Source organism: Martes martes (assembly GCF_963455335.1).
Source record: "Martes martes genome assembly, chromosome: 7".
NCBI classification, from domain to species: domain Eukaryota; kingdom Metazoa; phylum Chordata; class Mammalia; order Carnivora; family Mustelidae; genus Martes; species Martes martes.
In genome coordinates, this window is record NC_137894.1 from 109,332,225 (window position 1) to 109,388,329 (window position 56,105).

The 56,105-nt window shown below is 42.5% G+C and overlaps 2 protein-coding genes across 2 annotated transcripts; both read left to right on the forward strand.

The window, feature by feature from the left end:
- The first annotated feature begins 860 nt into the window (after positions 1-860).
- On the forward strand, positions 861-5,761 carry HSPA2 (heat shock protein family A (Hsp70) member 2). The gene has a single exon (XM_080809111.1). The coding sequence runs from the start codon at positions 973-975 to the stop codon at positions 2,878-2,880; it is 1,908 nt and encodes a 635-aa protein (XP_080665237.1). The 5' UTR covers positions 861-972; the 3' UTR covers positions 2,881-5,761.
- Positions 5,762-9,029: 3,268 nt separating this feature from the next.
- Positions 9,030-38,023, forward strand: PPP1R36 (protein phosphatase 1 regulatory subunit 36; the record flags this gene model as incomplete). The annotated part of the gene is made up of 11 exons (XM_080809748.1): positions 9,030-9,116; positions 9,578-9,642; positions 20,920-21,006; positions 21,564-21,661; positions 21,761-21,827; positions 24,014-24,112; positions 28,570-28,704; positions 36,095-36,137; positions 36,443-36,621; positions 36,713-36,904; positions 37,450-38,023. 11 exons carry the CDS (start codon positions 9,030-9,032, stop codon positions 37,634-37,636), a joined length of 1,239 nt encoding a protein of 412 aa, XP_080665874.1. The 3' UTR covers positions 37,637-38,023.
- Positions 38,024-56,105: the final 18,082 nt, after the last annotated feature.

The following is a 56,105-nucleotide window of genomic DNA, read 5'->3' on the forward strand; positions in this document are numbered from 1 at the left end:
GCGCGGCGCGGAAAAACCTCCCGCCTCTCTGGGCGCTCCCCCGGGCTCCTGTGGTCCCCGCCCGCCACGCAGTTTTTATCAGGCGCTCACACCCACAGAGACGCAGCAAAGCACGCTAAGTAAAATTCCAGGAGGCCGACCAGGAACTTCAAAGTCGTTTCTTTTTGTCCCTGCCTGAGGGGGAGCCGCCCTCACGCCCAGGCCAAGCCAACTCCATCCAGCTCCTTCCATTGGCAGGGTGCGGGCGGAGGGAAAAAAGCTGGCTCCGGCCGTATTTCCTCGGAGCAGCCAACTCTAAAGGAGCTGCCCCGCCCCCGCGTGCCAGGTTAGTTGGGACACTCGGCTTTGAACTGCACTTAAGGCCTTAGGAACTGAGCGAACCGCTCAGGTGATTCCCCTCTGAGCTCCTGTTCCGCGTCTCCTCCCTGTACCACGCCCCAGCCTTTCCTTCCCCACCCACTTGGGAGTCCGCACTGCTCATTGGTTGCCTGCTCTGCCAATCCAGCGGACAATGACGAATCCCGCCTTAGGAAAGGCAAAGCTCGAGCTAAAGCGCTTACACCTGGCGGAGGGGCGCGAGCCTAACGCCCTTTAGCTGCCGGCGGAGCGTGAGGCTGGGTGGGCGCAGGCTGCCGGGGAGACTTGAGGGGACCCTCATTTGCATAACGGCCGCCCTTCGCCTCTGAGCACGGGCCGGGGTCCCGCCCCTCACCCAACTAGAAATCTGTTGGGCTACGGGCGGGTCACTCCGACCCAGGCAAGCCTGTGGAGGGCTGTCCTGGGAGCGGATTGGCTCCGGGAGTTTCCAGAAGGCGGCAGGGAGGCGGCTATAAGAGCGGGGAGCCAAACGAGGGGAGCGGGAGATAGTGTTTGCGCTCGCGGTGTGTGGTGCCGGGCGACCGTTAGTTGACGCCGCAGATTTTTCGGTCCTAGGTGCTGTCGCCTAACGTCGCCTGCCTATCTTTAGTCAGGATGTCTGCCCGCGGCCCGGCTATCGGCATCGACCTTGGCACCACCTACTCGTGCGTGGGGGTCTTCCAACATGGCAAGGTGGAGATCATCGCCAACGACCAGGGCAACCGCACCACCCCCAGCTACGTGGCCTTCACCGACACCGAACGCCTCATCGGCGACGCCGCCAAGAACCAGGTGGCCATGAACCCTACCAACACCATCTTCGACGCCAAGAGGCTGATCGGACGGAAGTTCGAGGACGCCACGGTGCAGTCGGACATGAAACACTGGCCGTTCCGGGTGGTGAGCGAGGGAGGGAAGCCCAAGGTGCAGGTGGAATACAAGGGAGAGATCAAGACCTTCTTCCCAGAGGAGATCTCCTCCATGGTCCTCACTAAGATGAAGGAGATCGCCGAAGCCTACCTGGGGGGCAAGGTGCAGAGCGCGGTCATCACGGTCCCGGCCTATTTCAATGACTCGCAGCGCCAGGCCACCAAGGACGCGGGCACCATCACGGGCCTCAACGTGCTGCGCATCATCAACGAGCCCACCGCGGCGGCCATTGCCTACGGCCTGGACAAGAAGGGCTGCGCCGGCGGCGAGAAGAACGTGCTCATCTTTGACCTGGGCGGCGGCACCTTCGACGTGTCCATCCTGACCATCGAGGACGGCATCTTCGAGGTGAAATCCACGGCCGGCGACACCCACCTGGGCGGCGAGGATTTCGACAACCGCATGGTGAGCCACCTGGCAGAGGAGTTCAAGCGCAAGCACAAGAAGGACATTGGGCCCAACAAGCGCGCTGTGCGCCGACTGCGCACCGCCTGCGAGCGAGCCAAGCGCACCCTGAGCTCGTCTACGCAGGCGAGCATCGAGATCGACTCGCTATACGAGGGCGTGGACTTCTACACGTCCATCACCCGCGCCCGCTTCGAGGAGCTGAACGCAGACCTGTTCCGCGGAACCCTGGAGCCGGTGGAGAAGGCGCTGCGTGACGCCAAGCTGGACAAGGGCCAGATCCAGGAGATCGTGCTGGTGGGCGGCTCCACCCGAATCCCCAAGATCCAGAAGCTGTTGCAGGATTTCTTCAACGGCAAGGAGCTGAACAAGAGCATCAACCCCGACGAGGCTGTGGCCTACGGAGCTGCGGTGCAGGCGGCCATCCTCATCGGAGACAAGTCAGAGAACGTGCAGGACCTGCTGCTGCTCGACGTGACCCCGTTGTCGCTGGGCATTGAGACGGCTGGCGGCGTCATGACCCCACTCATCAAGAGGAACACCACGATCCCTACCAAGCAGACGCAGACCTTCACCACCTACTCGGACAACCAGAGCAGCGTGCTGGTGCAGGTGTATGAGGGCGAACGGGCCATGACCAAGGACAATAACCTGCTGGGCAAGTTCGACCTGACCGGGATTCCCCCGGCGCCCCGCGGGGTCCCCCAGATCGAGGTCACCTTCGACATCGACGCCAATGGCATCCTTAACGTCACCGCCGCCGACAAGAGCACCGGTAAAGAAAACAAAATCACCATTACCAACGACAAGGGTCGTCTGAGCAAGGACGACATTGACCGGATGGTCCAGGAGGCAGAGCGGTACAAGTCGGAAGATGAGGCCAATCGCGACCGGGTCGCTGCCAAAAACGCGGTGGAGTCCTATACCTACAACATCAAGCAGACGGTGGAAGACGAGAAACTGAGGGGCAAGATTAGCGAGCAGGACAAAAACAAGATCCTCGACAAGTGTCAGGAGGTGATCAACTGGCTCGACCGAAACCAGATGGCAGAGAAAGATGAGTATGAACACAAGCAGAAAGAGCTCGAAAGAGTGTGCAACCCCATCATCAGCAAACTTTACCAAGGTGGCCCTGGCGGCGGCGGTTCTGGAGCCTCCGGGGGACCGACCATCGAGGAAGTGGACTAAGCTTGCACTCGAGTCAGCGTAAACCTCTTTTCCTTTCTCTCTTTCTCTTTTGTTTGTGTTTCTTTGAAATGCCTTTGTGCCAAGTATGAGATCTGTTGGAAGTCTTTCGCTCCGTGTATGCATGGGAAAGGAAGGATGCAACAACTTAGTTTAATTATAAAAGGTTAGTTCTAAAGTTTGATTTTAAAAACCATTATTTGAGGTTTCTCTTTAATGCGTTTTGGGTGTTTGCTGACTTGAGCATTTTTGAGTAGCTTAGTTTGTGCATGGAGATTTGTTTGAGATGGGAAACCTGAAGTTTGCACATAAATTCTGTGGAAGCTTGGTAACAATAAAATATATAGAAGCTTGAATTGTTTATTTTTATGTACTACTTTAAGACTAAAATGAACATTGCAGTTATGTTAAGGACAGGCATTTTTTTTGCAAACAAATGCATAAATACAGAGGCAAAGTAAAGCTGAAATTGATCTCAAAATCAGTCTTGGAGTTTTCAATTTTCCCTTTTCACAGTTTTACCCATGTTATTAGTATGAGGCGGAATGTATCTAACTCAGTCTTGTCTAATTCTCAGATGAGATTTCCTGCTTTGAATTGCCAACAGCTTTTAAAAGGAGAAGACCTGGGTAAACTTTCCTCCTCCTCTTAATAAAGAAACCAGACAGGTCTGCCAGTGTACCCAAACTCCTAAGCCTTGGTTTAAGTGTTCCAAGTGAAAATCCACCTGAATATTCCAGCAAAATACAAGCCATATTCCGGGGTTAAGTATGAAATGATTCTTTTTCTAAACTAACAAAGGCTGGGGTGGGAGTTGTCCTCTGATAATAAATAGCCTGACTCAGTATGAAACAAATTGCTTTTTGTGGCATGCCAGTGCTTGCAACAAGAGCCAGCAGGGCAAACTTTAAAGTCACTTTATATTAAGAGTCCAATTTAGTCAAACTTGTTTTAACTTTAATTCTCTAGTGAGACAGCTTAACTTCTGAGCTTATCCAAATTCCATAAGGATAGGTTTTCAACAGTTACAATTACTTGGGGATAAAGGGAGATAATGATTTTTTTTTTTTTTTCTGATTTGAGAATCACAATGCTTTTGCAATACTGGCCTTAAATCACTAGAATAGATTTTCTTTTTTTTTTTCTTTTTCTTTTTTAAATATTTGCTTTAAAGAGACATTTATTTGGGGGGAGGAGGGGCAAATGGGAAGGGCGAAACAAATCCAAGAAGTCTGTGCTGAGCACAGAGCCCTGTTGTGGGGTGTGGGATGTGGGATTCAGTCTCATCACTCTGAGACCAAACATGAGCTGAAACCGGGAGTCAGCCACTTAACCAACTGTGCCATCCAGGTGCCCCAGATTTTCTTTTCTAAAAGACAAAACTGCAAGATAGTCCAATATTTTATAATGTACAACTTGTCCATTTTCCTGTGTATCTGATTTGAAATTGTTACAGATAAGAATACTGGCAACTTTTGGGTTGACCCTCCTGGGCTTATGCTTTAAAATGCACATCCTTAGGAGAAGGGGATTCCTATTTGTATTTTTTAGTGGAATGACATTTCTACTTTGGTCTGATTTATTCTCTTTAAGGGGAACTTGGGAGAAATTCAGTAAAGCTGATTGGAAAATGCATAGTTAGCCTAATGTTTTCACCACATATGGACATTTTGATACTTCTATTCAGTGTAGATGTGCTTCATGTTGTTTATAAGATAACAGTGCATTGTAGGTGCTATGTTTTTAGTAGTGGACCTTTCTGTATCATGCAAATTAATTTTTGAAATGATATAAAAACTAGAGAACAAGTTAGCCTAAAAATACTGAGCTTTATAATGACCCTCTAACACACGAGCTGACTCTTACATACATAAGTATTTTATTTTTTAAGCAGAGTCATTTGGGTGGGTGGGAGTGAGATAAAAAGGCAATTTTGAATCGTTCCAAAACTTAAAATTTTAAGGTAATTGCTCTTTACACTCTGAAAAGCTAATGGTAACTCCGTTTTTTTGGTGCTAGTGCCACTTTGGTAGAAAGTTTCCAGCAAGGAATCATTAAGGTTGTTTAATTAATATAAATTAATGTCACATAAATACTTGACAAACTACCTTAGTATTAACAAAATCTAGTGAATACTAGCTTTAGAGTGATGTTTAACATGAATTTTTACCAAGACAATGCTCATTCTAGTAACCTTTTATTAGTCCTTTATTTGTTGAACGTGTTTATTTCTTGCTCTAACTTCAAAATGTAATGGAATCTTTCTGCAAGTGCAATTTGGTTATTGGTATGATTCATTTTAGACCTTTGTCCAGAAGAGATTAGTTTCTAAACTCAGAAAAATGACCACTGGTAGTCTCTTTGACTATCCTATGGCCTGGCCTCTGGTAACTTGCTATAACAGGAATATCAGTTTGTGTAGATACTTCCTTTTCTGTTATTCTGAAAACTAATTTGTAAAACTCCTAGCCTTCTTGAGTGTTTTTAATTTAATTTTGTCTTCTCAAATTTATCTAGATCTGAATATTGTGAAGATAAAGCCACCAAAGTAGCCATTCAGTGTTTCCAGGGGTCAGTTGGAACTGGTAATCCGATAACTCCTGGGAACTCTTTAGCAGATGTTAGATCAGACGTAGTCAAATGACAATGGAAAAAGTACTTGATACTAGGATGAGGCTAAATTACAGTTTAAGGAATAATTAGCATCACTTGAAAGTAATGTTACACTAGGGCCTAGTGGTCTGGACTAAAGCTAATCCAATACATACAGAATGCTAAGGGATTAGAAAAGAACATTTTTCAGAATGGGCACTTAAATTTTACCTAAATGTCTAATGTAGTTGTCTCTGTTTTAAGGCAATAAATCTAAACACCTGCCAAAATAAGACCCAACAGGTTGTTCATAGTATTTGAGATGCATGAAATTTCAAAACAAGCTTACTCTAAATTTTTTATGGTATTAGTTTGACGTATACAGTGGTAAGATATTTGTCCATGAGGAGATATTAATGCTGTTCACATCTTTAAATTTAGCATGAATAATTGGGTACTTAATGTATCACCTGCACAACATGTCAAGGAGACTTAATGAGAATTTCTTTACCTATGAATTGAATTGTAGTTTATAAAAGTTGTGCTGTGAGGCATGTTCCCTTTGCTTTTGAACACTGGAATTGAAGTTTTAAAGAATTGCAAATCCATATATCACAAGACAATTGCTAAGGCAGTATATATGTTTCGGTTAAGGAACAACAGGCATATTCAATTGCTTCTGTATAATGTCTAAATAGGAATGAGTTTTGAAGGATTATCCTTAAGCACTGCAATTAGATACAGAAAAATTATACATTCCTTAAAAATTATGGATCTTTAGAGATAGCCCTTGGAATACTTTAGGGTATATGCAGTGCTGAAATTTAATAGGGTGATAGTGTTGAAATGTCCTTCTTTTAGAACAAACAAATCAGGGGTGCCTGGGTGGCTCAGTGGGTTAATAAAGCCTCTGCCTTCAGCTCAGGTCATGATCCCAGGGTCCTGGGATCGAGCCCCACATTGGCCTCTCTGCTCAGCAGGGAGCCTGCTTCCTCCTCTCTCTGCCTGCCTCTCTGCCTACTTGTGATCTTAAAAAAAAAAAAAAAAAAAAAAAAAAAAGAACAAACCAAGAATCCCTGGGCTTTCCTCTTTCAGTATAGATTAGGTGGAGGTTAGATAAATGGAGTTGATAATTCAAATACTGACATTGCCATTTTCTTAATATGTTCTTTTTTAAAGGTAGAATTATAATACTTTGAAAATCTGTTTTCATAGTATAAACATACATTATATTCAGTTAATGTCTTGGGCTTAAATCTGAGACCAGCAACTTAGTTTTATGTTATATGCTCTTAGTTATATGACCTTGAGAAGTTTCTCTTAGGCAAAAAAAAAAAATCTTACAGGACACTTGAAATTAAATATTTACACAGTACCTTTAAAAAACTTTTTTTTTAAGATTTTATTTATTTATTTGACAGAGATCACAAGTAGGCAGAGAGGCAGGCAGAGAGAGAGGAAGGGAAGCAGGCTCCCGGCTGAGCAGAGCGCCCCATGCGGGGCTTGATCCCAGGATACTGGGATCGTAACCGGAGCCGAAGACAGAGAGGCTTTAACCCACTGAGCCACCCAGGCACCCCAATAGGTCACCTTTAAGGTAAATAATGACTTAGAGCCATAAAAACAATCTTTTTTATTCCCTTTTTTTTTGTTAGGGTCTGGTAATAATAGAAGTTCAAGATGGCCCCTTCAGAGCTACCGAAATTTTCCTATAAATATTATGTCCCTCTAGCACAGGTGAAATAACTTGTCCTGTAACTTTTATGTAGATCATTGTTTTCGGTTCTCATCTCTATCTTAGTTTTGTACATTAGACAACAATGGTGAAGTAAGTATAAAAGATCTTTGGTTTTCTATTAGCATTTCTTCACTCACTGGGATAAACTGAAGAAGTTGACTGAAGTGTGGTTTTCCGGACATTGGTGGTGAGGTAAATGGATTCGTTCTGAAGTCCTTGGTGTTTCTCAGGTCTTTATGGAGCATTAGCTCAGAATTTCCCCTGTCCTCCTCACCCCAGGTTACATACATTGTATGTATGTATGTATGTGACTGAAATATTCTTAACTCCTATTTCGAGTGAGTCATCCCATGTAGTAAGTCAGTCCTGAGGCCACAGCCTCAAAGCCCCACTGCCAGTGTATAGGTGGGCTTCCATACATCTGAACAGCAGTCGGCTGAGTGGAACATGAATCCAGCGGATGTTTTATACTACTGTAACCAGTGATTGTTACGAGGTAGTGGAGGGGGATTGCTGAAAGGGGAAGCAGCCAGATGGCTATTGCCATCTTTTTAAAATTGATGGGAATATAGTTAATATTTACTGAGCATCTCTTAACCTAACTAAGCTGTGGGAATAACAAAGGCAAAATATATCAGGCATTCTCAATCATGCAGTGTTATCTAGCATTGCTGACATCAGTGTTGGAAAAAGACAAGGAAAGTCAGTTGCAAGAAAGTCAAAGGACTTGAAAAGTGAAAAGCATAAATGTAAAAATATAATGGAATACTTATTGACACAAAGCAAGTTTCTTTGCTTTAAGCAACACTAATTTTGAGTACTTTAGGGTGGTGCTTTACACACATTTCTGTAACCTTCGCTTTGTATCAGTCTCGCTCCTTTAATCACGGACCCATTATTCGGGCATAACAATTAGTCCTCAAAAAACCTCGTAACCCCTGATTTCGGTATCTTCATGAGATCAAAGTAGTCTAGCCCTGGGTAACACATCTAAGTTAGGCAGCAGAACCAAGGTACGAAAACTTTTTTTTTTCCCACGCATCCTCCCCTAAACCTCCACCGACCCGCCCCCCCCACCCCGACCTAATCCCAACCAGGATTTGAAATTAATTTAGCGCTATTATATTTTGGGACAAAGGGATCTTCCCTATGGAACTGAAACTTGTTATTACAATTTAGAACAAAAACCAATTAAGTGGTTTACTTCACGGTGGGAAGGCCATGAAAAATCGACTTCTACAGAAATAACCCCCGGGCAGCTTCACTCTTCAGACGCCTACAGTCCCCCCGAGGTAGTCCAGGGGGACGGAACCCCGAGGGCCTGGAAGCGGGGGGGAGCCGTCTGCCGCCGCGGGGTGCGCAGCCCCGCCGTTCGCCAGCGCGCCCACCCGCCAGCCTGCGCTGTCGGCGCCGCCCGCGACGGAAGCAGGGTCCCCGCCCCCCGTGGCTGCCCTGGGGCCGCGGTTGCTGGCGCTGGCCGGTTCCCTGGGAGACCATGTTTGCGGGGCTGGGAGTGGACAGGCATCCGGTGCCGGAGTTTTACTCCCGGAGAAGGCGGTGGGACCGGCCGACCGCTTCCCTGCCGGAGGTGAGTACGGCCTCGGTCGCTCCCACCCCCGAGGCCGGGGCACGCTTGCCCCGCCGTCCGGTCCCCAGCCCTTGGCTCCCGCGGCGGCTCCCACTGCCGCCGCCCTTCCCTCAGCCCCCGAGGCGAGCGGCACTCCGATGGACGTGGCCTTATTTGCCTACAAAACCGAGATGTAGAGAGGTGTAGTCAGCCAAAGGTCAGAACTGAGTTCTGGCTCCCTACCGAGGTATTTGGATGTTTATGAAAGTTCCGCCTCAGCACCTCGAATTGGTTGGCTGTAAAGTCAATAGCCCTCCCGCGCGGAAAGCCGGCCCGCCCCGGGTGCGATCCCCGGCCTGCAAAGGCTGGCGGCTTGGTAGCTCCCACTGCTGAAAGGGTAAGCTTGTCCTTTGCCTACCTCCCCTGAAGGGCGGGGTTGGTGTTAGAGCGCGCTCAGCTGTTGTCGAGTCTTATCTCCTCTTCCCCGCGGAGGCTCCCTGGGTGTCGGTTTATTGCGGTCTGAGACCCAGTTCATCAGAAAATCTCTCTGATGAGCCTTGGGCTACTAGTGCGGCCTAATAGAAATGTCCTTACTTCTCTTCCATTTTTCTACTGAAACTACACCTGAACACAAAAAAGGATAAAATCCTGGCTTCAGTTAAACAACCCCCCCCCCCGCCCCGCAACACACTCTACATCCTTACTGAATAAAGTGCAACAAGTGGGATTTGTTAAACGTTCATTGTGACGTGTATGTACTGTAAACTGAATTTTTAATATTGCTGCAACATTTCATTTTATAGCAGTTGGGATTGCAACTGGGGATGTGGTACTGGAAAGATGAAACCAGAACTCTTGAATTCAGAAGGTAAATTTTATTAAAACTTTATTATAGCTTTTATAAAAATTACATGTGCTTGGGGTAAAAAAGAACATCAACCAATACACAGGAGTATAATGAGCAAAATAAAAATCTGCTGAAATCCCACCATCTAGTGAAAACCATTTTGGGGAGCAGCCTTCCAGGTACCACTTTCTGATAACATTTATCAATGTTATCATTATGCTTCCTATGTACCCACACTGTGCTAATCAGTTTGCCTACCCTTTGAAAAAGCTGTGTGTTCATCCACTTTTACAGATGAAGAAACTGAACTCAAAGGGTTAAACAATTTAAAGAAAGCTAAGTGACTTGGCCAAATCACACAGCTCACAGGTGACGAAGATGTTTAAAATCTAGGTCTGTTTAACTCAGAGTCCATATATATATGTGTGTGTGTATATATGTATCTATATATATTTATTTTTAAAGGCTTTATATATTTGAGAGAGAGCACGAGCAGTGGGGAGGGGCAGAGGGAGAGAGAGAAGCAGACTCTGTGCAGAGCAGGGAGCCCAGTGGGCTCCATCCCAGTACCCTGGGATTACGACCATAGCTGAAGGCAAATGCTTAATGGGCTGAGCCACCCAGGTGTCCCAAGAGCCCACATTCTTAATTACTTTATAAAATTGCCTCTTGGAGTTACAGAAATACAGTTTTACATTAATGAGGCTGTATTATACTTGCTGTGCAATAGACAGTCAATTCTCCAAGGGAAAATTATTAAATTAGAAAAAACGGATTTTAATCTCCATTGAGAAAATACTGACTCTATGAAAAAGTGCGTAACTTGGGATGTGTGGGTGGCTTAGTCAGTTGAGAGTCTGCCTTCAGCTCAGGTTATGATCCCAGGGTCCTGGGATGGAGTCCCATATCAAGCCCCTGCATTGCGCCCTGCATCGGGCCCCCTGCTTGTCAGAGAGCCTGTTTCTCCCTCTCTTCCCGGCTTCTTCCTGTTGCTATCTCTGTCTCTCTCTCTCAAATAAATAAAATCTTTAAAAAATAAAAAGTACATAACTAAACAATACTAGCCACTGTCTGCTGTGTACCTAGCATGTGCCAGACATTTGCGTGTTTTGTGATTCTTAAATAGCTGTGGAAAGTGAGAGTTAATACCTCCATTTTATAGATGAAGAAACAAGGCTCAGGGAAATTAAGTGATCAACCCACAGTCAGCCAGTAAGTACCCAAACTGACATTTTGAACCAGGTTTGTCTGATGCCAAAGCCCTTCCCACCATAAATACACTGTCTTCCTCCTATAGACCATAAGCCCTTCAGTGGCAGGAACTGTCTTACTCATCTTTGTGTCACCAGGAGCTGTCTACAAAACAAAACCTCACAGAGTACACCCTCACTAGATGTTTACTGAATATGTCAATAAACCAGCTAGATTCAAGTAGAGGAAGGCCAGAGGCAGGGGTCCAGTTGAAAAGCTAGTTATGGGAGGATTACAGATAGCTATACAGGTACAAAACCATGAGTCGAAATGAAGTCTTGTATTTGGAGGAACACAGAGAAGGGTGCAGGACTAAGAAATACGTCAGAGGTGGAACTGACATGATTTTGGATAGAATTGATAAGATGTGAAGGGAGAGGGAGAAGAGAGGTGCTCATGCTGATTCCCAGTGTCTGGCTTGGGTGATTGGATGGCTGGGGTTGCCCTTCACTAGTATACAGAATAACAGAACTGGTGATGTGTTTGAGGTTAACTGTGACGTGTTCCCAAATGGTCTCTTAGGCTGTTGGATAAATGGGGCTGGAGATCAGGAGAGGCTAAGCAGATGTACTTTGTAGTTATATTATAAATGTAATAATATTAATTGTCAAACAGTTTAAAGGCTAAGCATTATGTTAGGGTCAAAATTAAAAGTTTATATTTCATAGAATATTTGTTTCAGTATTTCTGAGTAGTTTGTCATTTCCAAAGTGGTGATTGATTTCAGTTTTTTGTTTGCAGATGTGTCACAGAAAATTCTGTTGTATAGCTCCTGAAAGGTCACATTCAGTGAGTGTGGAGATCAACAGTGAGAAAGACAGGAAGAGCTTTGGGATTAGACAGCCAAGATAATCACAGGAATCAAAGTATAAGTTAAATATATGTTAAAATACCAGAAAATATGGATATAAATTATAAGTGCCAACATTTTCATTTCTCAATCTTCATGTATATTTAAAGACTATCTCAATCCTCTCTCTCTCTTTCTCTCTCTTTTTTTGCTTTTGTTTTTGGGAGAGAGAGAGAGAGAGAGAAAGCAGACATGTGTTGGGAGGGGGAGAGGGAGAGGGAGAATCTCAAGCAGGCTCCATGTCCAGCACAGCCCATGCAGGGCTCAGTCTCACAACCCTGAGATCATGACCTGAGCCGAAATGAAGAGTCGAATGCTTAATCAACTGAGCTACCCAGGTGCCCCTCAATTCTCTCTTCTAATGGTGAAAGTTGGACCATACTTTTTACTTACTGACCCTTGTAAATGAAATTAATTTGCAGTATTTTTCAAACTAATTTTCAGTGCTAATTTAATGATAACCCACCCCAAGTGTCACTGTTTCCTGTACAACCCTACCAATAAATTTACAGATTTTCAATTTCATACTGACTTTCTTACTCATAAAATACTCATTAGTTTCTTTTGGTTTATTACCAAATTATTCTTTAAAAATGGCTTGATTGATTTCCACTAATTTTGGAGAATATATGTGTGATGGTAGGGTTTAAAAGGTAGATTATATGACATGGTGTTGAAAGGCCAGACACAAAAATGTAAATCTGTAATTCCATTTATATAAAAGTTTAAAATAACAGGCAGAAAAGAACTATGATGATAGAGGTCAGAATAGTGGTTACCTTTGGGACATTATCAACTGGCAGGGGGTGGGGGAGGGTTTAGTGCTGGAAATGGACTATATTATTGATCTCGGTGGTGGTTACACAGGTATGTACATAGTAAAAAAATCATCAAATTGACCACTTAAGATTCATGTACTTTACTACATGTTAAATTATAGCACAATTTTAAAAAGCAAAAAACCAAACCAAACCAAATAACACGCGAACTCCAGACTGTGGAGTACACAAAATGGGAGCCGTTAGGAAAGAGGGAAAAGAGTGCCGTGAAGAGTAGATGGGTGGCAGCCCGTGTGTGGTGGAGCTGCTCTGTGTTTAAGCAGCTCAGCGTAGCAAATCTCAGAGTGTCAGAATTCCCTTGGGAGTCCTGCTGCTAAGGACAGCCCTAAGGAAGAGGAAAGCAGACCTTTGTATCTCTTAGGGCAGAATTAGTGTTTGGATTTCATGGAAATGCAGGTACTGATTCCCTTTTGGAGTCTAAGCATATTCCATCGCAAATTAAAATGTGAGAGGACTCATGAGCAGAACATGCTCTTTTTTTTTTTCTCCATAAACTGTGTTTCAGAGACTTATGCCACCCCAGTTGCGGGTGATGGTACAGGGCAAAGGCAGGGGAGGTTGAGAGGAGATGGTGGTAGAGGCGGGAGCAGTGGAGGCACAGAGGGAAGGCTGGTTCAGTCACTGCACTCATACCTGGTTCTGTTCGCTCCAGGAACCTTGACTGAACATACAGGATGGGATTGCATCTGTGCTCTAGAAAGCCCCTCCCACAGTAGCCCAGGAGGGGCAAGATGGGAACCAGGGGGACAGGGGCGCCTGGGTGGCTGTCGGTTAAGCGGCTGTCTTTGGCTCAGGTCATGATCTCAGGGTCCTGGGGGGATCAGGCTCCCTGCTTTGCAGGGAGTCAGCTTCTCCTTTTTCCTCTCCCTCTGTGTGTGTGCTCTCTCTCTCTCTCTCAAATAAATTAAAAGAAAATCTAAAAAAAAAAAACCAACCCCAAAACTAGAGAGATAGACAGTTAGGCATCAATCCAAGGGGGATGGGACTAGGGCCCTGATGAAGACTGGCAAGAGAACAGGGTCTTTGACTCTACTGTTGTAGAGGTACTGAGAGGTAAATCTGGCCTTGCTGAAGGAGGGAGTAGTTGGTGAGACTGGCTGTGAGAGGAGGGGACGAGGAAGCACAGATGTCGCAGTCACTGGATGATGATATTGCCCCTTGAGATAAGGACAGCGGGGGAGTCAGTAAGTTTGTGGAAGGGGTGAAAGGTAACAAGTTGACTTTTGTAGATGTGCAGAATTTGAAGTGCCTGCCCATAGGACTCCCAGGTCAGTAGGCAGGAGTTTGGCCCTCATGAGAGAGGCCTGAGCAGAATTAGAGTGTGGTATGAAATGACAAAGGCCAGAACCCTAGGAAATATGTACTTCTAAAAACTTTGAAAAAACATTTAAAAGTCATATTACTTTTATCAGAAAATACCACTAAGCAAAAAAAAAAACAAAAACAAAAAACAAAACTTTCCACCCCCAAAGTAACTGTTAACATATTAATATTTTATTCTGTAGCCTTCTAAATCTTCTATATATGTGTACACAAACACACACATGCTTTTAACTTACTGCATTCTGCATTTCCGTATCTTTTTTCTTATTGCAAAGTTGTACATATGTATTGAAAATAAATACATAAATGTACAAAGTTGAAAGTGATTCCACCATTGTTCTATCCCCAAAAGCACCTGTGCACCAGTGTTAAGGGTTACCACCTTATTTTTATTTGTCTTCAACATACTGGTCACATTTATTTTATATCCTGTGACTGATAATTCCAATATCTAAAATCCTTGCAGGTCTGGGTTTTTGCTAGTTTTTTTCTTAACAGCATTATTAAAGTTTTTAAAATAATTGTAAACATTTAAAACTTTTTATACTGGAAGATTTCAAGCATACACAAAAGTAGGAGAATGATACAATGAATTCCAGCATTCTCTTGACATAGCATCAACAGTCACCAAATTAAGGTCAACTTCATCCACACCCCATCTGCTCTACCCCTTGATTATTTTTAAGCAAATCCCAGACATCATATCATTTCATTATACATATCTCAATATGTATCTAAAAAAAATACGTGCTCTTTTAAAAAAACTTACTATTTATGTACTTATAAATATAAACGGTAATTTCTTTATAGCATCATATATTCAATTTGTACTCAGGTATCTGCTGTTGTCCAGTGTTTTATAAGTTTCTTCCAATCAGGATCCAGATAATTTCCATACATTGTAATTGGTTTGAAATGTCTCTTAATCAAGTGTACAGGTCTTAAAAGTTTTCATGGGTATTTTCACGTGGCTCCCAGGAATAGCGGACAGGCAAAGGAAAAGGAGCTAGCAAAGAGGAAGAATAATTAGGAGAGTCAGAGAAAAAACCCTGAGACACATAGGCCTTTGAAAATAAGAGGATGGAATGGGGAGTATCAGCAGTGTCACATGCTAAAGAGAGTTGAAGGTGAGGCAAATAGTAAAAACAGTGCTTTGGATTTAACAAGTTAGGATTGCTGGAGGGGATCTGGGTGAGAAGCAGTTGCAGGAAGCCAGTAAGGTAGGAATCAGGTAACAGTAGTTTGAAGAGAACATCTGAGATAAATTCAAGAACCTAGCAAAAATAGAGTACTCTTACCAGTGATGAGAGTGGAGAGAGTATCTGTAAAGAAGGAAAAAAAGAGATAATAGCCTTTTGGGGATCCAGTCCTAAGGGAAGGGGATTTTTGTTGGTTTTGTTTTCAAGATTGAAAAATCTCAAGTTTGTTTTGGGGAAAAGAAGAGATGGAACAGAAGAGGAGGAGTGGGGAGTGGGGTCAAGAGCACTGAAAAGATAGAAGCACCTTGCCCCCCTGAGTGTGGTGGGAAGGAGGTGAAACAGACAGAAGGACTGGGGTGGTTGGAAGGGGTTGGGGGGGGCTGGGTATCTGTGCTGCCCTTCTTACTGAGAATAAACCAGACCCTTCCAGGCTCCTGTTGGAAAGAGTTTGTTGGTAGCAGTGCTACGACCCTAACTCTTTCCCCTGAGATCGCTGCTCTCTCCAAGCCCCATTCATTAGTTACTATCAACTACTGCTACCACTGGGCTAGGGCCAAGGACTGCATTCAGCCAAGTACCTAGACCCAGTCCCCAGATGGAGCTATCTTCTGAAACCCAGGAGAGGGGGGTACGGGGAGGGCTTCCCAGGGGAGGTGATATCCAAGCCCAGACTTGAAGGCAAAGAGAGATTTGGTTGGGGAGGAGGAGAGTGGATTCTAGGCAGAAGGCCTAATACGGGTAAAGTCGCAGTCCTCAGAGGGCCTAGGGCATATTTGAAACTGCAGGTAGTTCAGGAGGCTGGATACAGGGTTCCAGGCAGGCGTAAGTAGAAGATTTAAACCAGGGTAAGATCATGAAAGGTCTTCCATGCCATGCTGAGGAATCTGATCTTCATTCAGAAGGCACAGGGGAACCACTTGAAGTTGTTTTTTTTTTTTTTTTTTAAATTTAAAAACATTAAAAAAAATTTTTTTTTAAGATTTACTTTAGAGAGAGAGTGTGTGTGTGGGAGGGGCAGAAGGAGAGGGAGAGAGAATCTTAAGAAACTCCCCACTGAGGGGTGCCTGGGTGGCTAAGTGGGTTGGGCCTCTGCCTTTGGCTCAGGTCATGATGTCAGGGTTCTGGGATCAAGTCCTGCATCAGGCTCTGTGCTCAGCAGGGAGCCTGGTACCCCCCCCCATCTGCCTGCTGCTCTGCCTACTTGTGATCTCTCTTTCTGTCAAATAAATAAATAAATAAAATCTTAAAAAAAAAAAATAAAAAGAAACTTCCCACTGAGTATGGAGCCTGACATGGGGCTCGATCCCAGGACCCTGAGATCATGACCTGGGCCCAGTCAAGAGTCAGATGCTTAACTGACTGAGCCACCCAGGTGCCCCACCACTGAAAGGTTTTAAACAGAGAACTAAACTGGGTTTGGAACTGCGTCTTAGAAAAAAAGACTGGCTGCAGGGTGGAAGGTAGTTTGGAGGGAAACAAGGCCAGAGGCAGGAAATCAGGTAAGAAGCAGTTGCACATATTGTGTTGACAGGTGATGGTAGATAAAATCGAGAAGGTGGCAATGGAAAGAGAAGGAAGTAGACAAACCCGAGATGTATTTAAGGATTAAGTGTCAGTGGCCTGCAAGGGCCTCAGGTGATAGAGAAATCAGGGATGACACCATTTTGCAGCTTGGCCACTGGTGGGTGGCGGTGCCCATTTGCTGAGAGGGAGGAGTAGTAGGGAGTATAGGTTAAAGCGGAATGAATTCAGTGTTGGATATACTGAGTTTGAGGTGTCTGTAGGATGGCCAAGGGAAGGTGTCCAGTAGGCAGATGTATCATTTTATAAGTCTGCAGAAAGAATTGAACCTTCACTATAAAGTTGTCAGTTACCGATGTTAGTGGAGTAGATGAAATCACTCAGAGAAAGTGAGAAGAGGAACCAGATGGAACCCTGAGAAAGGCTCTCATTTAGGGAACATGTCCAGGAAAAGGAGCTTTAGAAGGAGACTAAAGAAAGAACAGTCAGCAGTGGGGAAGAAAATTTGAAGTGTTATGAATCCAAATAATTTGCTTTCACAAAGTCAAAGCTTGATCTCAAGGGCATTCGGTTTTTAACCTGTCAGTTTCCGACCCTGGGAAACCTGTCTGGGATTTTAGTCTTTTTCACACGGGGTAGGCCGTCATTTACACCCACTAGCAAATGGGAGTTTGCAGTCTTATAGGTGTTCTCGAGTTCAGAGAAGATGATCCCTTTCCTCTTCCTAACCTTGCAGGTCTTGGCATCTTTCCTTGGAACTCCTACCCTTGGAACTCCTCCTACCCTTCACAGAGGACCTAGCTCCCTGTGTCCCAGGCAGATCTTGCCTTACATTTGCAGATTATAGCCTGAGAGGGATAACTGTATCAGAATACAAGATACCCATAACCTCCACACAGGAATGAACACACAATAATGGGTGGGAAAGGATCGTCATTATTTCTTAATAGGCAATTAAGGAAGAGACTTTGAAGGGTAGTTTGAAGGAAGACCTGGGTTCAAATCCCAGGTCTCTCACTGACTAGGTTGTCAAGTTGCTTAGCCTTGCTGATGATCAGTTTTCTTATCCATGAAATGGAATAATAATGCTTTGTGAGGAGTAAATGAGGGTGTTGGATAATCCATCAGCACACATGACCATTTCTTATTTGTTAAAGCGGGAATATCTTTCTTCAAAGGCCACCTCTGGGTTGGTTCATGAGGCAGTCTTCCCCCTGACACAGTATCAGCTTTCTTACCCTTTCTTGTTTTAAGAAAAGCCCCTCCTCACAGCTGGGAGAGACCCAGCAGCCCGCTTGAGTCTTTGCCAAGGTCGTTGACTCCCCTGAGGACATAGAGTTTAGGAAACTACCACCAGAAGTCCCGAACTCCTCTTGTCTTTCCTCATGGTCTGAGAGAAGACTTTGATAACCATTGAGGAGCTCTAACTTGTGTGGAAGCCAAGAGTGGTCCAGCCTTCTGCATTTTAGTGATGGGTTCTAGGGGAAAATATGATTCTTTTTCCTCGTTTATTTCAGGGCAAAGGGAAACGACATGATTGTGTTGTAATACTGGGAATGTAACAAAATGTGGTCTGAGAAAGGCCCAGATTCTAAATGGGTTGCCAGATGGAGGGAGAGACTGCAGAGACCCCATGAGGGCACGGAACTAGCTCAGACTACAGTTTGGGAGCCAACCAGAGGTATGATTTTAAGGACAGCTTTCAGTTATTACTAGTGACACTTTCTAGTGATTTCAGATGCACTGCGAGGGGAGTCTGCCTGTAGAGCTACAGTGGAGCACTCACAGGGAGAAATCCTCACCAGGCGAGCTAGAGACTCAAGGCGAACTTGACACCAGGCGAACTTGACTCAAGGGAAGAGCCACTCAAACAAGTGTGAAGTGGAGAAGTCATGTCCGAAGTTCAGAGAATAAGGACTAGAAGCTTAGCAGTAAATGTCAGGCTACTGGCGAAGGACAGGCACTTAGTGTCTTATTTTAAGGCTCTCTCATCTCAGATCATCTCAGGCAAATAGGGCAAGACACTTTGAAATATAGGGATAGGACTGAGAAAAAGGTAGGAGACAGCAATTTCAGTTGACAGTCACTGAGATTGGGTGTATCTATCTTGTCTTCTAGAGAAGAGAAATCCTGGGAGAGCTGGTGTCCTGTGACTTCCTTAGCCTGGGGTAGGAAAGTTAATAGCCAATGGCTTATAAGTGGCCAAAAGGGTTTGATGATCCAAGGAGAAATGTGAAAACAACTTTGTGTTCTTATTTAGGATGGCTATGTAAAGGAATCTTCAGAGAGCCATTAGAAAATGTCTGGGGGGCATATGGGTGGCTCAGTCATTTAAGCATATGACTCTTGATCTCAGCTCCGGTCTTGGTCTCAGGTTGTGAGTTTGAGCCCTGCATTGGAGCCTACTTAAAAAAAAAAAGTCTAGATGTTTGGGAGATTATTTTGTTAAAGGCTATCCAAATGGTCTGTCAATATAACATATCAGCCATATAATGCTTTCTGTGTGTCTCTGTCAATTCTGTCAACTTTTTCATAGCGATGCAGGAAAGAAATCCATATATTCTTGTTATTAATAGAAACTCAAATAAAATGAAAATATACAGTTTGGAAGATAGACCTCTTCATCACCATTTCACCTCTCTGCCCCATCTAACCCCCAGTCTTTCTTTGGTGGTAGCCTCCACCAACATTTGGTATTTATCCGTTTCTTTTTTTTCCCCACCCACCCCCTCAATATTTCGGCATACCCTCCCCCACTAAATACCCAGTCCTTGGGCACCAGCGATAAGGGGAGCATCAGAATGAAAAGCTTAGAAATCATCCACTGATCAACGTGGTGCCAATGATCTTTAAAAAAAAAGGGGGAGAAAAATGCAAAAGGTCATTCCCTTGTGGTGACACGATGTACATGCTTTTGGGAGCTAAGCTATTCTGCAATCTGAATACTGCTAGGAGGTTGGCAAAAACTCCTGGGGGAAGAAAGAGGCAAACTGATTAGCTTTATTATGCCCACAGGAAAGTATTTCTCTAAAATGATTACTTTGTGGATAACATCAATCCCAGAAAATTTTCAAAGAAAGTTGTTTCAAAACTGTTGTGTCAAAAAAAACCCCAAAACAACCAACTGTTAAAATACACAAAACTGTTGTGTTGACAAGGAGAAGAGAGTAGACATGATTCATATCCATCTTTAGAGAATGAGTAAAGTCTGGGGGAATGTACTTCTGTTACTACACTTGCACTTAAGCTTAGCTGAGAGTCATGAAACTGTGGGCAGATTAAACTTCTGGGTCGTGTTATCATTCTGGCATTGTTTCAGACAGAAACATGAAAATCATAATCCACAGTGGGCTTCCAAACTAATGTATTTGGTAGACACGCCAATTCTCCCAGAAAATGTACTCTCTATAAAGGCAGGAACCACATTTTGCTGGTCTTCAAAACGGTTTTCTTGGTTTTTCTATTAAGCATTTGCTGATATTCCCAAGAGGCTGTGTGTGGACTTGAACAGACGCCATCTTCTTTTCCTGTCAGAGCAAAGTGTAACAGAGTATGGCCTCAGTATCTGTGTGTTTGTTGCTCAGTCATGGTCCCTTCTTAGCCCTTTTACTGCTTAGTAAATGTTTGTGTGACCTTAGAGTTTAAGAATGGAGTTGTTTATTTGACTGAGTGAAATAAAGGGTCCTGAAACCTTCGGTGAGATAGTCAAAGAGTCCAGAGCAGTGACAACTGAGATGGCAGCTCAGGAGGCAGGACTGCCTGGTGGGTACATGTGTGGCTCTGCGGTGAGAGATCCCAGACCCGGATCCTGGTTCCGACACGACCTCAGTGATCTTCGTCACATTACTTATCTCTTCCTAAGATTCAGTTTCTTCATGTGTAGAAGTGGCCACACTAGTAGTATTTTCCTCACAGAGTCGCTGTGATTGAGTAAGATTGTGCCTAAAAGCACTTGGTGTGTAACAAGTGTTCAATAAATAAAACAAATAAAACTATCTCTCCAGATTTCTCATGAGCTTTCTGTTTTCTTGTGAAGCTACTACAACATTTTCGGATGGAAATGTTTTGTGTATGGTAGTGTTCTGGAGGCTGCTTTTATGTAGAGGCCGAACATAAAGCCTAAAATGTTCATTTTTTTCTAGATGGTTGTTCCACATGTAAATATGTGAATCGAATATCTACAGTGGCTCAGATTCTCTTCAGGCGCTACTCATAACATCTGCGAGTCCTGAGACTCCATGAGCTACTATCCTGCTAGGATCAGTCTTCCTCCTGGGGAAAGGTTACATTCCTAATTTTCTCCCTTCTATTACAGTTTTACACCTGCAGTGGAACTCAAGGAGAAAGGAAAGAAAGGCAAAGCAATACACTTTGCTGAAACTGACGGTCCCACTTCAGACAGGTATAACTGTCTTCCCAACTGTCACAAGCGCTGCTCATAGCTCCTCTCAGCAGAATGGCTCAAGGTGTCACAAATTCTAAGAAAACATCATTTCCATTATCAGCGGTTGGTGTGTAGATACCCATTAAGGAAAGAACATGCACTGTTTCTCCATTATGGGAGATGTTACAGTAGTCCCTGCAGATATATCCCTGTGATAATTTGGCTCATAGCAAATTTTCAACATTTTTACTTTTTTAAAAAAATCTGAAAATGGTAGCTACACCATAAATAGATTGTCTAAACAGATGAGTAATAGGTGATTTAAATGATCTGTTTTGGATGGAATTGGTATTTACATTTTATATCAGGTGCATTTCTCCTACCTCTTACCTGGTAAATATAATGTTTAATAAAATACATTCCAGAATTCTCCTTCATTAAACAAAACCCATTTTGGGGTTTTGACACTCAGGCTCTCCTTCCTTTATAGTAAAAGCCTCGTGTACCTCAAGATCACTTAAATACAACTTGAGACCTTTCAGACCACCATTAGAGACTGTTTTCTTCCAAAACAGGTTGACAGATAAAAAGTTTGTTTCAAGAGAGGATAAGTCACCTAAAGCCTTAGAGAAACGAGGTCAGCAGGGCAACGTGACACTACATGATGCTAAATGTGAGTGACTGTCTCCGCATCTTCACTTGTCCTGTCTGGAGTGAACCTCTGCGACAGCCCTTTGTCCCTCTCTTCATTGTTCATCTTCTCTCCTTTCAGTTGTTGCTTTGTTTTTGCTGCAAGATACTGAGATGCAGCGGATCTGTTCTTTTACAACATTTATGAGGTATGTAATGCTTGTGAGACATTTTAGACCTTTTATCTTTAATCTGGAGCAATTCCAACTGGTTAATGATGACAAATACGATTCTGGAGAAAGGACATTGGACTGGCTTTATGCAGCCAGGCCTTCAGGAGTCAGTCTCCAAGATGAGACCAAAGACAGAAAGCCAGATGTCACAGCAGCCCAAAAGAAAGCCCCAGGGCGAGTACGGAGAGCATGTTGTCGAAGTCCAATAAAGACTGCATTATATTTCTGTAATGGTTAGGGGGTATACTCACTCACCGAAGTGAACTCACTCACATGTTTGGAGCCCGAGCAGGTACTAGGTGCGTGATTCTGGGTGAGCTTCTTGACCTTTCTAAGCCTGTTTCCTCAGATATAAAATCGGAAGTAATTATGTCTTGGTCTGGCTGTGGGTGGAAAGTGCTTCTCATGGCGCCACACTTGTCAGTGCTCAATGAAAACTGGGTACCCAAAGATTGGCAGCCCTCCCACATTCCCTTAGCATTCAGCAAAGGCTGCTTGTGGGGCCTGAAGCTTTCTTTATTCTGCAGCAGGAGCACACTCAGCCTGACTACAGGGCAAGCTGGGAGCACTGGCGAGTCATTGTCCCAGAAGCAGTCTTCAGTCAGAGTTGTGCTAGATGGAGAGTTGGTACCAAAATATCCCAGCTTCCTTCTGTCAGGATAACTCTGAGAAATTTTCTGCACTGTCTCCCAGAGCCCCCCACAGGACTGAACTGCATCTGTCTACTGGGATAATGAACTTGTTAACACTGCTTGCTCTGTGGGCTTCCTTCCCTTTCTTGTCTGGCTTCCCCACCCCGATACTGATGTTTCCTGTGGGCACTTCCTAAGTAAACTACTTAACTCTCGCATCTTTGTCTCAGAGTCTGTTTCTGGGAGAACCCAACCCAGGACAGGTAGTTACTAATGTTGTGGAAAAAAAATCTGCAGTGTTCATCTTCGTCCAGTTGTCAAGGTATAGTTGAAGAAAGAGTGCCAGTAAGAATTTGCATTTGCTAGAAAGGAAGCAGCAAAAATCTTGTTATGTTTAGAAAGAAGACAAAGGCTTCTAGGTTTTTATTTTATTTTATTTTATTTATTCGACAGAGAGAGATCACAAGTAGGAAGAGCAGCAGGCGGAGAGAAAAGGGGAGGCAGGCTCCCTGCTGAGCAGAGATTCCAGGGGCTCGATTCCAGGACCCTGAGATCATGACCTGAGCCGAAGGCAGAGGCTTAACCCACTGAGCCACTCAGGTGCCCCAAAAGGCTTCTAGGTTTAAAACAGATGAGATGGGATCATGAATCAGTGTAACCTTTTCCTAGAGCAAAACTGAAACTTTAATATGCTATATACCATGCCCTAGCAATTTCACTCCTAGGAAGTTACTCAGAGATGTGGCCATAAGGATAATTATTGCAGCAATGTCAGTAATATTTTTAAAAGACCTACATATCCATCATATTGAGGACTAGTTAAATAAATTATGAGATTTAGAACACTTTATCCAGCTTTTAAAAGAATGAGGAAAATTGAGACATGGTATCATGGAAGGAGGTCCATGCTAAGCAGTTAAGTGACAAGAGCAAGTTGTAAAGACTTGTGTATATATAGCATTATCTTCTTTGTTACCAAAGAAAATTTTAAGGCATATATTCATGCATATGTATGTATGTTGGTGGGGGAGGGCCTTATCTGTAATGGTCTGTGCTTTGAAAAGTTCAGGAAGGATTCATTCCACTCTTAGCAGTGGCTGTAACTTGGAAGTAGGATGGGAGTGGTAGCAAAGGAGTGAGAGGACTTTTTACTTCACACATGTGTACATTTTTTTAAACAATGGAAAATATTATTAATGAAAACTTCTTAAAAATGAAAACTAATTGATAAGTAAAATTGTAATTTAGTGTGTGACCCCCCTAAAAAGTTTGGTCATAAAAATCAGATTTCTTACATCTTCAGTAGTATAGAGGGTAGAATTTTAAATGGTGAATTAGTTGTGTGATAGGCGTGATAATGTGTATTTCTGCATATTCTTCTGTCGTGTGCCCATGCGTTCTTAGGATAAGTTTTATGTTTGAAATATGTTTATACTACATGTTAACTAACTAGAATTTAAATAAAAATTTGAAGAAAAAATAAATATGTTAGCATTCATTTCTTTCCTTCTTTTTTTACTCTCTCCATAGGAATAAAAATCTTGACAATTTCCTCATGGCATTGTTGTACTATTTATCTCATTACTTGGAAAAAATCTCCCTGGAAAAGAAACCCAAAAGCTATATGGTGTAAGTAGGATTTTGTAGTGCACTTTAAAGTTGTTTTATTGCCAGTGTTAAAACCAAGGTAAAGAAATGATGGAAATATTTAAAGTTTTGGGGTATACAAAAACATCTTATATGGGAGGAGGTCATCTGTTCTTAAAGCTAACTGAATAATTCTAGTGTTGTTCTAGCAACAGAATATTCCAGATAATATAGACCAGCACTGCTCAGTAGAAGTATAATGAGAGCCATGTATGTAACTTAAAATTTTTCAGTAGCTATATTTTAAAAAGTGTAAGGGATAAAGGTAAATGTATTTTATTTTTAATAAAATACATTTTATTTAATTTTAATAATGTATTTTATTTAATGTAGTGACTCAAAAATGTCATTATAACATGTAGTCAGTTAGAAAGTTACTGATGACATACTTTACCTTTTTTTTTGTAGTATGTCTTTGAAATCTGGTATCTGTATTACACTTACAATATACCTCAGTTCAGACTAACCACAGTTAGTGCACAATAGCCGCATGTGGCTCATGGCTGTCATATTGGACCCTGCAGATATAGATATTGGCTCTCTGGTTTTTATGCGTATGAGATTCTTGCTAGGCCTTAGTAAGCATCTAGTGAAAAAAACTAGAAATTAAAAAAATTAATAGATACGACCAAAATGATATTCCATATCACAGAAGCAAACAAGATTTCTTAGGCTACATAGGAAGAATTTAACTGCTTTAGGCAGAGGTGGCTCAGAGCTGTACAGGGCAAGAATCTGGAAACTCAGAGTCCAGAGCAGAACAATGCCTCTCAGGCTTGGTGACCTTTTGTAAGCCATGGAACTTTCCAAGTGCCCAGGCTGCCCTCCCCAGTACATGTGGAACCAACCCAATGATTTAGCTGTTAGAAATGCTGTCAGAGTCATCAGTTTCTTGCTGTGGAATGTTTTTAAAATGCAAAATCCGTGTGTACAACCAAGCAGTTTGAAAAACATTTTATGGATAGATAAATGTATCTGGACAGCAGTTTCGTAAAGAACCAGATAAATAATTCAGACACTGCTGCTGCAGTGAAGCCATCATAATATACCACAGCCGCATTATTTCAGGGCTGCCTTCACAGCAGGGCAGCCAGAGATCATGAGGAGGTTTTTTGGTTTGTTTGTTTGTTTAATTTTATTTATTTATTTGGCAGAGGCACAGCGAGAAACGGAACACAAGCAGGGGGAGTGGGTGAGGGAGAAGCAGGCTTCCAGCTGAGTAGGAAGCTGGATGCAGGGCTTGATCCCGGGGCTCGATCCCAGGACCCTGGAATCATGACCTGTGCCAAAGGCAGATGCTTAACGAGCCACACAGGAGCCCCTCATGAACTGTTTCAATGGTGGCAAGCAAAAGGGTTTAGCCAGCTGGAGGCTCAGAAGGTTTGAGGAGTCCTACCATCCCTGAAAAAGACCTGATGAGACTTTGACAGCTCATGAGCTTATATTTTATGTGGTGTTTTCTGAGGGTTACTGCTAATCTAGCAGAGACCTTTGTTTCATTTCTATATTTATAGGAACAGACAACAGAGAAAAAGGTTTCTTAGTTGTTTTTGAAATACACCAAAACTATTAGAGCACAGTGGTGTAAGGTAGACTTTCTTAGAAGGAATCAGTTACAGAATGACAGAAAAATCCAAGCCTTAAAATGATTGGCTCTATGGTGGGATTCTAAAATAATTAGACTAACGTTTCACTTTCAGGCTTCCAGTAGTCAGTCAGTTTACTTATAAAGTAAATATAATAAAATAAATAAATATAAATAAAATAAATATAGACTGTATTGAGATACCTGGACTTAAATAACTTTAAGTAAAAAATTGATTTCAGTCAAACTAGTGAGGTAGAACAGGGATAATGGTAGTATCTACTTTACGGAGTTATCATCCAGATTAGATGAGATAATTCATATTGTTTTGGCTCAGAGGTTGCTACTTGGGAGGAAAGCCTACAACCTGTGAGAGGAGAGTTGGAAGGTGTACCGAGGTATACGTTGGTGGTTTTAGATGATTCAAAGCCCCAATTCCAGAAGAAGGAGACTTATCCCCATTTTACAGATGAAGAAGCTAAGGCTCAGAGAGGATAAGGAGCTGGCTGGAGAAGACTTGCCTAGTTAGTGATGGAGCTGAGATGGGAGCCCAGCTCTACCTAACTCCCCAGCCTCTCAGCCTCTCTGCAGTGCATCCACCACCCCGTCCTAGTCAGCTGAGCTCTCTTATACAGAGTTTATCCACTTGTAATTATGATTTATAGCTTCTGTACAAAGGCAAAATTCTGCAATTTTTAAAACATTGGTATATTTCAAGTTATTACATCTTCATAATTATAATTTTTTAATGGTGGCATAACTTCCCATCAAGCTAATGTTTGTTATTGACTGACTGACTTACCTGTTAAGAGGCAGTATAGTACGTATAGTGGTTAAGGGTGCGGACTTTGGTGCTGGAATAAATCCTAGAGGGACTCATATGTTAAGTTAATAAATGTCAAGTCCTTGAACAGTATTTGGCTGTATTACTACAGCCTACATTACTACTCCTTTTTCCCCTCCATTTTATATATTTCTAGGAGTTGCCAGTTTTCAGACAAACAGGTAATAATTGAATATTATTGAATATCTTCATGCATTAGATAGCCCCCTTAATTTTGGTTAATTTTTTTAAGAAGGAAAAATTTCCGGGAGAGATTATTGGACCCAAGTTTATGGTCAGTTGTATGGCACTTGAAATTATCATCACGTTTTTCCCAAAGGATTATACTTGTTTTAAGTGCCAGGCTCTACGCAGACCTACTGAGTCAAGATCTTGGAGAGAGGGTAGCATTAGGAATCTACACTTTTAGTGAGTATCCAGGTGATTCTTACATATATTTAATCTTGGGGACCAGGGACCTAAAAGTGTCAAGGCATTTTGTTGTTGTTGTTTTGTTTTCTACAGCAAGGGGGCTGTATTTGCTGCTGGCAGTTCTGGCACCGTAGGGTTGAGAAATAAGAGGGTGGGGGCTGCTGAAGGAAACAGGGAGGAGGTAGGCATAATGATGGGCATTGGGGTGCACTTGTTTGGGTTATGTGAAATTTGGGTATTTTAAAGTCAGAACTCACTTTATCTATTCCAGAAACTCAATTTATTCCAGTGACTCACAGGCCTTCTCATTGCATGTGATAACATTGTGTGCTTTGAAATATCTCTATTACCTTAAACCCCTTCCTCCACAGCATATCCTCATGTCGTCAGTCTAGTGGTTAATATCAGAGGGGGCAGTGTGTTGTCCCTGTTGTTTAAAGTGCATTTCATGGGGTTTAAGTCTTTCTGAAAATTAAAAGGCAGATAAAAAGCCAACGACACTTCACTTTTCTTTTTTTTTTTTAATATTTTATTTATTTATATGACAGAGATCACAAGTAGGTGGAGAGGCAAGGAGAGGCAGGCAGAGAGAGAGGAGGAAGCAGGCTCCCTACTGAGCAGAGAGCCTGATGCAGGGCTCGATCCCAGGACTCTGAGATCATGACCTGAGCCGAAGGCAGAGGCTTAACCCACTGAGCCACCCAGGTGCCCCGACACTTCACTTTTCAATAGCCATCATTGGAGTGTATTGTTAGAAATACAGTTTCCGGGGTTCAGTGGGTTAAAGCCTCTGCCTTCGGCTCAGGTCATGATCCCGGGGTCCTGGGATCGAGCCCCGCATCGGGTTCTCTGCTCAGCGGGGAGCCTGCTTCCCCCTCTCTCTCTGCCTGCCTCTCTGCCTACTTGTGATCTCTGTCTCTGTCAAATAAATAAATAAAATCTTAAAAAAAAAAAAAAAGAAATACAATTTCCTACCATATTGTACTGCAAAAACTCTAATTAGGCTCCAGACATGCTGTAACCTAAAAACACGTTGTCTTTTGGAAATTTTCATTTGCAATTCAGTTGGAACTGGGGAAGTGTTTTCACAGGGAAGCAAGGTTATTATAATTGATGCCAAAGTTCCCAGAGGAGTGGTCCTCACATGCTTCCTCAGCAAACACGGAACTGGGAGAAGGGAAGCGTTGAGAAGTTCAAACATTGAGCCTTCAAACTTAGTAGCAACATCAGGAACCCAGGGGATGCTGGAGGGAGAGAACCTCCATCGCTCTTTTAACAAAACAGCAGGGAAATGGGCTGCTCGCTGCCTCAGAAACCAATGTAGGTAATTTGTTAGTTGAGCTATTCTGTATAAATTAGGTTGGCCTATATGTAAGATTAAGGATACATACTATAAAGAATCTATAAAAGAGTGAAAATTCACCATAAACTCGAGATACTGATTATAATGATAAATGTCAAAGGGCTTGGAGACCCTCCCTTAGCTCAAATCGAGTAAATGAAAGGGGAGGTGAGATGCATTGACTCCCTTGTGTATTTCTTTCTAAATAATTTACACTTCTGGCCCAAATGAACCCACATGATCATTTTCTTTTTCAGGGGCCTTGTGGAGAAAAAAGAGATGGAACTGGTTATAAGTAAGTTAGAGGCCGCGCAGAAGTACTTGGCCCAGAAGTACTGCATGCTCGTGCTGGGCTTGGCCATGCCTGATAAGCATCACATGTGCTGCGGAAAGTAAGTGCACACTTAAGAGTTCTGTGAGATCCTTCCTTGCTTGTGTAGTCCTCTCCGGAAGACCCTTTACTTTGACTTTCAGTGCCCTTGGAAAGTTTCCTTTTTGATTGTACAAAATAACTGGGTTCGGGTGACACTAAGCCCCAAACACAGGTGCCGTCTTGTTTGGGAAAGCCGAGTTTGGGAAGAGTCCCAGAATCTACACTGTATGCTTGCTCAGTGGCATCTTGCTCTCAACCTGGAAGACTTCCTGTTGCCGACCAGGGCCCCATGGCTGCCAGGGGCAGGAGGCCTGGTGTGGGCCAGTGTTAGAAGGGGGCACTGGGTGTGTCTCCTGCCCTCCCGCTGCTCATATTGCAGCAACGATAGGTAGCCATGGGTACAAGCTAGGAAGGTGGTGATTAGAGAAGATGACCTTGTTTGTGGGGAGATGATTTTTTCCTTAGACTGACAGTTTATGTATTACTGTAATTAAAATTTAAGTGTCTCGTGGGGCACCGGGCTGGCTCAGTCAGTACCGCATGCACCTCTTGATCTTGGAGTTGTGAGTTCAAGCCCCACATTGGGTGTAGAGATTACTTAAAAATAAAATCTTAAAAAAAAAAAAAAAAGAGCCACACCATGGTCATGGCTAGAACTCTTACTTTTAACTTTATAGGAAAGAACAGAATTCATGGTTTCTCTCCGCATTCCCCACATTTTCAAAATACAGATTATGTTCTACATTTTCTGTGTACCTCATTCTGTTACTCTGCTTACAGAACTTCACCTACAACTTTGAATAGCAACTATAGGTGTTCTGCTGTGTGACATACCAGTTTGCCTCACCATTCCTTGTGTGCAGACTTAACGTGATTTCAGTTTTTCTGCTTTAGGGTGTTTCTGCGTCGGATATCTTCATATAAATTACTTTGTCTATTTGCGCTCTTTACTTATGGCTTATAACCCAGAATGTATTTACCTAGAAGGCATCAGTAGTTTTCTAACTCTTGTTGCATACTGCCAGATTGTTCTCCAAAGAGTCTAGAACATTTTGTACCACCATCAGCAATAAGTATACCTAGCTCTATTAGTTTAATATTTTTGATAGCTTAAAGTTGTAAAAAAAAAAAAAAAGCTTAAAGATATTTTATTTGACTTTGAATATCTTTCATGACTGTGGGGTCTGTGTTGTTTTTCTGTATAAAATAATTATTGCCTGTTTATTATATTACTATTATTATTAATTATTAAAATTAATTACTGCCTCATCTAGTTTTAACTATCTATCAACTGGAAAGTGGGTATTTGTGTAATTTATGTGTCCTATAACAAAGCTTGGCCATTTGTTTTTCTAGTTTGTTGCTTGCCTTTGATGTTTGTTTTTACACTTTATGAAAATGTTAAAAATCTTTGTTTATTTGACTATTTCTACCTTGTTTCTGATACTGTTCAATAATCATGCAAGTTCATCATTAGCTTCACAGTTTCCTATTCAATCACTTTAAAATTACATTTCCTCAGGGGTGCCTAGGTGACTTGGTCAGTTAAGTGCCCTAACCTTAATTTTGGCTCAGGTCATGATCTCAGGGTTGTGAGATCGAGCCCCAGGTTGGGGTCCATGCTGGGTATGGAGTCTGCTTGGAATTCTCTCTCTCCCTCTGCCCTTGCCCTTCCCCTCCTTAAAAATTTTTTTCTCAACATTACTCTAATTTCTTCTGTCTTCTAAGTATCACTTCAGATTGAAAAAACTAGAATTTGAGGTTTGAATTAGTCAGCTTGGGCTGCTGTAACAAATTACCACAGACTGAATGGCTTGAACGGCTTAAACAGCAGAATTTTATTTTCTCATAGTTTTGAAGCCCAGAAGTCTGAGATCAGGAGGCCAGCATTGTTCCATTTCTGGTGAAAGCCCTCTTCCGGGCTTGTAGACAGCTGCCTTCTCACTGAGTCTCTCCATGAATGAAAGAGAAAATCCCAATCTCTTTTTCTGTTCTTAAAAGGACACTACTCCCATCACAGGGCTCCACCTTCATGACTTCATCTGAACCTAATTGCCCCCCCCAAGGCCTCACCTCCAAATGTTACCATGATAGTGGGTTTTTTTTTTTTTTTTTTTTTTTTTTATGATAGTGGTTTTTAACATATGAACTTGGGGTGGGGCTAGGGAGACACAAACATTCAGTCCACAGCAAGGTTAAAAAAAACACACTGTAGGGGTCCTGGGTGGCCCAGTTGGTTAAGCAGCTGCCTTCAGCTCAGATCATGATCCCAGAGTCCTGGGACTGAGTCTGCTGTTGAGCAGGGGGGGAGGGGTGGAGGGAAAGGGAGAAGCAGGCTCCCTGAGCCCAACACCGGAAGAAGCGGAGAAGCCTGCTTCTCCCTTTCCCTCCACCTCTCCCCCCTGCTCGTGTTCTCTTGCTCTCTTACACTCTCTCTCAAATAAATAAGTAAAACCTTTATTTAAAAATGAAAAAAACCTACTCTAAAAAAACACAAAACAGAAAAAGACCTACTCTAAAAAAATAATTGTATTGGCAATATTTAATGTTTAATTTTTAAAGTTTTTTATTTTTAAGTAATCTTTACACCCAGTGTGGGGCTCAAACTCACAACCCTGAGACCAGGAGTTGTGTGCTCTACCGACTGAGCCAGCCAGGTGCCCCTTAATGTTTAATCTTTAAACACATGTGTGCAGGGACACCTGGGTGGCTCTGCTGGTCAAGTGTCGTCGGACTCTTGATTTTGGCTCAGGTCACGATCTAGGGTCTGTGGGATTTAGTGCCTTGGGCTCAGCGGGGAGTCTGCTTAAAATTCTCCCTCCTCCCTCTGTGCCCTCCTCCCACTCATGTGTGCACACTCTTTCTTTCAAATAAATAAATAAATCTTTAAAAACATTAAAAATAAAAGCACATGTGCAGCACAGACTAATTTTGAGACTAAAAAACCCAAAGTGAATAATTATATCATAATTAGAGATTTTATTGTATCTTTTAGTTCTCTGGATATAGAGCCTACACTTAAAGTATTATACTTTTAACAGTACATTTTATTACAATGTAATTTTTATACAGACTTTTAAAGAACTCATTATGCTTGAAAGATATGAATTGCCTGGGTTTAGTACTGGCTCCTCTCCAGGAGGTACTGGTCTTTTTTGTGGTTGTGTGCTACATCACCTGCTTTTCTCCTGCCTATTGGATTGCAGTTTGGAAAAGCATCAGTTTAGAGTTTAGAGTTCACCACCCATTACTCACAGAACAAATTCCATACAGGTCATTGAGCCCAACAAAGGATATCAAGGAAAACAGATTACAGCATGTTTTTTGCCAATAAAAGTTGTTAATTGGCCATGGGCCTTGATTATGTCCTAGAATGGAGTTTATATTGTTCTTTTGGCTATTTTTATCTCAAAGGTGAGGACAGTTTATTTTGCTAGTTAGGAGTGATTACCTGATTTTAATACATCATTCTTTCACATCCAGTGTGAATAAGCTAATATTTCCATGAGAACATTCTCGTGTTTTCTGACTTTTTAATATATACATACTTAATATTGGACAAGGATATCTTACGCTATTTGTCTCTGGAGTTAAATTAGAGATTTCAGAAGAACCAGCAATTTGGGGGCTGTTAATTTAGTGCTTTCATGTTTCTCGAAAAGTAGGAGGACATGCTTTTCTATTCTAAATACATCTGTAAAATCCCGATAATGCAAAAGCTTTGGCACGATTTTGATGAATGTGTTCAGTAAAAGATCTCTGTGTTTGCCAGGATAGATTAGAAAACCTCTTCATGGCATACGCTATAGAATTAGATCTATTCTTTGGTTATGGCCAATTCAGGCTCCAACCCCACCTCTGTCTTAGGATTTCTACCCTCCTCCTTTGCTCTCAATGCAAGCTGTCGACTGGTGGATGACCAGAGAGTTTGGCATAGGGATGAGCAGACTTTGAAGCTCAGGTTTATAAATCGTCCTTAAACCCCACTCCCCACCCCACCCTCCTAGTCACTGTTCAGTAAGGCCTCTTTCCCCTCCCCCAAACAAATTCCTTTGATATTCTGTTCCTTTGTGCGGAGTAGGCCTTGACCTTCATTTAAACTGGATTTCCACCCAAAGCAGCAGGGGGTAAGTGGGAACAAACTTTTTTTCTTTAGGGCCTCGAGATGCCATTGGCCTAGCTTCCCCCGTCCCAACCCAGGAATGACTAAAAATATGTTACTTTTCTCATTGTAGTTTAAAGCTGAGAGTCTAAGGTAGCAAGAAGGAATAAGAAAGCATCATAACAGGCAACTGAAAACCTCTGGGTTTCCCCCCAGGCTGGCTTTCTCCCCTTTTCTTCAGAGTTTGTCCTCACAGGTAAAATGGACAGCATTTTTGCTGACTAGCATTAGCATGGTAGCCACTTGCCACACGTGTCTGTTGAGCACTTGGAATGTAGCTGGTCCATATTTAAATGTGCTATAAATGTAAAATATACACTTTACAAACAAGTTACAATTGAACAAAGTATCTCATTGATCATTCTAAAATGTTGATTATGTATTAATAGTTCTTGCATACAATAAGTATATTATTAAAATTAATTTCACCTGTTCTTTTTACTGTGGCCACCAGAAATTTTAAAATTACATTTGTGGCTTGCATTATATCTCTTTTTTAAAAAAAATACTTATTTATTTATTTGACAGAGACACAGCGAGAGAGGGAACACAAGCAGGGGGAGTGGGAGAGGGAGAAGCAGGCTTCCTGCTAAGCAGGGATCCCCAATGTGGGCCTTTATCCCAGGACCCTGGGATCATGACCTGAGCCAAAAGCAGATGCTTAACAACTGAGCCACCCAGGTGCCCCTGCTTGCATTATATTTCTATTGGATTTTGCTATTGTATAAAGTCTCATTCAATTTGCGGAAGATTTTAAGTGTTTAAATTTGTTGTTTTGCTCAGTAAATTTTTAAATTTATAGTCAGTTTATAATTATTAGGTACTTAATATAAAAATTATAAAGTAAAGTTAAAAAGAAGAAAAATTGACCCAAAAGTCACCCACAGATGAATTTGCTGATTTAAGCTAGGATGTTCCCAAATGTGCTCTTTCTCTGCCTCCATTTCTTGGGCTCATTTCAGGTTTATATGTGGAGCTAAATCAGAATGGTAAGAAGAAACCTGTCTTCTGTACTTGATTTCTGTCGGTAGGCTCCATCAGTTTGCTTTGGGCTTTAAGGGAGAAAGAAGTCCCAGTTTTATGGCAACTTGAGGGGAAGGGGAAGAGGTTCATAGTACCTTCTCTTCTAACGTTTAAAAAGAGGAGAGGCGGGGCGCCTGGGTGGCTCAATGGGTTAAAGCCTCTGCCTTCGGCTCAGGTCATGATCCCAGAGTTCTGGGATCGAGCCCCGCATCAGGCTCCCTGCTCAGCGGGAAACCTGCTTTCCCCTCTCTCTCTCTGCCTGCCTCTCTGCCTACTTGTGATCTCTGTCTGTCAAATAAATAAATAAATAAATCTTTAAAAAAAAAAAAAAAAGGAGAGGCGCCTGGCTGGCTCAGTTGAAAGAGCGTGTGACTCTTGATCTCGGGGTCATGAGTTGAAGCCCTACGTTAGGTGTAGAGATTCCTCAAATAAAACTTAAAAAAAAAAAAAAAAAAGAGGGGGGTGCCTCTGTGGCTCAGTCAATTTAGTATCAGACTCTTGATTTCGGCTCAGGTCATGATCCCAGGATCCTGGAATCCAGCCCCATATGAGGCTCCCTGCTCTGCGGAGATCCTGCTTCTCCCTCTCCCTCTATCCCTCCCCACCACTCATTCTCTCTCTCTCTCAAATAAATAAATAAAATCTTAAAAAAAAAAAAAAAAAGAAAGAAAGAAAAAGAGGAGAAAGTGCGTGTTTCCTGCGCCCTCTGTCATTTCAAAACCTCCCTGACATGGCGCTGGTTTGAGTTGCACAACCGAATTTGGTTGGTTTTTGCTTCAGCTTGGCAGGTCTGCATGGTGTCCGGTGTCCACTGGCAGAGGCCGTGGAAGGGTGGAAAGGGCACACAAGCACTCCTATCGGGTGGAGGCTGCAGGTGGCGCAGAAGGACAGAAGGACGCAGAGGCCTGTCCTGAAAGCTTCTGCTTGCTCCGTAGTTGAATGTGTTCAATCCACAGACTCATATAGAGGAAAAGCTTGTTTCCCTAGAGTTCTGGTTTACAGTGACAGATGTGGAGAGCTGACAGACCCAGGTTTGGGTACAGACTTCGTCCCTAATTACACATGTCTTTGGGCTTCGGTCTCCTCAGCTGTAAAGTGGGAATGATAATGCTGACTATGTCATAGAGATCTTAGGAGGACTAAATATGATCATGTAAAGGGCTTAGCACAGTACTGGCACATGGTCCGTACTTAGTAAATGCGCACTGTACCGATGGCCTTACTTCCTGGTTGAAGACTTGCACACAAGGAAACCGGTGTAGGAATGAAGAGGCTGCAGGAGGAGAGGGATCCATCCCAGTAAAAACTGAACCAGTGCTTCCGTGTGTCCCCCGAACGGAGGGCTAATGTGGGCCCACACAGATCATGAAGTCCCTGAGGGTTTGGGTCATCTTCCCCAGACCGCTGGAGTTCAGGAGGTTCTTGAAAGCCTGATAGCAAGGGCCAGTCCTGGGAGTCGTCCCAAGCAAAACCAGAAGCAAGTCCAGGATCAGCCTGGGAGTGCCTGGGTCTAGCCTTGGCCCGCTTGAGTGATCAAGTGATTGCAGGTGCACAGCCTTCTCCACCAGTTCTCAGGTCCTCTGCAGGCCATGCCTGCTCTCCTCAGGCCGGGATCAGAACTAGAATGGCCTCTGTTGGGGAGGGGAGGCCAAGTTCAGTAAGTGTGCCTGTGCCGGTCTAGTGTCTTTAACATTGAATTTGTGTTGCAAGGATTCCTGAGCAGATGCCTGCCTTTAAGAGCCGTGGCTCAGTGTATATACTGCATCTAGTCAACTGCAGATTTTAAGATATTTTAAATCTTTTTAAGATTAAGATGTTTAATCTTTGTCTTTTTCTCTGCTTTAGACTTCCCCTTAGTTCTCTGTTTCCCTACCAATTAACACCCCATGTTACCTCTTTACCACCTTCCTACTCTCCTTCCTCCCCAGCCCTCACATCACCAAAAACATACATAAGAAGACATTTCCTGCTGGCTTGTGTATCCTGAATTTATATTGATTAACTTTTGACCAAACACTGTAAGGGTTTTGATCTGGATAACCTAAGAAATTGAAGAAAAAGATGTTGGGACTCACAATGCCTTTGGACAGCATTTATGCAGCTAAATAGCCTTGGGGCCACAGTAATGGTCTTGCCAAGAGGCCTTTGAAGATAGGGGCTTACCTAGATCATTGAAAGATTGAGCTTCCTTCTCAACCTATAGTTGTGATTTGTTGTATTGCAGGGAGAAAATATCAGATACACAAAAAGACTGGAAATTCTTTGAGGTGAGTCACTTGTGTTTTTGGGACTTTTCTCTTTCTATGAAACATGAATAACCAATAGCCATTTGTCAGGCACTTATTTTTAGTGAATATCTTTTCTTAAAAGGATGCTAACAAGCTGTATCTTAAATTTTTGGTCTTGTTTTCCTCCTGCAAAGGTGAGTACCTGTGTAATTTTCCACAGCTTTTCAGGAATGCGGAGAAATGGGGTCATCTGGGTTTGCGTCTGCTTAGCAGTGTTACATAGACAGGTGGGAGTTTTACTGTCATCGCCATGGGTTGTGATTCTTGTCTGTTTTCTGTCGTAGTCCTTTTATACTTTTTGTACATACGTAGCTTGGATTGTCTTCCGACGTCAACACTTTACAGAGATTGAGGAAGAAATAGGGAGGCTCTTTCGTACCAATATGTTCAACATTCCTCGGAGGAAGCGCGAGGATGAAGAATCAGGAGGGGAAAAGAAACGCATGACTTTTGTACAATTCAGGTACAACCTTGTGACTTCCCAAAGCTCAGGGACATTTCTAGAAACAGGATGATATAACCTAAATGTCTCCTCTCCCACCTGCTCCCCGCAGAAGAATGATGGCAAAACGCCCAGCAATTAAAAAAGCCATTAACATGCGCTCTCCAGTCCTGTCCACTCTGCTGCCATCTCTCAGAGAAAAAGCTCAGAATGTCTTTGAGAAAAAGAATCATCAAGGAGGCATCAAACTCCCAGCCCAGATGCAAGAGCACATGGAAAATCTGGACTCTGTGCCCATGCCAACGTAAGTGGCTCAAGGACAGGAAAAGGAGTGCCTGAGCATGTCCTAGGTTGGGCCAGGAGGCAGACACCACCACGCCTTGTCCAGAAAGTTGAACAAAAATGAAAGCCGGCTTCTTACCCACCTCTCCACCTGTTTCCTTTCTCAAGCAGCTCTTGGTACAGCCAGCTAGACTAGAAAACGTTGCTAGAAAGTTATGCTAGACTTCAGATAGCTCTAATTTGGAGGAGGGGGTAGCCGACTTTACAAGACTGAGGTTTCTTCATTAGAAGAACCATCTCTGGGAAATGTGGGAAGGCCAGTTACAATATCTTACTGTGGGCTGAAATTTTGGACTCATACTTAAGACCACAATGGGGGTTCATGGAAATAGGGAAAACTTTAAAAAAGTATATATGTGTATATGTATATGTATATATATGTGTGTGTGTGTGTGAGTGTGTGTAGCTTTGGTGTATACACACAAACACACACGCAGGCACAACCATAACCATACACCTTATTCATTTGCCTCACCGCTTCAGTTATACGAATAATTCTTTTCACAGAGTTGGCATCTTGGGGGAGCCTCGATGTCTGTTCAACCCCCATACTCTTCTCCCCCTTGAACCAGAAGAAAACATGAAAGTGGATGGGAAACATTCTTCCCTGATAGAAAGAAATAACATGAAGATCCAGGATACACTGAACATAGCTCTGAGAACACTGTCGTCTCAAACAGCATTCCCTAAATGATCGGGTACCTTCCATTTCTGTACTTCAGTCCCCGTGTTTGAAGTAAACTACTTTGACTTAATCACTTTATATAGGACTAATATTTATTGTTATTAAACTATTTTAATTGTTCAACTTATTTTGTTAAAAGTTCAGTAGTAGACAATCTCAGAAACCTCTTGAAAAGCTCATTTTCCTGTATTTACTAGTTCGCTGTGTTATTTATTTACTTTCTTGGCTTCTGTGTGACTGTTTAGAGTAACATATTAGGACATTTAGCCAATATTCTAGTGGACTAGTAAAGAAACATTCTGTTTATTTGTTCCTACGTTCATTTTTACTATATGAAAGAAGATGTTTGGGACATTCGAAACTAAATTTTATAAAAAAGGAAATTAAAATATTTTTAAAATGAAATCTTTTTCTGTGGCTTTATTATTATTGACATTGAGATATAAAGTATATCTGATTCATTTAAAGATTTTTTTAAAAATTTATTTGACAGAGAGAGATGCAGTGAGAGAGGGAGCACAAGCAGGGGGAGTGGGAGAGGGAGAAGCAGGCTTCCTGCTGAGCAGAGAACCTGATGCGGGGCTCAATCCCAGGACCCTGGGATCATGACCTGAGCCGAAGGCAGATGCTTAACGACTGAGCCACCCAGGCGCCCCTATCTGATTCATTTAAAAGGCTTTTAGCATATATGTTTTTTTTTTAAAGATTTTATTTATTTATTTGACAGACAGAGATGACAAGCAGGCAGAGAGTCAGGCAGAGAGAGAGTGGGGAAGCAGGCTCCCTGCTGAGCAGCGAGCCTGATACGGGGCTCTCCAAATGTCCAACAGTTGATGAATGGATAAACAAAATGTGGTATAGCCATACAATGGAATATTATCCAGCCATAAAAAAAGAATGAAGTACTAATTCATGCTACAATGTGAAAAAAGCTCAAAAACATTATGCTAAATGAAAGAAGCCAGGCACAAAAGGCCACATACTCTGTGATTTCAATTGTATGAGATGGCCAATTAGGGAAATCCATAAAGACAAGGTAGATTAATGGCTGCCAGAGGCTGAGAGGAAGAAGGAATGGGGTGTGAGTGCTAACAGGTATAGAATTTGCTTTTGGAGGGTGATAAAATGTGCATTAGATAGTGCTAATGGTTACACATTGTGACTATCAATGAATTGTACACTTCAAAAGAATAAGTTTTATAATTAAAAAAAAAAAAAGGAAATTCTGAGAAACTGCCACATGACCACTAAATGTAATATAGTATCCTAGAAAGGATACTGAAATAGAAAAAGACATTAGGAAGAAATTAGGGAAATCTTAATAAGGTGTGGATTGTGGTTAATAGTAATATATTAATATTGACTCATTAATTGTAGCAAATGTACCATTCTAATGTAAGATGTTGATATATAGGGGAAATTAGGTGTAAGGTATACAGGAATTCTCTATATTATCTTTGCAACTTTTTTTTACATTTAAAATTGTCTTAAAATAAAAAGTTGATTAAAAAATGTTCAGCAGAGGGACGCCTGGGTGGCTCAGTTGGTTAAGCGGCTGCCTTCGGCTCAGGTCATGATCCCAGCGTCCTGGGATCGAGTCCCACATCGGGCTCCTTGCTCCGCAGGGAGCCTGCTTCTCCCTCTGCCACTCTGTCTGCCTGTGCTCACTCTCTCTCTCTCTCTGACAAATAAATAAATAAAATCTTAAAAAAAAAAAAAATTAAAAAAAAATGTTCAGCAGATACTTATGTAATAATCTGGTATGTGGACAACATGCAGTCTTTATGCAGGTTGCTCTCTGGGCATAAGGGAAGGATAAGACAAAGACAGGTTTTAAAAGGACACTAGATGTCAGAAATCAAGAAAAACAATGCAGGGACACCTGGGTGGCTCAGTTGTTTAAGCGTCCTCGGCTCAGGTCATGATCCCAGGGTCCTGGGATCAAGCCCTGCCTCGAGCTCCCTGTTCAATAGGGAGTCTGAGTCTCCCTCTGCCCATCCCCCTGCTTGTGTGCTCTCTCTCTCTGGCCCCCCCCCTCAAATAAATAAATAACCTTTAAAGGGGGGGGGCAAACAATGCAATGGGGCTAAAGGGAGGGAGCCTGTCAGGTCGAGGGAGTGAGAGGTGGGCATGGAGATGGTTCTTGAAGATGGAAGGGGTCTGGGTAGGCTGAGATGGGATGGAACAAACCAGGGAATTGTGTCTAGAGATTTTCACAGGGTTCACATCTGGAAATCGGGGGCCCTCATGCAGTTGAGCTAAACCATGGGGCTGGTTCGGCAATAGTGAGGACTTCTCCAGGAAACAAGGGGTCTTACTGCTTAACCTTAACCTTCTGCTGGTGACTACAGAACTCTTTTCTCTTTGTTCTTTGTTTAAGGCTCCCTGCTCTAGGGTCCTAGAGCATCACTGTTGAAGGATTCGGCCTGCCCAACCCCGTCGTCCTATTTCAGACTTGACGTATGGCAATCTGATCCCGCAGCTAATTTTCATACCAAGAAAGAAAATAAACTTGACTCCTCCAGGCCCATTTCCATGCACGCCTCCTGCCTATGAATCAGCTTCAGGTTGCGGGAAGCAAGCGGTTTCAGGGAACTGAGCGGACAGTTGAACGGCCTCTGGAGTCTTTGCAGATGGTCCCCAGAGCAGTCTGTGTCTGGCAGCAGGCTCCTACAGTTGTTCTCTGTCCCCGAGTTTGGGCATATGCTGGTGGCTCTCTCTCTGGGGGCAATGCCTGAGGCAGTCTAAGGGAGCCATGTCAAGGGACTTGGTGTCCTAGATCACTTCCTTTGCACCTTGGCCTCTGTCCTCCTCCTTGTACCCAATAATTTGTTCTCATCTCCTTTACTTCTCCGGCCTCTAACTCAGCTGTCCCAGCAGAGCCAAAGGAGAATGCCCTGGGGCCAAGGGCCTCAGCCCCCACCCTACAAAGTCAGGCCACACGGAAACCTGACACAGCGTGGCCACCTAAGCCTAGGACCTTGGCAGGGGTCTCCTCTCCTGCCTTTGGTGGCCAGTGTCAGAACATCAGAACTATTTAGAATCAAAGTTTTAAGTCTATTTGTGGATGCCCCATGTCAACCCATACTTCTTAGAAATACTTTTTAAAAAAAAATTTAGATTCAATTAGCCAACATATAGTACATCGTTAGTTTCAGATGTAGAGGTCAGTAATTCATCAGTTGCATATAACAGCCAGTGCTCATCACATCACGTGCCCTCCCCAATGTCCATCACCCAGTTACCCCATCCTCTCACCCATCTCCCCCCCCCAGCAACCCTTAGTTTGTTTCCTATAGTTGAATCTTTCATGGTTTTTCTCCCTCTCTGATTCCTTCCATTCTGTTTTCCCTCCCTTCCCCTGTGATCCTCTGCACTGTTTCTTATATTCCACATATGAGTGAAACCATATGATTATTGCCTTTCTCTGATTGACTTATTTCGCTTAGCACAATACCCTCCAGTTCCAACCACATTGGTGTAAATGTTAAGTATTCATCCTTTCTGATGCTGAGTAATATCCCATTGTGTGTGTCTTTATCACATATTTTATATATAGAGAGAGATGGATAGAGAAGGTGATATATAGAGAGAAGATATATAGAGAGAAGGTGATAGAGAAGGTGTCATATATGTGACACCTTCTCTGTCCATTCATCTGTGAGTGGATACCTTAGCTCTTTCCATAGTTTGGCTATTGTGGACATTGCTACTATAAGCACTGGGGTGCAGATGCCCCTTTGGATCATTACATTTGTATCTTTGGGGTAAATACCTAGTAGTGCAATTGCTGGGTCATAGGGTAGCTCTGTTTTTAACTTCTTGAGGAACCTCCATACCACTCTTCCAGAGTGGCTGTACCAGTTTGCATTCCTACAAACAGTGTAAGAGGCTTCCCTTCTCTGCATCCTCACCAACATTTGTTATTTCCTGACTTGTTAATTTTAGCCATTCTGACCTGTGTGAGATGGTATCTCATTGTGGTTTTGAATTGTATTTCCCTGATGTCAAGTGATGTTGAGCATTTTTTCGGGTGTCTGTTGGCCATTTGTATGTCTTCTTTGGAAAAATGTCTGTTTATGCCTTCTACCCATTTATTGACTGGAGTATTTGTTTTCTGGGGTGTCGAGCTTGATAAGTTCTTTACAGATAGTGGATACTAGCCCTTTATCTGATATGTCATTTGCAAATATCTTCTCCCATTCCATAGGTTGCCTTTTAGTTTTATTGACTATTTTCTTTGCTGTGCAAAAGCCTGGGCTGCGAAGGTGGTTCAACATTCACAAATCAATCAGTGTGTTACATCACTAATCATTACATCATTAATCAAAGAAAGGACAAGAACCATATGATCTTCTCAATTGATGCAGAGAAAATGTATTTGACAAAATACAGCATCCTTTCTTGATTAAAACTCTCCACAGTGTAGGGATAAAGGGAACACACCTCAATATCATAAAAGCCATCTATAAAAACCCAGAGTGAACATCCGTCTCAGTGGGGAAAAACTGAGAGCTTTTCCCCTAAGGTCAGGAACACAACAGGGATATCCAAACATAGTACTAGAAGTCCTAGCCTCAACAATCTGACAACAAAAAGAAGTAAAAGGCATTCAGACTGGCAAAGAGGAGGTCAAAGTCTTACTCTTTGCAGATGACATGATACTTTAAGTGGAAAACCCCAAAAGACTCCACCCCAAAATTGCTATAACTCATATAGGAATTCAGCAACATGGCAGAATATAAAATCAATGCACAGAAATCAGTTGCATTTCTATACCCTAACAATGAGAAAGGAGAAAAAAGCAATTAAGGAATCGATCCCATTTATAATTGCACCAAAAACCATAGGTATCTAGGAATAAACCTAACCAAAGAGGTAAAGGATTTACACTCTAAAAACTGCAGAAATTGGAAACAGAAAGAAATGGAAAAATATTCCATGCTCATGGATTGGAAGAATAAATATTGTTAAAATGTCTATGCTACCTAGAGCAATCTACACATTCAGTACCATCCCTATCAAAATACCATTGACATTTTTCACAGAGCTGGAACAAACAATCCTAAAATTTGTATGGAACCAGAAAAGACCCTGAATAGCCACAGGAATGCTGAAAAAGAAAACCAAAGCTGGTGACATCACAATGCCCGACTTCAAGCTCTGTTATAAAGCTGTGATCGTCAAGACAGTATGGTACTGACACAAAAACAGACACAGGGATCAATGGAACAGAGTAGAGAACCCAGAAATGGACCCACAACTCTATGCTCAACTAATCTTTGACAAGGCAGGAAAGAATGTCCAATGGAAAAAAGGTAGTCTCTTCAACAAATGATGTTGGAAAAATTCGACAACCACGTAGGGAAGAATGAACCTGGACCATTTTCTTAGACCATACACAAAGGTAAACTCAAAATGGATAAAAGACCTAAATGTGAAACAGGAATCCATCAAAATCCTGGAGGAGAACACAGGCAGCAACCTCTGTGACCTTGGCCATAGCAACTTCTTGCTAGACAGTCTTCAAAGGCAAGGGAAACAAAAGCAAAAATGAACTATTGGGACTTCATCAAGATAGAAATACTTTTTTATTTTTATTTTTTAAAAGATTTTATTTATTTATTTGACAGAGAGAGAGAGATCACAAGTAGGTAGAGAAGCAGGCATAGAGAGAGGGGGAAACAGGTTTCCCTGCTGAGCAGAGAGCCCGACATGGGGCTCAATCCCATGGGGCTCGATCCCAGGACCCTGAGACCACAACCTGAGCCGAAGGCAGAGGCCCAACCCACTGAGCCACCCAGGCTCCCCTGGAGATAGAAATACTTTTTAATGACATCATCCCTCCTCCCCCCTTATTTACATAGGTAAACCTTGTTTGGTGTAAAAAACAAACCTTAGAAGACACAAAGAAACACAAGAACCTTAGAAAAGCACAAAGAGAAAAAAAATAATTGACCATTGTTAGTGTTTTGTGAATCCCCTTTCAGGCATTTCTGTGCAAATACGTACAAACAAAAACTGTCATGCAGTGAGCTGTAGTCTGCACCCTCCTTTCTTCCTATGTAATGCATGATGAACATTCTCCTATGATAGCCAGTACTCATCTGTTCAATTGCCCTGTAGTATTCTATGGTATGAATATGTCACAGTGTCCTTGCCCAATCCCCTAATACTTTACACACACATTGTCACTCAAACTGATGGCTGATTTCTTAGGATCAGTCCCTGCAAATGGTATTGCTGTATCAAAGAGCACACGCATCCTCAAAACCTTATTATGGCCAAATCTTCTTCCCAAACGCTAGCTCCAAAGCACACTGCCTCCATCTGTGTATGAGAATCCTTACTTTCTCATCTGGGCATTATCCTTTCTTTGAATGATTGCAAATTCTATGGTAGTGAAAAATAGAATTGTATGTTCATTCTAATTTATACTTCCAAATAATAGGAGGGGTGAATACCTCTTCACATTGGTCATTTGTGCTTCTCCTTTTCTATCACAGGAATAGTATAATGTATGGAATGATTCTTTCCTGAATTAAATGCATTACTCAACCTAAGGAACTATATTAGGGCATCACAGATAATAAAAGTAAGAGCCCTTGTCATAAGTTCTGGATAAAGGCAATGGCCTCTGGGCATTTGTTCCTTTTTTTTTTTTTTTTAAGATTTTATTTATTTGACAGAGAGAGAGACATAGCGAGAGAGGGAACACAGGCAGAGGGAGTGGGAGAAGGAGAAGCAGGCTTCCCACAGAGCAGGGAGCCCAATGCCAGACTCGATCCCAGGACCCTGGGATCATGACCTGAGCCGAAGGCAGAGGCTTTAACCCATTGAGCCACTCAGGTGCTTCCCCCTCCCTTTAAAAAAAAATATTATTTATTTATTTGACAGAGAGAGGGATCACAAGTAGGCAGAGAGGCAGGCAGAGAGAGAGGGGGAAGCAGGCTCCCTGCTGAGCAGAGAGCCCAATGCGGGGCTCGATCCCAGGATCCCAGGACCCTGAGATCATGGCCTGAGCCAAAGGCAGAGGCTTAACCCGCTGAGCCACCCAGGTTCCTTGAATGATTTTTTCTTTAAGCATTTTTGCTTACATGTACTTTCTATATATTTTTTTTTTTGGCAATAGATTGAGAAAATAGTGTCCCCGATTTCTTGCATCCTGGTGACATCTAGCACTGCACCGCCCATCTGGCAGCACACAGGGACCTCAATGTTTATAAGCAAAAGACGTGAGTAGGTAATTAGTCACAAAAGGAGAAACACAAATGGCCAATATGAGGAGGTATTCATTCTCACTACTAATTGGAAGTATGCATCAGAACATACAATTCCATTTTCACCTATAGAATTGGCAAAGATTCCAAGAAATGACCATGTCTAATGTTGGCAAGTGGGTGGAGAAGTAGGCATTCTCATAGGCTGACAAGGATATATACTCTGGTGTGAGTTCTAGAAGTCCATTCGGCAGTAACATATAACTTTTTGAACATACGTATGTATTCGTGAATTCATTTAGGGCTGATTCAAGTATGTGGCTCCTTCAGTCAGTCTGTGAGGGTGTTGTCTGTTATCGATTGAAGACTTACTGGACGGGGGAGCTGTATCATTTCATCCAACCCTCTGACCAGATGGAGGCTTCAGAAGAGGCTTGAGGGTGATTATAGTCATGACAAAATAACTAATTCATCATCCTGAATTTACAAGCAGTCATCAGTCGTCGACTCATAGCCTCCCCAGTGCTCCGTGTCTGGCTCAGTGCCTTGCTGGGAGAATAAGGTGAGATGGCTGTTCTCAGAGCTGATAGAGTCCAGACAAAGCTCAATCACAGAACAGGGAAGAAGGCAGATAAGCTCAGTTGTAAAGTGCAAACGTAAGGGCTCAGCCATCAGCCAGCTCGTAATCATCCATGCAGAAGTAGCAAGGAGCTGGGTAGGAGGAGCTCACCTCAGCGTGAGTCAGGCCTCACGTGGGCGCACCGTGGGCTCATGGCCCACTTCCTGCTTCAGAGATTGTGTTCTTTTGTGTGGCTTCTCTGAGCCCACTGACTGGATAAATATGCCGGTTTCTACCCCAGCACTGTGGCTTAACTGGGGAGTAATTATCTCCTTCTCCACACACACCCTATTCCCTTCACACACCTCCCTTATCTTGCCACGATAATCACACACTGATGCAGATGTAAAAGGCACACACGGAACATTTGCTTGAGGACTCAAGAGAGTTGTGTCATTGCACACAAAGAAGAAAGCGAGGAGGAGCCCCGCCTGTCATCACAGGGCTCACACTGGGACATGTACCCATTACAGAACAATTGGGAGGATTTTTTGAGCTAGCATTTTCCCCCCACTAGCTCTCACAGCAAACCAGGAAGAATGGTAGTTATAGATGCTGGCTTTTCAACCCAGGACCCTGAGACACAGAGCTGTTGTTACCAGTCTAGGACTGTGAGTTTATCTTACGAAATCATTCGTTTATTGGTTCACAAATCCTTACTGTGTACCTGTGGTGTTAGCATCTGCAAATACTCCCATTACAAGGCAGACATGGTCTGTGCCCTTCCATGCGGCTGGAGTTCCTCCTGGCAGAGGGTGGAATGAGAGGGAGTTAATAGGGACCAGATGGTTTGTGCTTTGTAGGTTGTAGCATGAAGTTTGGATTTTGTCTAATTGGTTGGGAATCTGATGGAGGATTTTAAGCAAAGGAGTGACATGATCCAATTTATGTTTGAAAAGATTGTTCTGGCTACTGGTGGAAAATGGGCTGGGGCTGGGGGTGGGAGGATGGAGAACAGAGGCTGTTAGAAGGTACAGAGGTGCCCCAGGACAGGGAAGGTGGTGAGTTGGACTAGGGAGGGTATTCTGGATAAGGTGGCATTTGCTGATGGATAAGCTGTTGGGGATGAGAAAAGAGAGAGCAAGGAAACCTCCAAACTTATTGTCCTGAGCGATTGGATGTTTGGTATTTCCATAGAGGGATGACAAACAGGTTGAGGGAGAAATGTTCAATGCTATTTTGGACTGTTAAGTTTGAGATGTCAATCTGTCATCCCTTTGGAGTTGGCCTTCAGATAGAGAGATCCGGAGTTCTGGGGACAGATTTGGGAGTAAATGGCTCTGGGACTGGTTAAGATGACCTAAGTAGAGTGAAACTAGAGAAGAGAAAGGACCAGCTGTAGGGCACTCTACATGTAAGAGGGGACAGAAGAGGAACAAACACAATGTGGCAAATCCCTTATGTGCCCCAACAGCTCAACTCAACTTCACAATGTGCCACCAGCCAGTGAGGCAAGAAGAAAAACATGAGGTGCGCCTAGATGGCTCAGATGGTTAAGTGTCTGCCTTTGGCTCAGATCATGATCTCCAGGTGCTGGGATCGAGCCCCATGTCGGGCTCCCAGCTTGGCAGGGAGTCTGGCTTCTCCCTCTCCCTCTACCTTTCCCCCCTGCTTGTGCTCTCTCTTTCAAATGAATAAATAAAAAAATATTTTTTCTTTTGTAATGAATGTATATTATTTGTTTCAGGGATACAGGTCTGTGAATCATCACTCTTACTCGATTCATAGTACTCACCATAGCACATACCCTCCCCAATGTCCATCAGCCAGTCACCCCATCCCTCTCATCCCCCTCCCCTCCAGAAATCCTCAGTTTGTTTCCTGAGATTAAGAGTCTCTTATGGTTTATCTCCCTCTCTGGTCCCATCTTGTTTCATTTTTCCCTCCCTCCCCCCCCCGACCCCCCACCTTGTCTCTCAAATTCCTCATATCAGAGAGATCATATAATTGTCTTTCTCTAATTGACTTATTTCCCTTACCATAATACCCTCTAATTCCATCCACGTCGTTGCTAATGGCAAGATTTCATTTTTTGATGGCTGCATAGTACTCCATTGTGTGTGTGTGTGTGTGTGTGTGTGTGTGTGTGCGCGCGCGTGCGCGCACGTGCGTACATGTGTGTATCACATCTTCCTTATCCATTCATCTGTCGATGGACATCTAGCCTCTTTCAAAAAAGAAGAAGAAGAAGAAGAAAGGAGGAGGAGGAGGGGGAGGGGAAGGAGAAGAAGAAGAAAAACATGAGAGGGAGAAATCATGGCAGATGAGAGAAAAAAGTCTGTCATGAAGTACGGAGTGGGCACCTGGTTGGAAATGCTGCAGAGAGAAGCGGTAAGACGACCACTGAGAGGTGACTGTCAGATTTGGGAACATAGAGGTCAACTATGCGGGCTCCAAATGTGGAGTCCCTTGATGTCAGCCAAGCAGAGAAAGGCTGGTGAGAAAGTGGAGACCAAGCCCCTGGACAAGGCATGGTTTGCTGAGAAGGGAAAGAAAGAAATGGCCCAGGAGCTAGGGGAAGACGTAGGGTCAAGGCAGGTGGGGGAGTTTTAGTGTTGGGTTGTTTGGGTTTTGGGCTTTAGCGAGATAGATAACAGAGATAACAGAGCCACTCTGTATGCTGACACAGCTGATCTCGTAGAGGGAAGAAAACTGACAGTTCAGGAGGGAGAGGGGATACTTGTAGGAGCTGAGAGCTAAGGAATGGGAAGCACAAGAAAGAAGCATTTGTCATTGCAGGAGGGAAAGCAGAGGGTATGACATTCTCCAAGTTCTTCCGAGTCTACTAGATGCCCAGAGACCCCTTGTGTGTGCAACAGTTGAGCAAGGCCCAGTCTCTGAATTGCCAATAGAAGGAACCAGAGAGCAAACATTCTCAGCCCAGAGGAGTGCATAGCTAGTGATGGACTTTCAGATACCACATAGGCGAGACATAGCAAGGCTGTGAAGAGGGTCTTTTTGGTTTCCCTGAAGCCACACTTTTTTGGGTGATCATCTACTCCATTTAGGTACAAGACCAGCTGTGAAAGTTGTATCACTTTTTCCCATAGGATCCCTTAACCAAGTCATGGGTCCTCGAGCATTAAAAATAACAACACCTGAGCCCTGAGCCAGTCTCTCCCCTGTAGATTTTATTTTGTGCCCTGGGTTGTATTTTAAGAATATAAAGTTTGGGGCACTTGTCTGGTGCAATCTGTTAAGCGTCCAACTCTGAGTGTTTCAGCTCAGTTGTGATCTCAGGGTCATGAGATGGAGACCCGTGTGGGGCTCTGCACTCAGTGCAGAGTCTGCTTGAGGTTCTCTCTCCCTCTGCACCTTGCACCTTGTGCTCTCTTTCTCTCTTTCAAACAAATAAGTAAATCTTTAAAAAAATCTTTTAAAAATCTTAAAAAAAAAAAAAAAGACTTAAGTTCATTGCTCTTTTAGAATTTACTGCCAGAGGCACCTGGGTGGCTCAGTTGGTTAAGCATCTGCCTTTGGCTCAGGTTATGATCCTGTAGTTCCAGGATCAAGCCCTGCATTGGGCAGGTTCTGTACTCAGCAGTTCTGAAAGAGCTTGCTGCTGCTTCTCGCTCTGCTCCTCCCCCTGCTCAGCTCTCTCTCTCTCTCTCTCTCTCTCAAATAAATAAATAAAAAGAACTGACTCCCGGGGAAAGACTGTCTCTCCTAAAAATTTACTGTGATTACTTTCATGAGAAAACAAGAATATTTGTCCTATCATGGTTTCCTTTTTCTTTTGCTGCAAGAAATCACAAAAATAAATGTAATGCTTAAACATGAGAACTCGGAGTTTTGGTTTCTCAGGTTTATATTTTCTATTTTTACATCTTTGTGTTGGTTATACCTTTTCTTTTGTTTCTTTTTTAATTAAAAGAATTTTTTTTTTTACTTTGAAATAATGGCAGATTCACATGTAGTTGTAAGAAATTATACAAAGGCATGCTGTGAACTCTTTATCTGGTTTCTCCCAAAGGTATCATCTTGCAAAATTATAGTACAGTTTCACAACCAAGTTATTGATATTGACCCAGTCAAGATACAGGGCATACCACTGATCCAAGAATGCCTCATGTTGCCCTTTTATGGCCACACACTTGTCTCCTGTCCCCACTCTGTTCTTAACCTCTGGTAACCACTAATCTGTTCCATATTTCTGTAATTTTGTCATTTCAAGAAAGTTATATACAGGGATGCCTGGGTGGTTTAGTCGGTTAAGTGTCTGCCTTTGGCTCAGGTCATGATCCCAGGGTCCTGGGATCAAGTCCCACACAGGGCTCCCTGCTTAATGGGGAGCCTATATCTCCCTCTGCCTACCTCTCTCATTCTCTTCGACAAATAAATAAATAAAATCTTAAAAAAAAAGAATATTATATACATTATGTAACTTTTTGGAATTGGCTTTTTTCACTCAACACAATTCATCCAAGTTGTTGCATGTATTAATAATTTATTCCTTTTTATCAATAACTGGTATTCTGTGATGTGGATGTAACAGTTTATTTTTTATTTTTTATTTTATTCATTAATTTTAGAGCTAAAGCTAGAGATAGAGAGTGGGGGTAGGAACAGAGGGAGGGGGACAAGCGGACTCTGTGCTGGGCACAGATCCTAACATGGGGCTCGATCCCATGATCCTGAGATCATAACCTGAGCCGAAATCACGAGTTGGACGCTTCACTGAATGAGCCACCCAGGCGCTCCACACAATTTGTTTAATTCATCCTTTGAAGGATATCTGGGTCGTTTTTAGTTTGCAGGCTATTACTAATAAAGCTGTACAAACATTCATGTACGGATTTTTGTGTGAACATATGTTTTCATTTCTCTGAGCTTATATCTTTTATAGTGAATTGTAGTAGGTCTTTTCTGTGACTGAATAGTATATAATCAATAAAAGTAGACCATGTACTTTCTTTGTTTTGGGATTGTTGTTAGCATGCTATTGCCCTTCATCTTCACCGCCTCCCAGTCTCTGAATCTTCTTGTGGCCTGCAAAAAAGCAGATGAAACTTGGAAGAGTTACAGAGTTTGTTTGTGGGTCAAGTGGAGCCTGAATTCTGGTATATGTTCTCAACTCCTGGCTTTTATATGACAACCATGCAATTCTTGGGGTGCTTCTGTGGCTCAGTCGGTTAAGCATCTGCCTTTGGCTCAGGTCATGATCTGGGAACCCTGGAATCAAGCCTCACATCAGGCTCCTTACTCAGGGGGGAGTCTGCTTCTCCCTCTCCCTCCCTTCCATCCCCACTCGTGGTCTCTGTCTCTCTCTCTCTCTCTCTCCCTCCATTCTCTCTGCTCACTCTCTCTCTCTCTCAAATAAATAAATAAAGTCTTTTAAAAAAAAAGAAAAAGAAAAAAGAAAACCACTGCAATTCTTAAGATGTAGCTTATTTTTGCTCTTCTTTCCAGGATCCTAGACTATAGCAACCATGTTGGTTTCAAGTTGCTTGCTTAGGATAGGCTCAAAGATGGAGTTGGGCATTCTTTCATGTGTGCAGGCAATCAAAACAAAAGTTCTAACAGAAATGGAAGTACAGTTGGCCCCTAGACCTACTTCAATCTGGACATAACATTTGAAATTAAGATAATCACTTCATAAAACATGGCTTATGCAGATCTCTACTAGAAAGAACACTCAACGGGGCGCCTGGGTGGCTCAGTGGGTTAAGCCACTGCCTTCGGCTCAGGTCATGATCTCAGGGTCCTGGGATCGAGCCCCGCATCGGGCTCTCTGCTCAGCAGGGAACCTGCTTCCCCCTTCCTCTCTCTGCCTGCCTCTCTGCCTGCTTGTGATCTCTGTCTGTCAAATAAATGAATAAAATCTAAAAAAAAAAATTAAAAAAAAAAAAAAAAAAGAAAGAACACTCAATTCAGAGAAAGAGACAGAATTAATCCACTATAAAACCCAAGCCGTATATTTTTGTGGAGGCCACATCTGACAAACATTAGTGGAGGAATAGAGGATGGGAATGCATGTGCACCTGTTCATTTTCAAGGATCTAAAGTGATGCACACAATGACAATGCTATGAAACTTGAAGTCAACCACAAGAAAAAATTTGGAAAGACCACAAATATGCGGTAATTAAAGAACATCCCGGGCACCCACGTGGCTCAATCGGTTAAGCGTCTGCCTTCAGCTTAGGTCATGACCCCAGAGTCCTGGAATCGAGTCCTGCTTCAGGCTCCTGCTCAGTGGGGAGCCTGCTTTTCCCTCTGCCTGCCATTCCCCCTGCTTGTGTGCACTCTCTCTCTTTTGAATAAATAAATGAAATTTTAAAAAATAAAATAAAATAAAGGACATCCTACCAAAGAATGAATGGGTTAACCAGGAAATTAAAGAAGAAATTTTTAAAAATAAATGGAAACAAATGAAAATGAAAGCATAACTGTTCAAAACCTTTGTGATGCAGCAAAGGTGGTCCTAAGAGGAAAGTATATACCAATACAGGCCTACCTCAAGAAGCAAGAAAAGTCTCAAATATATAACCTAACCTTACACCTAAAGGAGTGAGAAAAGGAATAGCAAATAAAGCCTAAAACCAGCAGAAAAATAGAAATAATAAATATTAGATCAGATATAAATGATGCAGAAACAAACAAACAAAACCCCAGTAGAACAGATCAACAAAACTAAGAGCTGATTCTTTGAAAGAATTAATAAAATTGATAAACCCATAGCCATATTTATTAAAATAAAAGAGAGAGAGAGAAAGGACCCAAATAAATAAAATCATGAATGAAAGAGGAAAGATCATAACCAACACCATGGAAATACAAACAATTATAAGAAAATATTATGAAAAATTATATGCTAACAAAATGGGCAATCTGGAAGAAATGGACAAACTCCTCAAAACATACAAACCACCACAAGTGAAACAGGAAGAAAGAGAAAATTTGAACAGACCCATAACCAACAAAGAAATTGAATCAGTAATTAAAATCTCCCAACAAACAAAAGTCCAGGGCCAGATGGCTTCCCAGTGGAATTCTACCAGATATTTAAAGAAGAGCTAATAGCTGTTCTTCTCAAACTGTTCCAAAAAATTGAAATGGAAGGAAAACTTCCAAACTCATTCTACAAGGCCAGCATTACTTTGATTCCAAAGCCAAACAAAGACCCCACTAGAAAGGAAAATTACAGGTCAATATCCCTAGTGGATATTGTGGATATTATACGGATACAAAAATTCTCAACAAGATACTAGCAAATTGAATCCAACAGTACATTAAAAAGAATTATTCTCCACAATCAAATAGGATTTATTCCTGGGCTGCAGAGGTGGTTCAATATTTGCAAATCAATCAGTGTGATACATCACATTAATAAAAGAAAGGATAAGAACCTCATGATCCTCTTAATAGATGCAGAAAAAGCATTTGACAAAATACATATTGTCATATGAAAGATCCACAGCTAATATCATCTTCAATGGGGAAAAACTGAGAGCTTTTCCTTTATGGTCAAGAACAAGATAAAGATGTCCACTCTCACCAATACTATTTAATATAGTATTGGAAGTCTCAGCCTCAGTAATGAAACAACCAAAAGAAATAAAAGTCATCCAAATCAGCAAGGAAGAAGTCAAACTTTCACAATTGGCAGACAATATGATACTCTGTGTAGAAAACCCAAAGACCCCATCAAAAACTGCTAGAACTAATACATGAATTCTGCAAAGTTGCAAGATATAAAATCAGTGTACAGAAATCTGTTGCATTTCTACATACCAATAATGAAGCAGCAGAAAAGAAAATCAAGGAATTGATCCCATTTATGATTACATCAAAAACCATAAGATACCTAGGAATAAACCCTAACTGAAAAGGTAAAAGATACGTACTCTGAAAACTATAGAACACTTATGAAAAAAACTGAAGAGAACACAAAGAAATGGAAAAACATTCAATGCTCGTCGATCGGGAGAACAAACATTGGGAAAATGCCTATACTACTGAAAGCAATCTACACATGTAATGCAATCCCTATCAAAATACCACCAGCATTTTTCGCAGAGCTAGAACAAAAAATCCCAGAATTTGTTTGGAACCACAAAAGACCCTGACTAGCCAAAGCAATACTGAAAATGAAAAGCAAAGCTGGAAGCATCACGATTCCGGACTTCAATCTGTATTACAAAGCTGTAGTCATCAAGACAGTATGGTACTGGCACAAAAACAGACACAAAGATCAATGGAACAGAATAGAGAACCCAGTGGTGCCTGGGTGACTCAGTAGTTAAGTGTCTGCCTTTGGCTCAGGTCATGATCTCCCTCTCCCTCTGCCTGCTGCTCTCCCTACCTGTGCTTGCTTTCTCTCTGTCAAATAAATAAATAAAATCTTAAAAAAAAAAAATTAGAGAACCCAGAAATGGACCCTCATCTCTATGCTCAAGTAATCTTTGACAAAACACAAAAGATTGTCCGATGGAAAAAGATGGTCTCTTCAACAAATAGTGTTGGGAAAACTGGACAACCACATGTTGAAGAATGAAACTGGACCACATTTTTATGCCATACACAAAAATAATTGCAAAATGGGTGAGAGACCTAAATGTGAGACAGGAATCCATCAGAACCCTAGAGGGGAACACAGGCAGAAACATCTTCCGCCTTGGCCGTAGCAACTTCTTACTAAATATGTTGCCAGAGACAAGGGAAACAAAAGCAAAAATGAACTCTTGGGACTTCATCAAGATAAAAAATCTTCTGCACAGCAAAGGAAACAATCAACACAACTAAAAGGCAACCTAGGGAATGGGAGAAGAGATTTGCAAATGACATATCTGATAAAGGGTTAGTATGCAAAATCAAAATTCAAAAAGAACTTATCAAACTCAATACCCCCCAAAACAAATAATCCCATCAAGAAATGGGCAGAAGACATGAATAGACACTTTTCCAAAAAAGACATCCAGATGGCTAACAGACGCATGAAAAGATACTCATCATCACTCATCATCAGGCAAATGCAAATCAAAACTACGATGAGATATCACCTCACACCTCTCAGAACGGCTAAAATTACAACACAGGAAATAACAGATGTTGGTGAGAATGTGGAGAACGGGGAACCCTCTTACATTGTTGGTGGGAATGCAAACTGGTACAGCCACTCTGGAAACAGTATGGGGTTTCTTAAAAAGTTAAAAATAGAGCTACCCTATGACCCAGCAATTGCGTTGCTAGGTATTTACCCGAAGGATATAAAAATACAGATTTGAAGGGGTCCATGCACCCTGATGTTTATAGCAACATTAACAACAATAGCCATGTGCCCCTTTGAATCTAAATAATCACAAGATGATGTGCCAAGTGCTGTACCAAATTTTGCAAGTGGCAGTGGTGACAGCAACAGCCTCCAGGGCTCCAAGGAGGGATGGCAGTAGCAGGGGGACACATTGGTCTGGTTCAGCAGTGTGGCCTTGCCTGTGATTGTGGTTTGTTGTCTACTCTCCCTTTATTCTTGGCTGTTTTCTAAGCTTTGTTCTATCCAATATGCTCCCAGTAAATTATCTTTCTGCTTAAACCAACCAGTGTTGATGGATAGGCCACTAGTCTCAGGAAAACTTCTGGAATTGTTTTATGTATGTAAATGTAGGACTCAGACTTACCGGGTGTAAACATGTTGAAATAGTTTCATGTCAGTTGGTAAATAGACCCAGCCTCTACCCTTATGGGACCCCAGACTCCCTGGTCCCTCATCTCATACCGTGTCCCCTGTAATCATCTCAAGGGGTTACACCAGGCCCAGGTGCTCTGGTGGCATTCTTTCTTTTTCCCTTTCTTTCTCTCTCTCTCTTTCCTTCCTTCCTTCCTTCTTTCTTTCTTTCTTCAATTTTATATTAATTTTATTTTTTCAGTGTTCCAAGATTCATTGTTTATGCACCACACCCAGTACTCCAGGCAATACGTGCCCTCCTTAATACCCACCACCAGGCTCACCCATCCCCCCACCCCTATCCTTTCCAAAACCCTCAGTTTGTTTCTCAGAGTCCACAGTCTCTCATGTTTTGTCTCCCCCTCCGATTTCCCCCAATTCACGTTTCCTTTCCGTCTCCTAATGTCCTCCGTGTTATTCCTTATGCTCCACAAATAAATGAAACCATATAATTGACTTTCTCTGCTTGACTTATTTCACTCAGCATAATCTCTTCCAGTCCCGTCCATGTTGATACAAAAGTTGGGTATTCATCCTTTCTGATGGTGGCGTAATATTCCCTTGTATATACAGACCATATCTTCTTTATCCATTCATCTGCTGAAGGGCATCTTGGCTCTCTTCACAGTTTGGCAACTGTGGCCATTGCTGCTATGAACATTGGGGTACAGATGGCCTTTCTTTTCACTACATCTGTATCTTTGGGGTAAATACCCAGTAGTGCAATTGCAGGGTCTAGGGTATCTGATTGACAGAGGAAGCTCTGGTGAAGCGCCTGACTGTATATAGTACACACATATAAGTGGACGTATGTAAGTATGTATTTATGACAAGTTAATCTCAATGGGAACTTCCTACACGTTATGTGTGCCTAAGGTGAGATCTTTCCATATCAGCACATGTGGTTTTACTTCCCCTTTCAAATGACTGTTTGGTGTTCCATCACATGGATTTATCCAGAAGTAATGTAATTGAT

Coding starts and splice junctions, on each gene's coding strand:
- HSPA2 (XM_080809111.1), top strand. CDS start 973: ATGTCTGCCCGCGGCCCGGCTATCGGCATCGACCTTGGCACCACCTAC.